Source organism: Lactuca sativa, chromosome 2 (genome assembly GCF_002870075.4).
Source record: "Lactuca sativa cultivar Salinas chromosome 2, Lsat_Salinas_v11, whole genome shotgun sequence".
Classification (NCBI taxonomy): Eukaryota; Viridiplantae; Streptophyta; class Magnoliopsida; order Asterales; family Asteraceae; genus Lactuca; species Lactuca sativa.
The window spans coordinates 39,409,819-39,481,907 of record NC_056624.2 but is presented as its reverse complement, the minus strand read 5'-3'; the positions used below and the strand labels follow the sequence as shown (position 1 = coordinate 39,481,907).

The 72,089-nt window shown below is 40.3% G+C and overlaps 3 protein-coding genes across 3 annotated transcripts; all 3 read right to left on the bottom strand.

Annotated features, from left to right (window-relative positions):
• Nucleotides 1-19,409: 19,409 nt before the first annotated feature.
• On the bottom strand, nucleotides 19,410-20,654 carry LOC111886359 (transcription factor DIVARICATA). Its single transcript, XM_023882592.3, has 2 exons — nucleotides 20,025-20,654; nucleotides 19,410-19,791 (listed from the first exon to the last, which is right to left on the bottom strand). The coding sequence occupies exons 1-2, from the start codon at nucleotides 20,384-20,386 to the stop codon at nucleotides 19,494-19,496; spliced, it is 660 nt and encodes a 219-aa protein (XP_023738360.3). The 5' UTR covers nucleotides 20,387-20,654; the 3' UTR covers nucleotides 19,410-19,493.
• A 28,896-nt stretch (nucleotides 20,655-49,550) lies between these two features.
• On the bottom strand, nucleotides 49,551-50,769 carry LOC111886556 (probable UDP-arabinopyranose mutase 5). Its single transcript, XM_023882814.3, has one exon. The coding sequence runs from the start codon at nucleotides 50,767-50,769 to the stop codon at nucleotides 49,717-49,719; it is 1,053 nt and encodes a 350-aa protein (XP_023738582.1). The 3' UTR covers nucleotides 49,551-49,716.
• Nucleotides 50,689-53,202, bottom strand: LOC111886567 (uncharacterized). Its single transcript, XM_023882819.3, has 3 exons — nucleotides 53,062-53,202; nucleotides 51,310-51,439; nucleotides 50,689-50,830 (listed from the first exon to the last, which is right to left on the bottom strand). Exons 1-3 carry the CDS (start codon nucleotides 53,179-53,181, stop codon nucleotides 50,811-50,813), a joined length of 270 nt encoding a protein of 89 aa, XP_023738587.1. The 5' UTR covers nucleotides 53,182-53,202; the 3' UTR covers nucleotides 50,689-50,810.
• Nucleotides 53,203-72,089: the final 18,887 nt, after the last annotated feature.

Here is a 72,089-nt window from a genome sequence, read left to right as displayed (position 1 = left end):
CACTATACGTTACCTAGAGTGGTATTATGTGTTGACCAGAGGGTCTTATGTGTTACGTATGAGATTATGTGCTATGTGATATATGTATTTTGTATGATGTTATATACCGGACCGGAGGGTTCAACGAACTATGACCGGACCAGAGGGTCCAACGAGCTATGGGACTGGAGGGTCCCGCTGAGACACATCGACCGGAGGGTCGTATTATAGCCTCGAGTGGCGTATGTGTTGTATGCGGTATTTTGGGGAACTCACTAAGCATTTATGCTTACAGTTGTTGTGTTATGTGTTTCAGGTACTAGCGAGGACCGTAGGAAGGCGCCGGCATGACTCGTACAGACTAGAGAGAGAGTTTAATTTTTATGATCTTGGGATATGTTATGTTTCAAAAACTACTGTTGGAAATATTTGAGAATGTTTTTATATGATCTGTGTTGATGAAAAATGAAAATTTTGTTTTGAAAATTACGTTGTTACAAGTTGGTATCAGAGCCTTGGTTTGAGGGATTCAGATGCATCTTCGGGTGTATCTGAACTCAAACTAAGGATTTGAGGAAAATTTTTGATAATGAAGTAAAATTTTTGAAAAGAGTAAAAAGAGTTTTGAGACAAACAGAACAGAGTCGTGTGTACGATCAGCCAGCGCCCGAACGGTGAATCCCCAAAAGTACCCTTACATTATGTGTTATGAGATATGCTATGTTACATTATGCATGCTCGAGTAGGCTAGGTATTCATATTAGGACTAGAGTGGCCTGATTTGTGATGCCTTAGCCTAGGAGATTTCTGCTGCTGAGTTGCTTTGAGAGCGAGTAGATAGCAGTTAGGAGCTCATGAGAGGTCTATCGGAGGGTAGCCAATGCATAATGAGAGTAGAGTACTTGTAATCCAGGATCCAAGGAGGAGGACTTGGAGTAAATGTTGATGCGGTGTGGTCAGTAGTATAGGGCCCGTACTACTGAAGACACCGGATCAGTGGGCATTCCAAGTAAGAATCTTTTGGACAACGGAGGACGAGTAAGGTTGCATCATCGAGTATGAGTATGCTCGATCGAGTCTCTGATATTTATTGTTGTATTTCAGAAGCATCATGGTTGGGACTCGACACACACCTGAGAGCAGTGGTGTCAGCGACGAGGAGATCCGTCGATTGATTCATGAGGAGGTGGCTGCTGTCATCCGGGCTGAGATTCCTGAGATGTTTGGGGACATCAAGACCACATTGATTGAGACCTTTGATGAGCAATATGCAACACTGACTGAGGCTGCGGCAGCTGCAGCTACTGCTGCCAGACCTCAGGGAGGTGACTCTTTGTTGTTTCGGGAGTTTAGCAACAAGAAGCCACCAGAGTTCGATGGGACACAGGACCCGATTGATGCGATGAGATGGATCTCTGACATTGAGGAATGTTTCTATACATGTTCTTGTCCATAACACTTGAGGGTACGGTTCTCTCTGAACCAGCTCCGCTTGGGAGCGAAGGATTGGTGGAAGTTCGAGATTGCGAACTTCACTTTGGCAGAAATTTCTGAGGTGACCTGGGAGAGGTTCACTGCTATGTTCAGAGACGAGTATGTTCCCCTGGTGGAGAGGGAACTGTTGATTCAGGAGTTCTTGACCCTCAAGCAGGGTACTGATTCTGTGGCAGTGATCACCAGGAAGTTTCATGAGAGGGCGATGTTTTGCCCTGAGCAGGTGTCTTCTGACCATACTCGTATGAGCCGTTATCTGCGTGTTCTGAGGAGAGATATTCAGGAGTTCGTGGCGAACTCGACTTACCGGACATTTGCTGAGCTCCAGGAAAATGCCCGAAAGAGGGAGATTGAGTTGGAGACTCAGGCCAGGGAGGAGGCCGAGTCACAGAGGGTGGATCGGCGACCGACTCAGTCTCAGCCGGCAGCCAAGCGGGCTAGACCCGCTGATTCGAGATCTGGAGGCGCGAAGGGTCGCACTTGTGGGAAGTGCGGCAAGAGTCACGAGGGGTCGTGCAGGGTTGGAGTATGCTACAAGTGCGAGAAGGAGGGGCATATCGCGAGGGATTGCCCCAAGGGATTTTCGGTTTGCTTTCATTGCAGCCAGACCGGCCATCGGAAGGCCAAGTGCCCTCAGCTACTTCAGGGATCTGCGCCTGCTGCTAGGGCTACCGATGTTCGGCCGGTGAAGGTTGAGGCACCGAAGGCTCGTGGGAGAGCATTCCAGTTGACTGCGGAGGAGGTCTGCGCGTCGCCCGATGTTGTGGCTGGTATGTATTCTATATTCATCTTTTTTTGAGTTGAGTTATTATGCTTATATAATGATGTGCGTAGGTACTTTTCTTGTGAATTATGTGCCTGCTTTGGTATTATTTGACTCGGGTGTGAGTCAGTCGTTTGTTTCCGTAGCATTTAGTCAGCACATTAGTATCCGTCGAGAGGCGTTGGATCGACCTCTGCGAGTTTCCATAGCTGATGAGCGAGCAGTGTATGCTTCAGATGTGATTCGAGGATGTGTCCTTGAGATCTTCGGTGTGGAGTTTCCGATAGATCTAGTTCCGATTGCGATGGGGGATGTGTTTGTTATAGTGGGTATGGATTGGTTGAGCCGATATGGATCTTTGATAGACTACGAGCGTCAATTGGTGACGATTCGAGACCCTAGTGGGGGAGTTCTTACGGTGTACGGCGGGGGTACACGTGTTGGGTCAGCATTTTGTTCGGCTGCCAGAGCGAGACAGAGTCTACAGCAGGGCTGTAGGGGATTTGTGGCATATGTGATGGATGTGAGGGTTGATTCAGAGAGACCGAGGTCAGTTGATGAGGTCCCGATAGTGCGTGAGTTTCCGGATGTGTTTCCAGAGGAGTTGCCAGGTGTGCCTCCAGAGAGGCAGGTAGAGTTCGGTATCGATTTGGTTCCGGGAGCTACACCTATCGCCAAGGAGCCTTATCGCCTTGCGCCTCCAGAGATGCAGGAGTTATCCTCGCAGCTCCAGGAGCTGCTGGGGAAGGGGTTTATTCGGCCGAGCAGTTCGCCATGGGGGGCGCCTATCCTTTTTGTCAAGAAGAAGGATGGTTCACACCGGATGTGCATTGATTACCGGGAGTTGAACAAGCTAACGGTCAAGAACTGTTACCTGTTGCCGAGGATCGACGATTTGTTCGATCAGTTGCAGGGAGCATCTTGGTTCTCCAAGATCGATTTGAGGTCTGGGTATCATCAGGTGAGAGTGCGAGATGAGGACGTCCAGAAGACAACATTCCAGAATCGTTATGGGCATTACGAGTTCGTGGTGATGCCTTTCGGACTCACCAACACACCGGCGGTGTTCATGGATCTCATGAACAGAGTGTGCAGACCGATGTTGGATCTCTCTGTGATCGTGTTCATCGATGACATATTGGTGTATTTGAGATCCAGAGAGCAGCATGAGGAGCATTTGAGGGAGATCCTCGGAGTCCTGAGATCGGAGAGGCTTTATGCCAAATTCTCCAAGTGTGATTTTTGGTTGCGAGAGGTCTAGTTCCTAGGGCACCTTGTAAACCAGGAAGGGATATTGGTCGACCCGGCCAAGATTGAGGCAGCGATGAGTTGGGAGGTGCCGAGGTCACCCACCGAGATCAGGAGCTTTCTGGGTTTGGCCGACTATTATCGGAGATTTATTAAGGATTTCTCCAAGATCGTCATGCCACTCACCAGGTTGACCCGGAAGGGTGCTACATTTTCTTGGGGTCCGGATCAGCAGACCTCGTTCGAGACACTTCGACGGAAATTATGCGAAGCCCCAGTGTTAGCCCTTCCGGAAGGGATGGGGGATTTTGTGGTATATTGTGATGCATCGATATTTGGATTGGGAGCGGTGCTTATGCAGAGGGGGCATGTGATAGCATATGCATCGAGGCAGCTTAAGCCTCATGAGTCGAGGTATCCCACTCATGATCTGGAAATGGGAGTGGTAGTGTTCTCCCTCAAGATCTGGCGACATTATATGTATGGGGTTCGGTGTACGATATACACGGACCACAAGAGTTTGAAGTATTTGATGGATTAGCCCAACCTGAATATGCGCCAGAGGAGGTGGTTGGATGTGGTCAAGGATTATGATTGTGAGATCCTGTACCACCCGGGCAAGGCTAATGTTGTAGCCGATGCACTGAGCCGTAGGGCGGAGGGCGCCCCGAGGCGAGATGTTTGTTTGAGATTGATAGTGATGACCCTGGTGTTGGACGCTATTCGCGGGGCCCAGGCTGAGGCCGCGAGGCCAGAAAGCCAGAAGAGAGAGCGAGTTGTCGGGCTGGTATCGGAATTTGTTACCGATAGTCGGGGGCTTATGACATTTCAGGGTCGGATATGGGTACCGTCGGTGGGCGGAACGCGTACCATTTTGATGGAAGAGGCTCATCGATCGAAGTTGTCGATCCATCCCGGGGCCACTAAGATGTATTTGAACCTGAAAAGGGAGTATTGGTGGCCCTACGTGAAGAGGGATGTCGCATGGTTTGTAGAGAGATGCTTGACCTGTCGCAGGGTTAAGGTCGAGCACCAGCGTTCACATGGTAAGTTGCAGCCGTTAGAGATTCCCGAGTGGAAATGAGAACAGATTACCATGGATTTCATCACCAAATTGCCAAGGACTCGAGAGGTGTTGATGCAATTTCGGTGATTGTGGACAGGTTGACGAAGAGCGCTCACTTCCTGGCTATCAGTGAGAGCTCTTCCGCGGAGAGGTTGGCAGAGATGTACGTGAGAGAGGTGGTATCGCGGCATGGAGTGCCGATCTCGATCAGATCGAGATGTACATTCACTTCCAGATTCTGGAAGAAGTTTCATGAGGAATTGGGTATGAAATTGTATTTTAGTACCGCATACCACCCACAGACTGACGGGCAGAGTGAACGGACGATTCAGACTCTTGAGGACATGCTCCGAGCATGTGTGTTGGATTTCGGCGGGAGTTGGGACACGTATTTGCCCTTGGCAGATTTTCCTACAACAACAGCCATCATTCGAGCATTGGTATGCCGCCCTTTGAGATGTTGTATGGGAGGAGGTGTCGGACCCCCATTTGCTGGGGAGAAGTAGGGCAGCGTGTGATGGGTAGTACCGAGATCATGCTTCAGATGACAGAGCAGATTCAGCAAGTCAGACAGAGGTTGTTGACCGCTCAGAGTCGTTAGAAGAGTTATGCAGACAGACGCTTGTCCGAGCTCGAGTTTCAGGTCGGCGACTTCGTGCTCCTAAAGGTCTCTCCTTGGAAAGGAGTGATTCGATTCAGGAAGCGGGGCAAGTTGGGGGCCCGATATATTGTTCCTTTTAGGGTGATCACGAGGGTAGGCAGAGTAGCCTACCGTTTGGAGTTACCAGCAGAGTTGGATCAGATTCATGACACTTTCCACGTGTCGCAGCTGCAAAAGTGTATAGCCGACGAGTTGGCAGTGGTTCCATTAGAAGATATTCAGGTGGATGTGAGCCTGAATTATGTTGAGAGACCGGTGGCGATTAGGGATCGGAAGATCAAGGTTTTGAGGAACAAGGAGGTGCCTCTGGTGCAGGTCCAGTGGCAGCATCGGAAAGGGTCAGAATTGACTTGGGAGCCGGAGCGTGAGATGCGAGAGCAGCATCCAGAATTGTTTGCAGAGTGAGACTTCGAGGGCGAAGTCTAATTCTAGTGGGGGAGAATTGTAACATCCGGATTCCCAGGTATAATATTTTATTCCTTTATTTTTGGAAGTTGTGAGGAGACTCGGCGAGTTGGTGTTTAAACTCGCCGAGTATGGTCGCGTATTCGTATCCGGGTTCACAACCGGACTCGGCGAGTCCATGCTGTTTAATGAAACCCTAATTTCTTGGGTTTGGGACCTATTTAAAGGCCCTTAGGGCCGTCATTTGCGGCTACCAAACCCCAGAGAGAAACCCTAAGAGATCTAGAGCGTTTGTGAGGAAGGATAGGCCATTCTTGATCCTTTTGTTGGTGTATTTGCAAGAAGGAGGTGACCAAGGCAAGAGGAGGCTGAAGGAGGTGCGATTTTGGTGACTTCAGAGTTCATAGAGTTCATATTGAGGTATTTATTCGGACCTTCTTCAGTTTTGGTGTTGATTCTTAGAGTTAGGGTTTTCTAACCCATTTAGAGGATGGATAAGTGGAGCAATTGGTCCCTTCTCGAGTCTATGCTTTGGATCTGGACCCAAAGAGGTCCAGAGACCTTAACCCTTGGAGCTTTATGAGTTATTTTGGGAGCCATGAGCTTAGGATGTCATTTTTAGGGCCAAATCACCAAGTTAGACCATTTAGATGTTATAGGAGTGTCAAGGTCTGAACTTTATGTGATTATTATGCTTGGGAAGGCCAGATCTATGAATTAAAGGAACAGATCTGACCTCAGGAGGTCTATGGAGTTTGTGCATGGCATGAACTCGCCGAGTCCGAAGATCAGACTCGGCGAGTAGGATGAGGGTTTCATGTAAATCACTCATTGAGTAGACTTGCCGAGTTGGGGAAATAACTCGGTGAGTCAGGGAGAGTTAGGGGACTAGAGTTCAAGGCGGAACTCGCCGAGTTGTTCTTAAGACTCGGCAAGTTGAGTCGGCATGGCCCCGCGATTCATGCCAGGTGTGACTCATCGAGTAAGGGGAAGGACTCGACGTGCCAAGAGGGACTAAGAGAGTCAGTAGACATGTGTAGACTCACCGAGTTGGGTCAAAGTTTGACCGTTGACTTTTGTTGACTTTTAGGGTTTGGTCAACAGTGAGGCCTTTAAGCCAAGAGAGGGGTAAAATGGTCTTTTACCCTTCTGAGGGTGCTAAGAAAGGTTTGAGTATAGTTATATTTATGAGAGTATTTACTTTATGTGATTAGGCGGAGGCTAGATCACATTTCTACTGAGTCAGAGACTTACCGAGACACCTGAGGTGAGTCTTCTCACTATACGTTACCTAGAGTGGTATTATGTGTTGACCAGAGGGTCTTATGTGTTACGTATGAGATTATGTGCTATGTGATATATGTATGTTTTATCATTTTATAGACCAGACCGGAGGGTTCAACGAGCTATGATCGGACCAGAGGGTCCAACGAGCTACGGGACTGGAGGGTCCCGCTGAGACACATCGATCGGAGGGTCGTATTATAGCATCGAGTGACGTATGTGTTGTATGTGGTATTTTGGGGAACTCACTAAGCATTTATTCTTACAGTTGTTGTGTTATGAGTTTCAGGTACTAGCGAGGACCATGGGAAGGCGCCGGCGTGACCTGTACACACTAGAGAGAGAGAGAGTTTGATTTTTATGATCTTGGGATATGTTATGTTTCAAAAACTACTGTTGGAAATATTTGAGAATGTTTTTATATGAACTTGGTTGATGAAAAATGAAAAATTTGTTTTGAAATTTACGTTGTTACATGTGATCACCCCGAGCTCTTCCCTCCGCTACCAGAAGTACCTGAAACCAAAACTGAAAACTGTAAGCACGGAGCTTAGTGAGTTCCCCCAACCTACTACATACCATGCATAAACACATATTGCACATACTAGGTCACGCCCGCTACTTCGGGCCTCGCCCGCTATAACGGCCCCGCCGCTCCAGGCCCCGCCTGGCTTCGAGCCCCACTCGAATACAGATCTGTTTCACTTAGGCCTCACCTGTCATTAGGCCTCGCCCGCAAATGTATACTAACACACAAGCATATCACAACACATAAGCTAACATATACTAATGAATCCTGTCCTGAGGCCTCGCCTATCTTGGGCCTCGCCCTTGTCCTGCTACTGATGAGTCATGGAACCCCGTCCACGCTCCTACTGATAGTGAGATACGGGCCCAACCCACACTCACTTTTTCCCTAACTTGGGCCTCGCCCCTGTTCTGCTGCTAATGAGATGTGGAACACCGTCCACACTTTGCTATTGGTGAGATACGAGACCTCGCCCACACTCACCTCCCTACTAGGCACATACATGTATCACACAGACAACAAGTATACTCTATCACGCAAACCCTTCCTGGGCACCCGCCCGCTATAAATGGACCTTAGTCCCAAGTATCATACTAGCATACAGTGCCTAGGGCTAACCCCCGGGTCTTCCTACTCATAACTACATGGGCCGACATTGTGGTCGTAGACCCATTCACACAAAGGGAAAACTCACCTGCACTACTGAACTTGCTGATAACCCCTATGGATGCTGACCGGCAATTTCCCTGAACCGCTGCTCCACTAGCTCCCCGAGCTACCAATATCAAAACATATATCACTTAGCTCAACTGTCCTCCCAGAAGTCAACTAAGTCAACTCTGGTCAAAGTCCATGTAACGTCCAAAAATTCAAGACTAAAAATTTCTTTTAAATAAGTATCACTTAAAGTAAAATAATCATTTCAAAACATAAACAGAGTATTAGTTTTCAAAACACATGTTCATTATCAGAGTAAAACATTCCCAGGCTGACTAATCTATGGTGTGTGCCATGCGATCATCCCGAGCTCCATCATCCGCTACCGGAAGTACCTGAAACCAAAACTGAAAGCCGTAAGCACGAAGCTTAGTGAGTTCCCCAGATACCACATACCATACAAACCATTCATAGCCAAGAATCATACATAACTGACTTATCCATAACCAAGTAAGGTGCTATGTGCCAAACATAGTCTTGCCATTATGCCACGGGCCGCACATGGTCTTCCTGGTCAAGCCTGGGCCGCTCCCTGGGTCTTACAGACAAGTGCCAGGGGCCACCCCCTGGTCTTACAGACGAATGCCAAGGGCCACCCCCCGGTCTTACAGACAAGTGCCAGGGGCCACCCCCCGGTCTTATAGACAAGTGCCAAGGGCCACCCCCTGGTCTTCTATGCAAGTATCACACAGACAACCATACATACTACTCTACTTAGCTAAACGGCATACAGTGTGCCAGAAGCCACCTCCTGGTCTTCCATGTCTATAGCATACAATGCGCCAGGAGCCACCTCCCGGTCTTTCATACATATTGCCTAGGGCTAACCCCCGGGTCTTACTATCATACATAATATCATACTGTGCGCCAGGAGCCGCCCCCTGGTCTTTCATGCATATTCTAAATGGGCCGGCATTGGTGCCCTAGACCCATACAAACAGTGAGGAGACTCACCTGATACTGCTGAGCTGCTGCTGCTAAACCCTTTGACCGCTACCCGTCCACTGACTGAACTCCTGCTCTACTTGCTTCCCGAGCTAACAATATCAAAGCAACACTGAGTCTAACTGACCCCCGAAAGACAACCAAGTCAACTCAGGTCAAAGTCAAAGTCCTGGTCAAAGTCAACCTTCCAGGTCAACCCTACTCGTCGAGTCACCCTACTGACTCGCCGAGTTCATAAGTCCAGAGTCCTTCCACTCGCGACTCTACTCGCCGAGTCAGCCCCTGACTCGCCGAGTCTACTGATTCCCGATTCCTGTCCTGTCCAACTCACTGAGTCCTTGCTCGACTCGCTGACTCGAGTCTTAACTTGAAGGGTTTGGGGACTCCGCGACCTGACTCGCCGAGTCTAAGAACAGACTCGCCGAGCACACGGAAATCTTCATACAACTCGCCGAGTTGTTCATCCAATTCGCCGAGTTCATGCCTAGCTTCATCCGACTCGACGAGCTGTTCATCCCACTCGTCGAGTTCCTCCTCATCTTCATGGTACTCGTCGAGTCCACTCAAAGGACTCGCCGAGTCTATTCAGATCTCCCAACATGCAGAGGGCTTTTGAGTCATGCAGGGACTCCAATCCATAGATCCATACTTCCAAAGCTCAATCCCTACGTAAAGTTGCAAACTTTACGTATAACTAAAGAGATCTAGGCTCAAAGCACATTAGGTTTTGGTTTAAGGACACAAGGCTTCACCAACTACTCATCTCCTGATGCTTTATGACCTAATGGACTAACCCAACCATAGATCTGAAGTGGCAACAACATATCTAAGCCCCTAACCCGATTTGGGTCTCAAACAACCATAAAAACCCCCAAATCTCATGGCAAAATAGATAAAGATGCAAAGAAGGGAAAAATGGCAGCTTAATACCTCCAAGATGAACACAACTGAAGTAGATCTCGAGCACACACCTCTCCCTTGAAGCAACCTTCTTGATCTTCAAGTTTCCTCTCCAAAGTATCCTTCCTCCAAAGCTATTTCTCTCAATAATGGAAGCTCACACGTATTATAGGGTTTACAGGTCCTCTGGAGTGATATGGGGGCTGAGGGAGGGACATAACACCCTTTAAATAGGATACAACTCCCGGAATTAGGGTTTTCCTCGCACAGACCAGACTCGCCGACTCGCCTTGGCCGACTTGCCGAGTCGGTCACTTACTCCTCGACCCGGATCCCGCTCCAACTCGCCGAGTCCCTCCTTGGACTCGCCGAGTTGACCCCTAAACTTAGGGTTTTCTTCCCTTTCTTGGTCTTCAAAACTTTGGGTGTTACAGTCCAAGTCCTGGTCAAGGTCAACCTTCCAGGTCAACCCTACTCGCCGAGTCTGCCTACTGCCTCGCCGAGTTCATGCGCTCAGAATCCTTCCATTCGCGACTCGACTCGCCGAGTCATCCCCTGACTCACCGAGTCCACCGATTTCCGAGTCTTGTCCTGTCCAACTCACTGAGTCTCCACTCGACTCACTGATTCGATTCTTAACTCGAAGGGTTTGAGGGTTTCGCGACTTGACTCGCCGAGTCCTAGAACAGACTCGCCGAGTTCATGACAATCTTCAACAAACTCGCCGAGTTGTTCATCTAACTCGTCGAGTTCCTTCTAATATTCATACTACTCGCCGAGTCCACTCGAAGGACTCTTTGATTCTAATCAGTCCTTCATACATTCAAAGGCTTTTAAGTCATGCAGCGACTCCAAACTGTAGATCCAACATCCCAAAGCCCATTCCCCATGTAAAGTTGCAACCTTTACGTGTAGCTAAGGAGATCTAGGCTAAACACACCACAAACTAGGGTTTAAGACAACCATGCATCATCTACACTCTCAAGGCTGATACTTTATGATTTTTATAGGCCAAGATACACTTAGATCTGAAGTAGCAACTTCAGATCTGAGCTTCTAACTCGAGATGGTTCATAAACATGGCATAAAAGCCCCCCAAAACTCTTAACCAAGGTAGATCTAGATGAAGAAGGGTGAAAATGACGACTTAATACCTTCAATAACTCTGAAAGGTGGCCCAAACTCTGGATCTAACTCCAAGCCTTGAAGCTCCAATGATTCCTTTCTTCAAATCACTCTAAAGATGGTAAGAGACTTGAATATGCGACAATAGAGGCTGAGGGTTTTAGTTTCTGGATGAGAGAGGCTCCAAGGAACCCTAATGGAGAGAATGAGACGCTTAAATAGTGCCTAAAGTCCCGGATTTGGGGTTTCTCCCTTCAGACCGGACTCGCCGAGTCCATTCTCCGACTCGCCGAGTCGGTCACCTTCTCTTCGACCCGGATCCCGCTCGGACTCGTCGAGGTCCTCCTTGGACTCGACGATTTGACCCTTTGACTTAGGGTTTTCTTTCCTTTCTTGGCCTTTCTGATTTTGGGTGTTACAGAGGGGCTTAAAGCTAAGCCTCAATTTCCTGTTAAGTTTAACAAGGCTGGGATTCCTCCAACCTGTGCAAGAGCTTATGGTGCTTATGTTGTTCCAACACCTTGAACATCTGGTAATTAAGAATCCACTTTCTTTCCTTTTCGACATGAGCGTTTGAAGGACTAAAAGCATTATGAGGGAAAAATGGTCATTTTATATGTATTTTAGGTCGTTCCAATAACCGTGTTTGATTCGATGACTAAAAGCATTATGAAACATGGATTAAAAAGGAAAAAAAATACTTTTTGGACCAAACCCTAAAAAGGACTAAAAGTGTTATGAGGGTAAATTGGTCATTTTATATGCTTTTTGGGTTCTTCCATTAACCATGTTTGACTTTGACTTGGGGGACTAAAAGCATTATGAAACAATGGTCATTTTATATGCTTTTTGGGTTCTTGCATCCTAACCTTTAACTTCTTATAATTGACTTGTAGGTTGGAGGAAGCAACCTCATAGAAAAAGCAGGTTGGAGGAGGCAACCTTATAGAAAAAGCAGCTGCCATAAACTATTTAGTTTCTTCATCTGATGGTTTAATATTTGTAGGAAATATTGCATTTCAAATAATGTATGCTCTTGGATTTTTGATACCTAATAAATATTTAGAGGTTGGAGCATTTAAAGAAGCTATTAAAATAATAAAATTTGCAAATTCTAGAAACATTCCCATTTTCTTTCCTAAAGATTTTTGGTGTATGAAAACTAAATTTTAAGAACCCAGAGCTTGTTTCTGCTCATTGCATTCCTGAAGGTAACATTTTGACTTTTTTGTGTAAGTTCATTCATGGTCAAGAAAAGTCAATGTTGACTATTTCAAGATTTTCTTAGGTTGGACACCTTTTGGTCTTGGCCCAAATTCATTGGAAGAAATAACAACACTGCTTTCAAAGTCAAAGGTGATGTATGAACGCTGCAATTTTGACTAATTTCAAGTCATGTGATTTGTTAATCTTTTTTCTAAATCTAGAAAATTGAAATATATTGTAGAAAATTTTGTGGATTGGTCTAGCTAAGTTTGGATTATCAAATCAAGATAGTTATGGGAGCTCAATACTGGCAAAAGTAATAGGAAAATTAAGTCAAGAAAAATGTGATGTTACAATAATTGGAAATATGGCATGTAAAGCTTTAATGGAGGAATCAATGGTTTCTTCAAATTTTAACATTATTGAAAATGCTTCGGTTGTATGGGAGTTTCTTAAAGGAAGAAAGTTTCCTGGACTTATGGCATTAGATAGAGTATGCTTTACTCCTTTTCTGATTGCTTTTTTCTTCCTTTTAAAAAAAAAATCAGTCAACTTTTTTAATTTGTTGATCACCTTTTATTGAGTGTAGGGATACCCTTATAGCATTGATTGGCACACAATTTATGCTGATCCAGATCGACCTTTGTTTGTTGATATTGGAATTGGTATTGACTTTTTCGTTGACTTTCTACAAATTTCTTTTTTACATTAATATTTAATTCAAAATTCCAAATTACAAGTAATGGAATGTTTCTCTTTGGAATGGCTAGAAAGAGGAATGATATGAATTTTATTGGATTAGAGATGAATGGGAAGGTTGTGTGTTCCCTTTTTTTGTTATTGTTATTATTTTTTTAATTTTTTTTTCTTCCTTTAAGTGCTGAATGTGATTTTTGTTTTTCTGAATTTTGAAACTTTGCAGCTTGTAAAGCGTTGCCTGGAAACTTGCCATCTGTCCGGTTTAAAAAACGGGTATAATTTCTTAATTTTAATCAGTTTTTAAATTGTCAAAAATGATTGTTTGATAGTTAAATTTAAGAAAAAAAATTGCAGATACTTCATTGGAACAACATATTGTTGGGTCTCTGTTGTTCACTTCACTTCTGCTTCTGCTACCAACTACTTCAACTTTTTATATGTCGTTTACACAGTAGAACAACTACTTCTACCAACTACTTCAGTTTTTTATCTGTTGTTCACTCCAACTACTAGGGTATGTTTGTTATTTTTTTCTGAGTGTTTATACTTTTTATATGATCCACAATCAACGTGTCTTATGGTGTTTCTTGACCTTTATGTTGCACGAATGACGGATTGTTGGCATTTGTTGAAAACTTTGTAAAAGATCACTTTTTTCCAACTATGTTTGTAGATTAACTGTTATATAAATTATTCACTTTATTATTAGTTTCCATCTGGAATCTTGTATGTAGGTCCCGCTGCATTTCGCCCACGAGCAAATCCTGGTACTGCTTACACCCCATCAGTTTCCAAGGGTCGACCTGTCTTACAAGGACTTTTGACCATTGATTTTCTTGCAAAAGAGGCATGTTTTTTAAAAAGTTATTTATTTCTCATTTGATTGTGTTTTAATTTGCACAATGTTACTATAGGTGCTTGGGTGGGCACAAGCAATGCCAAAATTTTCTGGTGACCTTGTGAAGTATGTGCAAACTTTACTTGAAAGAACATATGAAAGATGTCAGGCATCATACACTGAGGCATGCCTGTTTCTTTAATTTTTTTTGTTCTTTGTTTATGCTCTTTTTTTAAAAAAAAATTAATGTATGAGTTATGATATATCAAACAGTTCTTGAGTAGTATAGTTATATTGCTGATGCTGAATCTGATGGGGTTGAAACTGACAGCACTAAGGATGACCTCAAGCTTCCAACCGATGATAGTCCGCTTACACAGGTTAGTACTTAGTAATTAAACATGGAAAGTTCACCTGAGAAGGCTACCCAATTACAACATTTTACTTTCAAATTTTTTCTTATTAGTACATTCTATCATGAATAATCTACCCAATTATTCAAGCAACAATTACTTTGTATATATGCAAGTAACATTTTATGCGAAGAAAAATGGAAAATATGGATTTAATCATGATAATTTATTATATTGAAGCTAGGATTATTGCCCTCCAGTCTGTTAGTCAATAGACACAATGAGAAACATACTCTTCTCTTCAGGAACAAAGACATTATCTACAATCTCATAAGCCTCTAAAAGTATACTTTTTATTAATTAACTTATAAGTTTTCTTTTTTAGGAGATCCAAAAGTTATACCCATGACTCAAATTGCTCCCATTCGATGTGTTGGTGATTCGTGGGCACACATGAACATTCTGTTAGGAGATGTGTTTTGTTGGCGCACAAATCTGGGATGGGTGATGCGGCCTATTTTACTCGATTCATCTTTCCTATGTGGCGCTACACAAGATCTTTATCATGGCTCCCCACTTGGCTTTCAGTCTACAGAGTTTTCGGTGGAAGAATGTGAGTTTTTATAATCATCATTTTTTTTCCATTTCCGCTTAATCAGGTTTGGTTTTATATTTTTATTATTTTCTTACTAAGTAACTAAGTTATTAGAGATATATAAAGTAAAAATGAATATATTTTTAAATATACAAATGCAAACAAGAAAACCCAAATTCCAGGTTGTTATTGGAATGGATGTTGCTGCTTCTGAGTTCTATGAAGATAAGGGCAAAACCTATAATTTGAAATTTAAGGAAGAGGTAAGAGTTAATTATTGGATTAAGTGTTATTTTGAAATTAGATAAAAATAAAGGGGTTTGTAAGTTTGTATTGTTGTATTATTGTAGAACAACGATGTATCAAATAAGATATCAGGGGACAGTTTGAAGGACGTATACAAGTCATTTGTGGGAGACTGCCTGATTGTATCAATTGAGTATCCGTTTGACCAAGATGAGAGGTGCTATTCCTGCTACCTTGAAGATCCCAAAGTTGGAAAAGTTTGACTAATATGAAGCCAACAAGCAACATTTTACATTTCATCTTGAATATGTTTAGAGACATTTTCTTTTTAATCTTTTTTGTCGCACTTTTAATTGTCTATTTATGGATCTATTTGTTGTTTATAAAATTTTATTGGGTGGTTATTTGGTCTGAACACGATGATATTCGTGCTATTTATGACAATTTTAAGTTATTGAAATGTTTGATTTAATGAATAATTTGTTTCTTTTTCTTCCGTTCATCATTTGATTTTATAAATTTATTACATGTACATTATTATTCTAAATCAAGCATAGCATATAAAACTCAATCTAATCTAATTCTTATTCTCCACTCTCCGAACCTCCGTCGTCCATTGAATTGTCATCCAAATTACATGTTAATTCATTCAGAAGACTTCAAAATTGCAATATATTGATATAATGTGACTTTGACCCAATTTTGTTGTTATTTTCTACCTAAGTAGGGGTAGAATACTCATTTTTAAAAATTTGATCATGTAGCATACCAACATTATAAAATGACAAATTATTACCTAATAATCCATATGGTTTTTACTTGGACACATGAAAATATGAGACATGTTGGTTGGTACCAATGCTATTTTAAAAAGTTAAGTTTGACTCTATTTTTTTTTTTCAAATTTCAAATTTGCATTCATAAATCTGATAACCGTGATATCCCAAAAATTGCATATTTAGCTATGTTGTTATTAATGGTTTAAAGGTAAAAAGACATTGCTTATTTCATACCGGTATGCAATAATTCATAATATATATTTTTTCCTTTTTTTTTCATTTTTTATTATATAAATTCAATATAAAACATTCATAAATATTTTGTTCTTTTATAATAGTAAAAATACGACAAAATAAAAAGATATATACCAACATTCCCAAATTGCCCATGGATTGTACATTTATTTTTACTACACATTTTATAACAACAATTTTGCATTTTTTTTGCTTTGTACCTTAAATCATAAACCCACACTTGCATAAATTTGACACACAAATATATATATATATATATATATATATATATATATATATATATATATATATATATATATATATATATATATATATATATATATATATATATATATATAAAAGTATCGTTTAAGCATTATACTTAATAAACATTTAACTTCAAACAATCATTATTTTGTCCAGAAACAGATAAATGGCTCAAACCATAATTGCTAATTGTAGCAACCCTTCGTCATTTATCATCTACTCTGAAAATGAAGATTTCTTTCAGAATTTTGATTTCCATAGTATTACTGATCTCCAACAAGTACATCAGGTTTATATACATCACTTTCATTTACACTATATAAATTATGTGAAATTGGTTTTGTATTATTTATATCTTAATCCTTGATTATTATTATTTTATACTAAAATTTGAACTTCCATTAACATTTTTTAGGAAAAAACTTTAATTGTTGTATGTACGATTAAGCGAGTATGTGTTGAAGGGAAATGATATTGTTTTACTTGTACTAGATGTCAACAGAAAGTTGTAAAACAAATTTTAATCCATGATGATCTGTTTCAAGATAAAGAAGTTTTTTATTGTAACGCTTCAAGCTGCATGAACAAAGTCATTTCTGTTGTTCCCGGGTTTTGAAACTTATTTTATAAATATTATTATATTGTTATGTTAAATTATATAAATTTATATTACTAGTTATGTTTACATCAATGCTTTCAGTTTCAAAATCACCATTATAGTTGAAGATATTACCGGTTCGGTTTCACTTACTTTATATGATTCTAACGCAAAGAAGCTTATAAAAAACACACAAGAGTTGGTTCATCAGTTTTATGAGGTTATACATATTAACTTCATTTACATAAAACAAATTTATTATTTTGTATATCTATTTTTATAAACGTTCTTTTTTTTAAGATGATAATAACGAAATTTATCCATCTGCTTTGAATATACTATTGGAGAAAAAGACGACGTTCAAAATTCAAATTTCACATGACAATTTCAAGAACAAAACAGAAGGTTATGCTATCTCAAGGATCACGTCTAACAATACAATCATTGATGAATTGAAAAAAATATTTAAAACGGATAGGGTAAAATTCTTTACCGCCAATACTACAAACAGTATACTTATTATCATTTCAATTCGTATGTCATGAAAGATTAAATTTTAAGTTTTTCTAATATTATTATCTTATTATTTCTTTCTTTTGCAGTTATCGTTATTGACTTCTAAACTAATTGTTGAAATTCTTTCATGAACATCATTACAAACATTTGCTACTATACGTTGTATAAGTAAATATTATGGAAATCTAACATACAGCAACCATGTTCTTCATAACTACAACCGTAGAAATAATGTGGTTTGTGGAATTATAGTTCAACAAAAAAACCATGGAGAAATATAGAGTGTCAGTTTGTTCCGTCTTTGCTAGCAACAATCTTGACATTGATTGGCTACCACATACTTGTATTATTTTAGCATCATCATTGTGTGGACTCCTTGTTGCTGAATCTTTTGATCCAAATGAATACATTTCAAAGATTTTATTTGTTATCAAACCAACGAGTACAGATGCCAAATCGATACCTTTTCCGACCTCTGAATACACTGCGGCAAAGTTTGCTTTGGTAGTTATCAGTTCGAACCCGTTACATTTCAAGGTCATTCGATTGTCATACACAAAGCCATCGTAAGAGTTTATATGCAATATATTTTATGTTATTAATTTATTTATTATTTACTTATATGTTATTTTATTTGTAGTGATATGCCTAAGGAAAAAGTGGACTACGATTACTACAACATAGAATTGTTTTCATCTACTACATAGCAATGGAGGGAGTTTCAATATATCCAGTTACCATCATCTGTTTATCCTGTTTCTGATGAGGCAGTTACAAGTGGCGGTGTCGTATACTTCTTATTATCTAATGATACCATATTGCGATTTGATATTTATTCAAAAGAACATAAACTTATATTTGCACCTTCTATAATTAATGACTTCAAACCGTATGCATCGAGACTAATCAAGTTTCACGGAAAATTGCGATATTTCTTTGAAAGTGGATATCGTTTGTGGGCTATTTGGGTTTTCATTCACAGTTGGTGGGTTAAAGTAGATGTTAGTACTTACAATGAAGGTGCACATGAATGGTGAGATTATAGAAACAATACCCTATATTTCTTTAAAGGAAATACGATTGGGTATGTGGTTCCGACACATCCATCTCAACAAGTTTTTTCAATCCGTTTTGATTTTGATACAATGACTATGCCAAGTAGATATTAGTGATTATATATATTTTAATTTGCATTCAAACATACTTGTTTTTTGTAATGAACTATTTTAGTATTTTATATTACTCTATGATTTATTATTATTTTTATTTATTCTTTTAATTGTTATGAGGTTAAAATAACTATTGTAATATATGTTAATGAATTTAAAATAGCTATGGTAATGTACTTTTAATTGTCATGTTTCCTATGATGTTAATATATGTTTATAATTCTACCCTCCGCGTTTAACCCAGGTTATAATCTAGTTAATCATATAACCAAAATATAGATGTAGAACTTTAAAAAGGAAAACCCTAAAATACATAAAGCTTTAATCGTAAACCAAACCAAATAAATCGATCTAACAAATACTAAAGTTCAATTTGAAAAGTGACATTAACCCTATGATTAATCACGTAAGCAAAATATAGATGTAGAACTTTAAAAAAGAAAAATCTAAAATAAATAAAACTTTAATCGTAAACCAAACCAAATAAATCAAACTAATTAAACGGCGCCTTATTCGTTTTGCTTTTGGTTATATTTTGGAAGTTGGAAAACCGTTTAAACCGGATAGATTACAGAACAAACCGGTTACAAATTAACCCGATACAATAACAACCATTGATACATACAAATTTGACACCGATATTTTCATCACATAGTTATAATGCTTTGAGAAAAATAAATAGAAAACCAAACTAAATTCTATGGCACTATCCAAAACCTCCACGTCATGTACGAGAATAAAACTTTACAGTTGCAGCCTTGCAGGATACTAATCTGAGGGGAAATCTTTTTATTTATTTTTTTATTTTTTTAATTTTTCAATAAGGGAGGGGTATATTAATTTGTACTAAATTGGTCATCTAGATTTTGATCTTCAATTAATTAGGGAACCCAAAGTTATTTTGATATTCATACCCAATTTGGGGTGGTGCTCCACCTTGGCCACCATACATGTTAGTGGGCTGCGGTGGCTGCACCACCATTGTGGTGGTATCTGTGGTGGTTATGTCATGGATGCTTGCTCTCTTCCTCTCTTTTGTCTGCGAATTACTCTGTCGGAGGAAATACTTCTGTGCATGGCTTGCCACTTGCGTGGGCGTCCTTGTGATCACGCAGTTTCTTGATATACTTCGCCAATCACCTTTTCCATACTCTTTCAACCCCTCCAAGAATTTCCTGTTAAAGCCAAAACCCAACAAATTATTAAGTCAATTTGATAATCAAGAGTCAACCAGCAGTTTGCCTAGTAGGTCAAACTATGCAAATGGAATCAGGTGAGATGTAAATGTAATATTGATGCCATAATTATTTGATTAATCAAGATTTAACCCTAAACATGCATGCAGAATACAATTTCCTTGACGTATGGCATGCATGCATGCATGGAAGTTTATTAATTCTTTACGTACCTGTGTTCTTCTTCAGTCCAGGAAGTCCCTTTCTTCCTCTGTTCGACTTTTCTACTTCTAAATTCAGAATCCGAACTCACAAACGATTCCTTAATTACATCATAATCTTCTGGATACTTGGGCAACTCAAACCGACCTGATTCAATCTCATCTAAATCATGCAATAGCTCAGCATAGCGAACCTTCGCCTCTTCCACCGTCTTACCTGGAACGGCGTCAGCTATCTTTTGCCACCGCTCTTCGATATTCTCCGGAACATCCACCAAAGCCGTCTCAAAAAGTTTGTCTTCATATCTCGACCACGTTGTCTTCGCAAGAGATTCGCATTCATGGTACTTACCTGAATTGTTTTTGTTCTCCATGCCTTCTTTTAATCTCTCTCCAAATCTTTATCTACAAATAACTTCTAGGTTTTATGGATTTATATATATCTAGGCGTATCCGTTGAGGAATCTTAGGGATTCTAGAATCTCACAATCATTAAATGTATTTGCGGTTCAAAATAATAATAATAACAACAAAATGCGTAATTTTATTTTGGAGATTTTAGTTTTAATAAATTATGGCATCATCCATACAAAATACAAATTTACAATCATGATAATCTGGCATTTATTTGTGCTTTGGGGGGAATGGATTTTTTTTATTAACCACTATTACCATTAAAAAAAATAAAAAATAAAAGAAAAACTAATGTAATGTTTATTTTTATCGCAATTTATTTTTATAAAGAAATCTAATTTAGGATACATAAGTAACAGAAAATTGAAAAAGTTATATTGAAACATTTTTGTTTCAAAACTTTTTCAGATTAATTGTAGAATAGTCTTATTTTTAAAAGCATTAGATGTAGACAATTAGATGTAACATCATTTTGGTTCCACATCACATGCCACATCATCAATGGTGTTATAACACCAAGTGGGGAAATGGTCACCATTTTGTATCTTGTTATGATACCAACTCTTTTTTCCATTTTATAATTTATTTTTTATTTTTTCGATTTTTTTTAAATATAGACAAATATTTTTTTAAATATAACATAATAAAAAAAACATAATGTTTAAAAATTAGAAATAACATATAAAAATTTTTAAAGATTAAAATTAACATAGAGACTAAATTACACATAATATCTAAAAACAAAAAAAAGAAATAACATCCAAATTCAAAAAAAAATCCAACGTTATTCGTTATCGTTATTGTTACCATAGAATATATAATTCGCCAAGTCCTCTCGAAGTTGTCTGTGTTTATTTGCATCCTGAATGTCAACAACGCGATGCAAATAATCTGTTGTTCCTGGTTGAAACTGAACGTGTCTGGGCTCCGTTGGGATATAGTGTGCAATATTTCGCCCATTATCTTCTACTACCATGTTATGCATTATGATACATACATACATGATATATCGTAGAGTTTCTAAATCCAATGGTCGTGCTGCATGTTCGACTATATGCCACTTCGCCTTCAACACTCCAAAAGCACGTTCCACATCGTTACGTGCTCCTTCTTATCTTCTCTTAAAAAAATTGTCTCGTTCTTCAACCGGGTGGCGGAATGCCTTTACGAATATGGAATACTGAGGATATATTACATATGTAAGGTAATACCCATATTTGTATTCGTTTACATTCATCGTGAAAGGAGCATCCGAAGCTTTTTCATTCAAAAGATCGTCGAATATTGGCGACTAATCAAGAACGTTGACGTCGTTGTTGGAACCCGCAGCCCCAAAAAATGCATGCCAAATCCATAAATCTTGCGAAGTGACAGCCTCTAAAACCAACGAAGGTGATCCGTGATGACCACTTGCGTATTGCCCTTTCCATGCTACCGAACAATTTTTTCATTTCCAGTGTGTGCAATCAATGCTTCCGATCATTCCGTGAAACCCATGGCGTTCTTCATGCGCCGCATACAATTCTTGCAAATCATGCAACGAAGGTTTTCGAAAATACACGTCTCCAAAAGTTTCAACAACACCCCTTGACAATGTATACAAACTCTCTCTTGTGGTTCTTTCGGACATTCTCATATAGTCGTTTATGGTGTCGGGTGAGTCCCCCATAGCCATCAAACGAATGGCCGCAACACATTTCTACAACGTTGTAAACCCTCGTCTACTTCTAGCGTCGTATCTTATTGAAAAAATTCGTACCTAAACATAAATTAACTACAATTTAAAAATATATTGCATATGCTGTAAAATTAAAGAAACATGTAGTACATTTTTGTTTATTTTGTATAAAAGTATAGTAAAGAAGCGATACCGGTTTTCCAAGGCGTTGGCGATTCGTAAGAACACATCCTTACTCAAACGAAATCTTTTTTTGAAGTCTTTCGCCCCGTATACACAATTATCCACAAAGTAATTGCGATATAGATGTTTGTGTCCTTCCTCACGATTTATGTTTAACATCGCACGTATTGTTAGTAGCGGAGTTTGGTCTGGTTGTAGCAGGTCGGTAGTGTAATAATGATACATCATCCTAAAGAAAATATCGTCATCTGAATCATCGGACGAGTCGAAATGATCCATATTTTTTTGAAGAAAATTGAAAGTATGTAGAGAGGAGAAGAGAAAGTGTGTGAAATTTTTTATAAAATGGTAGGTATTTATAGGGTAAATGGTTTTTTTTAATAGTTAATTTTCTATAAACCGTTGCATTTAAACGTTTAAATTTTACTCGTCACATCCAGTCGCCTTGGCCACGTTCCCCTCGTCATGACGCCGTTGAGGGGTTCCACCTCACCCGCGTTTCTTCTCGTTTGGACCCGTACCGGATGCTCTAAGAGAAATTAAATATCCTTCTATTTTTTGTTGCTAAGAGTCTTCCTACAAAATTAAATGATGACATGTGTTACATTTAATGCTCATTTAATGATATTTAAGTATACTAAAATGACATATGTATCATTTAATTAGATAAAAGGATTTTTAGGAACAAAAGTAGGAGGACATTTAATTTCTCTATTTTTAATATTATTCTACTCATCGTCTCTAATAAATGAAGATTTTTTTTTGCCACTTGTTACACTCTCATTCAATTTGTCAAATGTCATTTTATGGTTATTTTGAGTTAAATTTTTTCCACATGTAAGTTTATAAGTTTTATATTTTATTAAATTTCACATAATATTTTAATGTAATAATTATAATAAATGTAACAATAAATAGATATTAATTTAATTAATAAACTTACATATGTATCACATAATATTTCCTAGGGTCCATTTTATACGTAAAGCTACAAACTTGATGTCCATGCATGGTGCCTTTGGCTCAAAAATCCATAAAAAAAGAGGTCTACAAGATGCATGGGGTGCTTATGGCGACAAAGTTGGCACCTTTATGCCATAAGGACCCCCAATAGTTCCAGATCCAAAGTGCAACTCCAAGCACACCAACATAATCCGATTTTAGCTTCTCTATACTCATAAAAAGGGTAGAAATAGCCCCAAATAAAAATCTAAGAGATAGATGGTCAAGGTTCCAACTTTTACCTTGAATGAGCTGAGAACGGAGTAAAACTTTTTGATCTTCTTGATTCTACTTGAACTTCCAAGCTTCCTTCTTCTTCTCCAACTTTAAACACACACAAAAGGCACCAAAAGGCTCAAGAACACTCAATAAGGGTTTAGGGTTTCAATTTAGGGCTTCTCTGAGTTGGGGTGATGGAGGCTGGTTTGGGACGAGATAAAGTGTTTAAATAGGGTGCAAACCCTAAACATTAGGGTTTTGTCCAAACAGCTCCTACTCGTCGAGTCAGTTTCCCGACTCGTCGAGTAGATCACTAAAACCCCTGCATAATGTCGAGTCTACTCGACGAGTTGGGCCTCCAACTCGTCGAGTCCCAGAGTAAATTACAAAATTACTTGAATTTAAATACGTACCAGGAACCGGGTGTTACAGATCATTAACACTAAGACTAACTCTACAATCCTATGAGATTGAACATAATATAGACCTATCAATCATTCCAGTGAATACCGATAGTTCTATCATATAAGTAACAACCAGGTAGCACAATTGGGAGGCAGAACCATTTCAGTATAATAGCTTTTATGAAATTCAACAACCAAGCCAACGTGACTACTCTAGACACCTCTCCCGTAAGTATATTAATTAGAATAATGACATGGAATTACTGATAAATCTTATTTATAGGTTCATAATAACGAATTATAACCATAAAGATAATTTACACTGAAAAGACTAGAGTGTAGCTTAACTTACAGAGGATTTAGCGAAAAGCTAGGAATTATGCAGGCAGAACTCTAATCCGGGAGCTTCTATTCGCCGACTATCTAACATTGCAGGGCTTTTACTTGATAGATACTACTACTAATTAAGGATCGCAAAGCTTCACGGAAGCCTAAAACTAACAGAGGCCAAAATTGAGAGAAATTCGAGAGAGATATGAGGATGGGGTGAGGAAACTAATGATCAGTCGAAGCCTATTTATAGCACAACTACGCGTCACGCTTGGTGTGCATGCCACGCACACCTAATATGTTGCTCATCCTGTTTTCTGCCATGTGTCGCAAATGTGGTGGTTCATACCCCACCTTTTAGAATGTACGTCGTGCAACTCACTTGTGCGTGACACTTCTCGGAAAATTTTATAAAATCATATTTTCTTCATATGAGCACTGTTTTCGATGTTCTTTATATCCTCAAAAATCTCTCGACGAGATCTACAACTTTCGTTTAGACTCTGTCGGCTAATTTTGACATTATTTTTAAAGTTATATTTTTAACAAGCTTAGACTGTTAAAGTCCACTAAAATTTCATAACTTCCTCATATGATATCCGTTCTCGACTGTCTTTATATCGACGGAACCATATGGACGAGATCTTCAACCCTCGTTTAGATTGTTTTTCCTAATAATCAAGCGATTTCTGGTTCGGTTTCTGAGATGTATACTGTTATGCTAAAACTTCTAAAAATCCTAACTTCCTCTTACAAATTCAGATCTAGACGGTACCTTTACGCACAAATTCGCTTTTACGATATCTACCAAAAATTTTAGATTACTAAGCCTAATAATTTTCCTAACTCCGATTTTCTATTTACGATATCGTTGACGTACCGGTTTGAACGTGAAATTTCAACTGGTCATAACTTATATGTTATAAGTCCATTTTGAGCTCTCCTTATACCTCCGGAATCATTGTCCCATATATTACGACTTGGTTAAGATTATATGTCCTAAATAACCTCCTATTTAAAAATCATTATTATGGCTTATAATAACTTCATTGCATAGCCTGAATTTTTAGGTGTTACACTAGAACCTATTTTTCCTAACTGTTGTATTTTCTTAAGGACACCATCATATTCATGTCCTAACCTTTTATGTTAAACTTCATGTGTATATTGCACTGTTATAACCACATCTTTATGTTGAAATGATTCCAAGTAGTATAGACCATTTTTTTTCCTTTACCTGTCCCAGTCAGGTCCCTCGAAGGTAAGTCCTAAACAAAGCATTTATCCAGGTAAAAAGTTAAAAAGTAATTCAAATCACGAACAATTTTGCTTATTGACAACAAATTGCACTTGAAATCTAGTACACCCAATGCATCTTTTAACTCAAATTTATCTGGCATGTAAATGTTTCCAACTTTCTTAACATCCAAGTTTTCACCATTTGGTATGGTGGCCGATGTACAATCAATTTTATTTTTCAAACTATCTAACCAATCCTCATGATATGATATGTGATCACTAGCTCCCGAATCTATAATCCAAGGACCATTAAAGTTAGAAATCTTACTTTTCATGTTTGTAGTGGAGATCCCTTTTTGATTGTTTTCGCTAACTTAGGTGATACACAAAAGACTGAGCAATTTGTTATAATCTTTTTTTTTTCAAATTCGGCATTTGTATGTCATCGGTAGTGGACATGGCTGAACGTGATGGCCTTTTGGCTTTGTTTTTGTGATTTTTGTTTCCTTTGGGTGTCCAAAATTCTAGATAACCCACAAGTTCAAAGCTACCCTCAATCGATGTCCAAATTTTTGATAGTGAGTGTACCATCGATCATCATTTTTTGTTGATTGATTAAAAATTCCCTTTTCATGTGGCTTTCGAATTGAATTTTCTAGAAACTTGGAAGGCTGTTGAATCATTGTTAGAAGCACGAAACTTACCAATTTGACTTTCATGTTTATCTAGGATAACCAAGTGATATGTGATTCCTAAGCTAGACAAGGGAGTAGTGCTATATATTTTTGTCCTGAATGCCCAATATTCATCATTAAAACCCATCAAGAAGTCATATAATATTTCTTTTTCCCTAATCATTGCAAACTATTTAGACACGTCACAGGAGCAACCACGACAAATGCAAGTAGGTGTGGGGCTTATGTGTAAGATCCAGTTTCAGAATGTTTCTAATCTCAGGATACCAGACCATAATTTGATCAAGTAAAGGTCTTGGGCCTCAATGGAATAAAGTTTAGACCCTATTGGATGTTGGTAATATTGGTTAAGTGACTTAAGCCCTTGATTTGCTTTGTAACATCCCAAATCCAACCTAAATTTTTCATTCTTTTTATTAAAATATATCAAAGTATGATTACATTGCGTGGAAACATGTTGTGAATGCACGTGTATAGTCGAACCTTGCCCTTCTCACAAATCACTGAAGTGCTTGAATAACATTTATAACCAACTGGGTAAGCACGAAGCTTAGTGAGTTTTATAAAATACCATATACCATAATGCTTATACATGTATACAAACAGACCACACTCAAACTATATAATGACCCCCACCCAAACTACTTAATGGCCCCCACCCAATATATGTAACAAGCCCCACCCAAAATATATGACATGCCCTCGCCTAACTTACATAACCAATTAACCATACATAGAGACTACACGTTAAGCTCTACTGATACAGACAAATAGAAGATTAACAACTATCTAGCGGTCCCGGTGGTGGGAACGTACCTAACGAGGATCAACCTATAATACTATAGTTCATTAGTTCCTATGTGAATCTAGTAATGAAGGCTAGATCCTTCACTAATCCCAATTAATTTTGATAGTTCTATCAAATAAGGATCAGCCAAGCATGACAGTGAGGAGGCAGGATCATTTCGACATATAGGTTTTCTGAAATCCAATAACCAAGCCAACGTGACCATTCTAGACACCTCTCCCATAAGTAGATCAATCAGCATTATGAATGGAATTACTAATAAATCTTATTTAATAATTCAATCAAAGACTATCAATATAAATATAAGCTACACTTAAAGTATAGTAACTATAGTCTAACTTACACAGAGTTTCTAGCGAAACAAGAATATTACACTGGCAGAACTTCGACTCTAAGGGCTTCTAATTCCCAAACCATATGATGCTCCAAGGTTTCACTAAGGTGAAATCTTCCTAAACTCCCAAAAACTTTGTAAATTGGTCCAGAGAAAGAATAGAGAGAAAGTTTTGGTGTGGAGAAAAGTGAGGAGGTTTGAAGCAATTTATAGGCGAAATTCCAGCATGCACGTCGTGCATATGGTCGAGGCGCATTGCAACGCCTGATTCGCTAGTACGCATTTAATTTAATTATTTATTTATTTTTGAAAGAAGAACTCGACGAGTTGGTGGCCCTAACTCGTCAATTAGAGGGCAGTCTATGCACGGGGTTTAAGTTATCAACTTGGCGAGTAGCCCGGCCAGGGTGAAACCCTAATTTCGGGCTTTTTCACCCTATTTAAGCATCCTAATCCCCACCCATTGGCATCATTTACAGCCTCCTTATCCCAAACCCTCATCCATGAAAACCTAGAGTGTTCTTTGAGTGTGAGAGCCATTTTGAGTGTTCTTTGTGCCTTTTGAAGATTGTGAAAGAAGAGGAAGGTAGAGGACTCAAGAGATAAGGAGTAGATCCAGAAGCTTCATCCTTTTAGCTGCAGTTTCTGGTAATAAAGCTTCAAACTTGATCATTCTTCTCGTAGATCTATTCATTTCCATTTTTATGTGGGTTTTAGTCCAAGATTGATAGTTTTTGGGAAAGGATCAACCCTGGTGGGTATTCTTCAAGATCTAGTGTCTAGAGGGGCTATGAGGACATAAAGGTGCAAACTTTATGCCCCGTAGAGTCCCCATGCAAGTTTTAACGATGTTATGAAGGCCTTTTGAGCTTAAAAGGCCATGCATGGATGCAAGCTTTAGAGTTTTCGTGGTTAATTGGTATCTAGGCCCTAGATCTAGGTTTGCATGCTTTGGTTTGAGATTCTAAGTCTGTTGGGACAAGATCTATGTCCTAAAGGAATTAGGGTTTTTTGCTAAACCTTCAAAAAGGTCTATAAACGGGTAAAGTTGGAAACTTTACCCTTAGAAATGTCATTTCCAGTGAGCAATGGAAGTATGGGCTTTAGATCTAGAAAATAAAGGCTTAGTTTGTTAACATGGCCAATTCAGACAGAAGGACTCGTTGAGTCCATGAGGGAACTCGACGAGTCGGGTCGTGTTGCCCCGTTCCAATCTATAGTATAACTCGACGAGTCTAGAGAGGGACTCAACGAGTTGAATCGCCAAGTCGTGACTATGAGTAGCTCGATAGGACTCAACGATTCGAAGGACGACTCGGTGAGTTGAATCACGATTCCAGGATTTCTAAGTTATAGAACTCAGCGAGTTGGTTAACCCAGAATGTTGACTTTGACCAAGGGTAAAATGGTCATGTAACCCTTAGATGGATTTTCAGCTTTCTGACAAAGTATTATTGTATAGAGTTAGCCAGGGAGTCGTGGCAGCAGACAACAGAGATTCCTCACGCACGAGATCAGCATCCAGTTTTAGAGGTGAGTTTTCCTCCAGTAGGAATGGGTTGAAGGCACCAATGTCGGCCCGTTTATATATGTTAGTGTATGCCGGACTTAGGTCTGATGTCAGGGATAGCCCGATGCGGCTTATATGTTCTGGACTTCGGTCTGATGTCGTGGCAAGCCCGAGGAATGTTGTATGCTGGATGTCTTATGCCTTTTTGGCTTTGTTTTTGTGATTTTTGTTTCCTGTGGGTGTCCAAAATTCTAGATAACCAACAAGTTCAAAGCAACCCTTTTAGCAATCGATGTCTAAATTTTTGATAGTAAATGTACCATCGATCATCATTTTTTTGTTGATTGATTGAAAATTCCCTTTTAGGAGTTCTAGTTGTCTTTTACTAACTAGTTGTCTTTTACTAACTAGTAAACAAATATGTTAAGTTACATATTGCAAGGACTAAATAATTTCATAAGGTTAGGTCTAACTCTATTTTGCAGCTCTTGTTTGAGTCTAACCGTTGTAGGGTAGGATCTCTCATTCAATGAACTATCTAGTATGAGTGAAGTGTAATAGTATTCACGATCTAGTTAGGGAAAGACAACAGGGATTTCTTATTGTAACACCTGTAGATCCGGGCTAGTCAATTTAGAGATAATAGGGGTCGAAAACGACTTTTCGACAAAAGATTATTTATAATAAATAATCTTAACCAAGTTGTATAATATGTATCAAAGGTTCTGTACATATAAAGAATGCCAAAATCCGAGTGATAACGAAGAAGTTATGGCCCATCGAAGTTTTTCGGCAAAACCGGCACGACACCGGGAGACGTAAATAGTGAATTTACGATAGAGGACTTTTTAGCCTTAGGGATCTAAATGAAAGTTGTAGAATACATCTCCACCTACGCGTGGATATAAAGAACGTCAAAAACGGAGTTCGTATGCAAAAGTTATGGCATTCCGAAGATTTAGCTTTTAAAAACCCTAAACTAGCTAATTCACGACGTGAGAATTATGACGCTGACAACATTCTGTCATAATTCGGAATCTAAAAGCTGCGAGAGGATAAGATCCAATTCACGACGTCAGCTTTATGACACGCATGACGTGAGGTGTCATGGCCACCATCCGAAGCTAGGGACGCAAATGGCAAGTCTACGGAGTGAATCATCAGATTCACGACGTGAGTGTCATAAAAACTTACTATAACTAGCATGCGAGCCATTCCGAAAATCTCACACCTTTCCTCAATTCTTCTCTCTAAACTTTCTCTCTCTAAGGGTTTTAACCCTCCCCTAAGCCTAGGTGATCCCCTAGCACCCTAAGGAAGCCCCGAGGCTCCCGGAGTCCCGAGAAAAAGAGTCTTTCGGTTTAGAAACGCTGCTCCAGCAAAACCCGGTTTTCTTTAAAATCATCTGTAAGAGAGCTACGCCTACGCTATTTTTAATATAGTTTCTAATTAATTATAGTAACATTATTAGGACCTTAAAATAATTATTTGGGCTATTATTATGAGTTATATAGTGTTGTTTAACGCTTATATAATAATAATAATAATAGCTAGACTATTAATTAGTCGCAGTTAACGTTAGACTAAACCCTAGTGGTATTGATACTAGGTTTTGTCGAGGAAAATTGTTTTAAGAGTTACGCAGTACTGTCCGAGATTCGAGTCACCACCTACTCAGGTGAGTGCATAGTTACTTTCATCTTACACATAGATATGAAGTATTTTACATAAATTACGTGCTATGTGTGCATATTATCTGAATACTTGTTGTCTATGCTGGATGAATGATTTTATACATGTTTTAAATGATTTAAACTGTATATTTATTTTATATCTACAAATATGTTATGATAAAACATGGGTAGATGAAATAGTTGGTGTGTGATGAAATAAAATAATGAGAGATAGGTGATGATAGGAAGGTGATGATAATTAGGTGAGGATAGATAGGTGATGATGAATCGGTGATGTAGGATACTACAACCTTGTCCGATAATTTGGAGATGTAGTCATCTACCAGAGTATAGATGGAGACCACAGACTATTCTAGACAACCCCGTGGAAACACTAGCAGGCTCATAACCTGTAGGTGATGAATTACGAGTTCAGGCGATGTTGTAACTACGTATTCATGCGATGATACTCTAACCCCTTACTATGAATTACGAGTTCAGGCGATGTTGTAACTACGTATTCATGCGATGATACTCTAACCCCTTACTATGAATTACGAGTTCAGGCGATGTTGTAACTACGTATTCATGTGATGATACCCTAACCCTTGTTGGGCACGTATTGAGGGAGTAATCCTTGAATCAATATTGTCTAGGTGATGTAGGTGATGATCCTTAGGGAGAGTCCTTAGGAACAAACATATAAGGAAATGTGATGTAAGGAGATGAGAGGAAAATATGATGTAGGAGACGACCCTTAGGATAAATCCTTAGGGAAGGTACTTAGGAATAAAGAAGATAATTGGGATGGGTAATTGGGTTAATTGTTTGTTGATTAAACATAATAATTATATTATTATGGGTTGAAAACCCTATGTACTCACCAGGTTTCCCAACCTGACCCACTCAGTCTACTTGTATCACAGGTGACGATGTGAAGTTACATTACACCGAGAGATTAAGGAGATATAGATCACTAGTGTAAATGAATGTAAGTTCTGTTTATGCTTATGTTTCTGTATTGACGATGACATCCCAAATGTTTTGAAATGAATAAAAATACATTTCTTCGAAAATGATTTGATAATGAAATTATCATGTTTTTCTGGGAACAAATTCCGCAACGTTTTTATTAAAAGTGATACTCTGATTTTTTTATAAAGCATAAACAATAATCGGTCTTTTCTGGCCGTGAAATTGGGGATGTCACACTTATGCAGCTGATAGCGGAGACTGGGATGGTGATTACCTTAGGGAAAATCTAGGATGAGAGTAGAGTGTGAAGCGGTAGTAGTAGAAGGGACTTGGTGGAATCAAGGCAGTTCTTGAGGAAAGTACGGATAGATATGGAAGGTAGTATGGTCCCGTACTACTGAAAGCAGAGGATCCGTACTCGAGTCAAGGAAGGTTGAGATGAATCCAAGGAACTTGTAGTGTATTTGATCCCTCGAGAATTGATTAGTATTCTAATGTTTGTTATGATGTGTTTTTCAGAATGGCGATTTTACGCAACAGACCAGTCGGCAGTTCAAGCGCCGATGAGGGATCATGCTCAGGCTCAGGAGTCGTGCAGCTAGACGACCAAAATAGGGAGTTTATTTCTTCTGAGATCACACATAGTATCCTGGATCAGACTAATGTGATCTTTGGAACAATCAAGGAGGGCATTCTTGAGCTTTTGGATGAGAGGTTGAGTGCTTTCCGCACTGAGGTGGCGGCTATGATGGGGTCGCGCACACTGACTTTCAGGGAGTTCAGAGCTTGTAGAGCTCCCGACTACCATAGGGATCAGGACCCCATTGCGAGCACCAGATGGTTGGCGGATGTTGTCAACACATTCAGCACTAGCAGATGTCCCGAGGGGGACAAGGTTCGACTTGCGTCCTGTCTTCTGAAGGACAGGGCACGTGACTGGTGAGAGGAGGTCGGACATGCCATTGGTGATGATGCGGCTCTTGATGCGATGACTTGGAATGACTTTACGACCAGGTTCAGGGCCGAGTTTGCACCCGTAATAGAGGTTCAACAGCTAGCCAGGGAGTTCCAAGATCTCCAACAGACGCCCGAGACGGAAACTGAGATCACCACGATCTTCAGGGAGAGGGCCCTTCTTGTTCCACAGTATGTGGCAGACAAGGAGATGAAAAATGCACGATACCATGAGATGTTGCAGAGTGATATCCGCCAGTTTGTGAGCTGCTCGGGCTGTAAGACGCTGGAGGACATGATTGTGAGGGCTCGAGAGTCGGAGTAGGATTTAGAGATGGAGAGGAGGAGGAAGCCTGAGGGGGTTCAGTCAAGGAGTTCGGGCAAGAAGCCTAAGGTATCAGACGACAAACCCAGGAGCTAGCAGAGTCGCAGCCATTGTGGCAAATGCAGTAAGTTGCATGAGGGGATGTGCAAGGCAGGGAGTTCAAGCTGCTTCAAGTGCAGCCAAACTAGGCATATGAGAAGCGATTGTACAGGTACTACCACCACCACGACAGCATCAGATCTGATTTGCTTTCAGTGCAATCAGAGGGGACAAAAGCGGTCCCAGTGTCCGAGTTTAGCAAGTGGCAACATCCGCCCCTGTTATATTGAGGATTACGGACGGCCGTTAGGGCCGGGGTAAGGCGCATGTGGCGAAGAGTAAGGCCTTTCAGTTGACAGCCGAGGAGGCACGAGCAGCTCCCGACGTGGTGACTGGTATGTATCTTTCTCTTATCTCTTTATTGATATTGTTTGTTACTTATTGTAACATCCCGGAAATTCAGAAGTAAAGTTGAAGGGCTAAAAGTGTAAATAAGAAGGTCGACTCGGCGAGTCTATGGATAGACTCGGCGAGTCGAGTCGCATTTCAGGTCGCGTGATAAGTGACCAACTCGGCGAGTCGCATGGGTGGACTCGGCGAGTTGGTGTTGTATGGAGAAAACGCTAATCCCAGGCATTGAGCCATATATAAAGAACATAATACCCACTCCCCAGCCTCTTTACCTTCCCTTTGAGTTCCAGAGGCCCTAGATTCATGTGAGCTTTTCCTTGTGAGTAATTAGAGCCTTGGAGGAGGAAATCTTTGAGGGGAATTGAAGAGCAAGAAGATTTGAAGCAAGGGGTTTTGCATAGATTTGGTTTATTATCCAGTAGGAGCTTGCATTGGAGGTAAGAGATCTGTTCTTGAGCTTTTGTGCATCTAGATTTATCAATTGTGGGGTTTTTGGAGCATAAATGAGGTCCATCTCGAGTTTGGTGTAAGATCTGAGGTTGCTACCTCAAATCTAGGATTGTAGTGGTCCAGGAAGCCGTAAAGTTCATGCCCAAGGGTTGTTAGAGAAGCCTTCTTGTCCCAAACCCTAGACCAAGAGTGTTTTATGCTTAGATCTCTTTGGATTCACGTAAAGTTTGCCACTTTACATGATGGATGGCTTGTAGAAGAGTAGATCTATGGATTTGAGACCCTACATGGCTTGGAAAGCCTCTGTATGGGTTAAGAGCTAGTGGTACTCGGCGAGTCACATGGGTGTAATCGGCGAGTTGCTTGAAGACAGGCAGCAACTCAACGAGTTGGAAGAACAACTCGTCGTGTTGGTTGAAGATAGCCTTGGACTCGGCGAGTCTGTTCTTGGACTCGGCGAGTCTAGTTGTGAGGTCCTAACATTTCCTGGTTAAGCTGCGAATCGGTGAGTCAAGGGACGACTCGGTGAGTTGAGCAGGAAGTGACTAAGAGTTCGTGGGACTCAGCGAGTCTTGGGGCGACTCGGCGAGTTGGGTCGCAATGTGGGAGTTTCCAGAGTTGAGGGACTCGACGAGTCAGCGGGCTGACTCGGCGAGTAGGGTCAGTCAGAAAGTTTGACGACTTTGACTTTGACCAAGAGTTGACCAGTTGACTTCCAGGGTTAATTTGGTAATTATTGGTATTTTATGAGTTCGGTCTTTTGGTATTGTCAGTGGTGGAGTTCGTGTCAGAGGTTGGAGCAGCGTGATCTTATCTTTTCAGTCAGCAGTTGCAAGGTGAGTTATCCTCACTATATCGACAGGGTCTAAGGCACCAAGGCCGACCCTTTATCGGATTGTAATCTGGGTATCGTTGTTATGTTGTTGCTTTGCTATGTTTGCATCCTGGCAGTTAGGATGGTATATGTTAGAGACCTGGTTAAGGTCGGTATCCTGGTATATAGGATGATGTTATGCTAGTGACCGGTTAGGTCGGTATCCTGTTTAGAGTATGTTATGTTATGTGATCTGCTAGATCGGTTTGATTGGATGTGAATTGTTATGTGATTGTATGTATATGTGCACATGGTTGTTGGACGGGGGTCGGGTTGAGGCGGGTCCTGCTTTGTGCTGTAGGCCAACATACCCAGGGCGGACCGGTTATCCCGAAGGCCCAGCGAGCGGTCCGGATAGGCTGTAGGCCCCACAGGGGTGGACCAGACGTGCCGAGGCTCGGAGAGTGGACCAGGCCGACTGAAGGCCCGGTGCGGGCGGACCAACCACACTGCAGACTCGATGGATATGGATAGACTCGGAGGGTGGACCAGGTGGACTGAAGGCCCAGTAGGGCGGACCAGTCACACAGTAGACCCGAAGTGCATGGTTGTTCTGTTCGGTTATGATATGTTATGCGTGGTATATGTGGTTGGTATTTTGGGGGTATCTCACTAAGCTTCCGGGCTTACAGTTGTGGTTTAATGTTTTTCAGGTACTTCAGGAGACCGTGGCAAGGCGAAGGCGTGATCGTACCGTTCCTCCTGTTATGTTTTATGATATGGTTCTGGGAAGACTCTGAAAATAATTGTATTGAAAACCTTTTTGTAATGACTTAATGAAACTAGGTTGTTTTAGAAAAGTTTAAATTGGCTTGAATTTTTAGAATGTTACACTTATGTTTATATGTTTTGTTATAGGATCGTTCTTAGTGAATGGTATATCAGCTTTGGTATTGTTTGATACGGGTGCCACCCGATCTTTTGTGTCACTTGCACTCAACAAGTGATTTGTAAGACCTCCAGGGGAGCTGGATTACCCACTGGATGTAGAAATAGCAGATAACAAGATCGTCATGGATGCTAGGGTTCACCGAGGATGTACTCTAGAGTTATTCGATGAGCAGTTTTCAGTGGATCTGGTTCCTATTCCCCTGCGAGGGAACAAGGTTATAGTGGGTATGGATTGGTTGAGCCCAACGGGGCAGTGATTGACTGCGAGTAGAAACTACTAAGGGTTTACACTCCTAGTGAGGAGGGTTAGTGATCCAAGGCGAGATACCAAGACACTAGATTGGTTCTCTGTTCAGCAGCGAGGTCAAGGCGCCACCTTCAGCAGGCTTGTAGTACCTGCCCAGGTATGTATTTTAATCTAAGTATTTTTGGCATTTTTAGCTGGAACTCGGCGAGTTGTGGGCCCGACTCGCCGGGTAGAGACGAGATATTGAGCACGTTTAAGTTGGCGACTCGGCGAGTCCATATCCTGGACTCGGCGAGTCCGCCTGTCTGGATGAAACCCTAATTTCAAAGGTTTGCACCCTATTTAAACATCTTTTTGTGCCCCATAACGGCCCCATTACGTCCAGAACACTCCCTCACGAAGCCCTAACCCTTCTTTTAGTAATTTGAGTGCTTTTGGTGCAATTCCTTGAAGTTTTGGAGAAAAGAAAAAGGTAGATCAAGAGGAGAGGAAGAAGATCCAGAATCTTGTGCCATTTCAGAGCTTCTAGAGGTATTAGACTCGAAACCCTCTCTGTTCCTTCATTATTATCTCCTTAAGAGCTGAAGATAGTCATTTTAAGGCCTCTTCTAGTCTTGATCTTTGAGTAATGAGCTTATAGTGTTAAGGGACTTCACATCTAGGCATGATTGAGCTCTAGGAGCTCGGATCTATTGCCTTTATGAGCCTAACTTGTGTATAACTCCTAGATCTACTCTTCTAGTCCTTATTAAGCCTCTTATTTCCCTTTTGATGGATGAATACACGTAAAGTTGGAAACTTTACGTGTAAAACCTACCCTAAGAACCCAGATCTATGAATGGAATGCATTGGATTCAAGAAGAATCGAGTATATAGTAATTCCATACATGCGACTCGACGAGTCATTCTTCGGACTTGACAAGTCGAGTCGCGAGTCCCTGATTTTCCCCTTTTGAGTTACGTTGTGTGGGATCAGCGAGCTATAAGTGGACTCAGTGAGTTGGAAGCCAAACTCAATAATGGAGGGACTCGGCGAGTCAACGCCCTGACTCGACGAGTTGTTCATACAACTTGGCGAGTCACGGACCAGAGTGTTCATCGGATGAAGATGAACTCGACGAGTTGTTCGTACAACTCGGCGAGTCGAATGAAGGACTTGGATATCTGTTTAGAAGGAGAACTCGTCGAGTCAATGCCTAACTCGACGAGTAGGGACAAGTGTGAGGACAATAGACTGGATAGGGACTCGACGAGTTAGCGAGCCAACTCGGCGAGTCGGGTCAATTGGAAGTTGACTTTGACTTTGACTTTTGATTTGGTCAGGGGTAAAATGGTCATTTTACCCTAAGGATAGTTAGCAGTGTTTGATTGAGTGTTTCGTGGGAATTACAACCGGAGGATTTCCGGAGCAGCAGCAGCAGACAGACAGTTCCTACGCAGATCAGCAGCTACTTCGAGGTGAGTTACCTTCCAGTAGCGGTGGGTCTACGACCACAATGCTGACCCACCAGTAGGAGTTGTGTGTTAGATGATTGTCTTTGTGATATCATCTAGTTTTGCTACTACCTGATATGTTATATGCTAGCTTGATATGTTATAGTAGTAGAGTTCGGTTGCTAGGACCGCAGGGTAGTCAGACACCCCATATATGTCTGACAGTATGTGATGTCATGATTATATGCTAGCATGATCTGAGATATGTGTTAGGGGTAGTAGGAGGGGAACAGTCCCCGATTTCGGTTGTTAGGACCGAAGGGTGGTCGGCACCCTAGAATGGCCGCATGGGTAGGTCGGCACCCCAGAATGGCCGTACCGGGTAGGTCGGGCACCCCAGATATGCCTGACAAGTATGGTATGTTATATGATTGTACTGTATGTTATATGTTTGTATGGTATGTGGTATGTTGAGGGAACTCACTAAGATTTCTGCTTATAGATTTCAGTTTGGTTTCAGGTACCTCTTCATCAAAGGGGAAGGAGTTGGCGGGTAGCGATACATCATACACATACACTATTTTCTGCCTTATGAGATTGTTCTGGGATTTGTACTCTGATATTCAGTTGATTTCGTATTTTGGTTTTCAAACACGATATATTATTGTGAAATGATTTGATCAGACAATGTTTTATTTACAAATGTTTTTCCCAAGTATTGATTTAAAAATGAAATTTTTGGACATGAAAATTGGGTTGTTACAAGGCTTGCGCAGCATACGTCGCCTACATCATGGATACATGGGATAAGGGTAAGGCGACAGTTGATGATGTACCGGTAGTGTGAGAGTACCCGGATGTATTCTCGAAATATTTACCTAGGATACCTCGAGAGAGACAGGTTGAGTTTAGGATTGACCTAGTCCCTGGTGCGGCTCTGATAGCCAAGGAAACATATCAGTTGGCTCCTCCCAAGATGCAGGAGTTGTCTATGTAGATGCAAGAGCTGCTAGACAAGGGTTTTATTAGGCCTAGCAGTTCACCATGGGGAGCCCGAATCCTGTTTGTGAAGAAGAATGAGGGGTCACATCGCATGTGTATAGACTACCGGGAGCTGAACAAGTTAACGGTGAAGAACCGTTACCCACTTCCGATGATAGATGATTTGTTTGACCAGCTTCAGGGAGCATCTTGGTTCTCCAAGATTGATCTATGGTAAGGTTATCACCAGATGTGAGTCAGGGACGATGATGTGCAGAAGACAACTTTTAGGACTCTCTATGGTCATTATGAGTTTGTGGTGATGCCATTTGGGCTCACCAATGCTCCAGCCACATTCATGGACCTCATGAATCTCATGTGCAGACCGATGTTGGATCCGTCTGTAATAGTCTTCATCGATGACATCTTGGTTTACTCCAAAACTCGGGAGCAGCATTAAGAGCACCTGAGGAGACACTGAGGAGGGAGAGACTTTTTGTGAAGTTGTCCACATGTGAGTTCTGGTTGTGCGAGGTGTAGTTCCTTGGGCATTTTGTCAACAATAAGGGTATTCTGGTCGATCCGACCAAGATAGAGGTCGTGATGCAGTGGTAGGTTCTGAGGTCTCCAACTGACATTCAGAGTTTTCTAGGTCTGGCAGGGTATTACAGGAGATTTATTCAGGACTTCTCCAAAATTGCAGTTCCTTTGACCCGACTAACCAATAAGTCGGTGGTTTTTCACTGGGGACCTGAGCAGCAGACAGCCTTCGAGACGCTCTGGCAGCGGTTGTGTGAGGCACCGATTCTCACTCTTCCAGAGGGTGTAGATGATTTTGTAGTTTACTGTGATGCTTCGATCATAGGCATGGGAGCAGTGTTGATGCAGTAGGGTCATGTGATAGCTTATGCTTCGCGGAAGCTGAAGCCTCACGAGGCTAACTATCTTACGCACGATTTAGAGTTGGGGGTTGTGGTGTTCACCCTCAAGATTTGATGGCATTACCTTTACGGGGTCCGTTGTACCATTTACACAGACCACAAGAGTTTGAGGTACCTCATCGATCAGTCGAACATGAACACGAGGCAACGTCGGTGGTTAGATGTGGTGAAGGACTACAATTGTGAGATCCTTTACCACCCGAGCAAGGCCAATGTGGTGGCCGATGCCCTGAGCTTCAAGGTGGTAGCGGCCCTGATTTGAGATATCTACCTGAGGATGATGGTGATCACCCCATTGCTAGAGCTGATCTGAGAGGCATGCCTTGAGGGCCTGAAGGAGAAGCACCGTAAGTGCGAGCGGATCATAGGCTAGGTGGCCTCCTTTGATTACGACAGTCGTGGATTGTTGACCCTACATGGGAGGGGATGGGTACCTTACTGGGGTGGAGTACGGCAGATATTGATGGATGAGGCCCACAAGTCATGGTTCTCCATCCATCCCGGGTGACGAAGATGTATAGAGATCTTCGACCCGATTACTGGAGGCCCTGCATGAAGCGGGATATAGCTTGGTACGTAGAGAGATGTCAGACCTGCAGAAACGTCAAGGCAGAGCACCAGAGGCCTCATGGAAAGATGCAGCCATTAGACATCCCCGTGTGGAAGTGGGAGGATATTACAATGAGTTTTATCACTAAGCTTCCCAGGACCGCACGTGGGATTGATTCGATATGGGTCATCGTGGATCGGTTAACCAAGAGCGATCACTTTATCCCAATCCATGTGAGCATATCGGCTGAGAAGTTACCCGAGATTTATGTACGAGAGGTAGTGGCACGACATTGATTGCGTGTCTCAGTGGTGTCATACTGAGATGTCCATTTTACTTCTAGATTTTGGAAGTGGTTTCACGACCAGATGGGTACTCGTCTCCACTTCAGCATCGCTTTCCACCCCCGGACAAACAGACAGAGTGAAAGGACGATTCAGACTCTCGAGGACATGCTTCGTGCATGTGTTTTGAATTTCGGTGGCAGTTGGGATACGTATCTTCCGTTAGTGGAATTTTCGTATAACAACAGTTACCACGCTGGTATAGACTGACATCCCTTTGAGATGCTCTACGAGAGGAAGTGTAGGACCTCAATCTATTAGGGTGAGGTTGGTCATAGGGTCATGGGGAGTACGGAGGTAGTACTCAAGACCACAGAGCGGATCCAGTAGGTCCGGAGCAGGCTCCAGACTGCTCAGAGTCGGCAGAAGAGTTACGCCGACAAGCGGCATTTAGACTTGGAGTTTCAGGTAGGTGACATGGTCCTCCTAAAGGTGTCACCCTGGAAGGGTATTATCAGGTTCCGGAAGCGGGGCAAGCTGGGCCCCAGGTATATTGGCCCCTTCAGAGTTATTTCCCGGGTGGGCAAGGTGGAACATCGATTGGATCTTCCCGCAGAGCTCAGCCAAATCCACAGCACTTTCCATGTTTCCCAACTACGGAAGTGCTTAGTGGATGACACAACAGTTGTTCCCTTATAGGATATTCAGGTTGATGACAGCCTAAATTACATTGAGAGACCAGTGGCGATTCTGGATCGCAAGATGAATAAGCTGAGGAAGAAGAGGGTTAAGCTAGTGAAGGTGCAGTGACAACACCGTAAGGGTTCGGAGTGAACATAGGACCCCAAGGAGGAGATGAGGGAGCACTAGTCGAAGTTGTTTCCAAATGCAACAGACTTCAAGGAAGAAGTCTAAGACGAGTAGGGGGGATTGTAATGCCCGGTTCCCTGGTACGCATTTAATTTAATTATTTATTTATTTTTGAAAGAAGAACTGGATGAGTTGGTGGCCCTAACTCGTCGAGTAGAGAGCAGTCTATGCGTGGGGTTTAAGTTATCGACTCAGCGAGTTGAGTCCCTGACTTGGCGAGTAGCCTGGCCAGGGTGAAACCCTAATTTCGGGGTTTTACACCTTATTTAAGCATCCTAATCCCCACCCATTGGCCTCATTTACAGCCTCCTTGTCCCAAACCCTCATCCACAAAACCCTAGAGTGTTCTTAGAGTGTGATAGCCATTTTGAGTGTTCTTTGTGCCTTTTGAAGCTTGTGAAAGAAGAGGAAGATAGAGGACTCAAGAGAGAAGGAGTAGATCCAGAAGCTTCATCCCTTTAGCTGCAGATTCTGGTAATAAAGCTTCAAACTTGATCATTCTTTTCTTGTATCTATTCATTTCCATTTTTATGTGGGTTTTAGTCCAATATTGATAGTTTTTGGGAAAGGATCGACCCTGGTGGGTATTCTTCTAGATCTAGTGTCTATAGGGGCTATGAGGACATAAAGGTGCAAATTTTATGCCCCTAGAGTCCCCATGCAAGTGTTAAGGATGTTATGATGGCCTTTTAAGCTTAAAAAGCCATGCAAGGATGCAAGCTTGAGACTTTTCGTGGTTAACTGGTATCTAGGCCCTATATCTTGGTTTGCATGCTTTGGTTTGAGATTCTAAGGCTGTTGGGACAAGATCTATGTCCTAAAAGAATTAGGGTTTTTAGATAAACCTTCAAAAAGGGCTATAAACGGGTAAAGTTGGAAACTTTACCCTTAGAAAGGTCATTTCCAGTGAGCAATGGAAGTATGGGCTTTAGATCTAGAAAATAAGGGCTTACTCTGTTAAGATGGCCAATTCAGATAGAAGGACTTGTCGAGTCCATGAGGGAACTCGACGAGTTGGGTCATGTTGTCCCATTCCAATTTATACTAGAACTCGACGAGTCTATAGAGGGACTCGACGAGTTTGAATCGCCAAGCCGCGACTATGAGTAGCTTGATAGGACTCGACGAGTCGGAGGATGACTCAGCGAGTTGAGTCGTGATTCCAGGATTTCTGAGTTATAGAACTCGACGAGTTGGTCAACCCATAATGTTGACTTTGACCAGAGCATTGACTTTGACCAAGGGTTAAATGGTCATTTTACCCATAGATGGATTTTCAGCTTTCTGACTAAGTATTATTGTATAGAGTTAGCCAGGGTGTCGTGAGAGGAGCCAGTAGAGATTCCTCACACACAAGATCAGCATCCAGTATGAGAGGTGAGTTTTCCTCTAGTAGGAACGGGTTGAAGGTGCCAATGTCGGCCCGCTTATGTATGTTAGTGTATGTCGGACTTAGGTCCGATGTCGGGGTAGCCCAATGCAACTTATATGTTCCAGACTGTGGTCCGATGTCAGTGCAAGCCTGAGGAATGTTGTATGTTGGATGTCTTCGTGATTCTTGCATGTGTTTGATTGTATGTTCCGGACCCCGGTCTGATGTCAGGGCAAGCCCGATGTAGTTTTAGCTTATATGTCATGTGTTATGTGTTCCGGACTTGAGTCCAATGTCAGGACAAGCCCGAGGAAGCTTTATATGTTTTATGTTATATGGTTATGTGCTTTGTGTATGTTTTTATGATATATATACTGGGCCTAGGGCGGCGGGGCCCGATGCCGAACTTCGGCCCGAAGCCGGGTGGGGACCGATGTCGGATTCGTCCGATCTCGGGCGGGGCCCGATGCAATGAGTAAGGCCCAGTATTTTCTATTATGTGTTTAATGTATGTTATGTGGTAGTCTAGGCGAGCTCACTAAGCTTCGTGCTTACATTTTTCAGTTTTGGTTTCAGGTACTTCTGCTAGCAAAGGGAATGGCTCGGGGTATTCGCATGGCACACACCACAGTTTTATAGCCTGGGATATTTTACTCTGATATTTGAGATGATACTTGATATTTTGACAGTTGATATCATGTTTTTGAGATACACGTTTTATGACGTTCACTTGATGATGTTATTTATGGTTTATTAACAAATTCAAAACGAAATTTTTGGACTGTTTTTTGGGATGTTTCACGCATCGTGCACGCGATTGGCTGGATGATGTGGCTCCTATGAAAACGTGACACATGGTGAGATTTGTTTGTCCTGTCAGAGCGATTCGTGCCTCTTATCGGGGCGCATCACGCACACGAGTATGCGTGTTGGATTTTGGAGGTAGTTGGGACACGTACCTCCCACTGGCAGAGTTTTTGTATAATAACAGTTACCATGCCAGTATTGACCGAGCTCCATTCAAGATGTTATATGGTCGGAGGTTCCGGACCTCGGTTTCTTGGTACGAGGTTGGGCACTGGGTCATGGGGAGCACTGAAGTAGTGCTCAAGACCACCAGGCTGATTCAGCAGGTGCGCAACCGGCTGCGGGTCGCACAAAGCCGTCAGAAAAGTTATGCTGACCAACAGCGATCGGATCTTGAATTTCAGGTGGTGGATTTTGTGTTGCTGAAGGTGTCGCCCTGGAAGGGAATTATCAGGTTTCGCAAGAAGGGAAAATTGGGGCCTCAGTTCATAGGCCCGTTCAGGATCACGATCCGGGTGGGCAAGGTGGCATATCTCTTGGATCTGCCAGAGGAGCTTAGCCAGATTCACAACACCTTCCACGTGTCTTAGATTCGGAAGTGTGTCACTGACGAGTCTGCAGTCATTTCATTAGATGATATTCAGGTGGATGAGGCCCTGAACTACATCGAGAGGCCGGTGGCCATCTTAGATAGGAAGACGAAGGGTCTTCGGAACAAGGAGGTAAAGTTGGTAAAGGTGCAATGGCGGCACCGAAGAGGCTCCAAATGGACTTGGGAGCTGGAGGAGGAGATGCGGGAGCATTATCCCGATCTATTCGTAACTACGGACTTCGAGGATGAAGTCTAGTTCAAGTAGGGGAGAGTTGTAACACTACAAATCAGGTACACCTTTGAAACCCTTGAAAATGAATTAATTGGCAAAAATAGTCCCTCTCGTACGCTGGGCGTACCTAAGGGTACGCTTAGCGTACTATGGGAGAAGGATCGCAAAGGAGCCTTGCGTATGTGGGGCGTACGTAAGGGTACATACGCAACAGAGGGCTAAAACCCCAATTTCCGGACTTAAGACATATATATATACATCCTTAACTCATTTGAGCCTCACTATAAACAGCCTCCTTCACCTTCAAACGTCTCTGGAAACCCTAATACCATTTTTGAGTGCATTTTGAGCTTTAAGAGTGCTTTGTGGTCCTTTTTAGTGTTCATTCAAAGAGGAGAAGTTGTCAACGAAGCTTGGAGTGTCATTTGGCTTCAAGAATCTGCATATAGTTGACCTTGAGAAACTTCTGGAGGTATAAAGCTTGGAGCATGCCATCTTATTCATTTGATTTAGCTAGGGTTTTCTAGTTTTGTCCCTTTGGTTGATTTTGGACCTCCTCTTATGAGTTAAGCAACTCCAGAGGATGGAAATGAAAGATATGAGGTCCCTTGGTCTTTTGTTAACATAAAAATAGAGTCTTGGTGAATGTTTTGGCCTCATGCATGGGATAAGAACCTTAGGAAGGTCTTAATGGGGGTGTTGGGAACATATGAAGCATGCAAAGGCATAAAGTTTCCAACTTTATGCCCCATGTCGTCTTAATAAGCTTAGATCTGACTTTTGGACGTAAAAGAATCAAGTATTAAGCACTTAATGGGAAAAGTGCTTAATCTTTTTGTACGCAGGGCGTAAGCCAGTGTACGTTGCACGTAAGTCCTCGAACCCCAGTACGTTACGTGTACCAGGGTGGTACGCTAAGCGTACGCATCACAGATGGGCTTGGATCTGTTTTGGGCCTTTGATCTGTTCGGCCTCATTTGGTTATTGGACTTGGTTGCATTCTGAGAATAGTAGGCTATTGTATCTGTATTGGGCCATTGGTGTTATGGTAGGGTCTTATTGAGCCAAGAGGCCCATTAATGATTTTGGACATGGAGTTTGGGCCCATTAACAAAGAAAGGATAATTGGGCCTTTTTGGAAGGACTTGGGGTTGGGTTCCCTTTGATTAAGTAAAGTCCTAACATTGATTAATATTATTATTCAGCACGAGAGGTTACAGACTGTTAGGAGAGCAACTTTCGCATTCAGCAGACAGAGGTGAGTCTTCTCACCATACCAATGGGTCTAAGGTACCAAGGTCGGCCCATTTATTGTTGTATGGATTGATAGTTGGTTATGTGATATGTTGTTAGGACATTTGTATGAAAGACCTCGGGGGTTTCTGAGGCAGCATAATTAAGACCATGTGGAGGTTCCCATGGTATCTAGTATAAGTCCTTGGAGGTTTTTCGGGGATTCTTAGAATGTTGATTTGTTAACCCGTATGATATTGCAAGACTTGTGTAGACCGTGTGGGGGTTCCCGCGATAATTAGCCAAGACCGCGTGGGGGTTCCAGTGGCGGCTAGTCAAGACCATGTGGGGGTTTCCCGTGGCGTTTGGAGTAAGACCTTGGAAGGTTTCCATGGCTTCCTTATATGTTGTATGCATGGTTTATGTATAACTATTTTAGCTGGTATGATATGTTGTATGTGGTTTGTGTGTGGGTATGCTATGGGGAACTCACTAAGCTTTCAGTTTACCATTTATGGATTTGTTTCAGGTACATCTGAGCCCAAGGGCAAGAGCAAGGCATGATGGCGTGACGTGCACACACACACACTCGCTCTCTCTCTCTCTCTCTCAATGATATGTTATGGGACACTCTGATTTTTTTAAATAAAGTTGTAATGAATGTGGATTTGAAACAATTATCTTGTGATTTCATGGTTTATGCAAATGTGTTTGATTAACTAAAAATGAAAATTTTCTTTTAAAATTTGGGTTGTTACATGAATTTTATAAATGACGGTTTATATTGAATCCTACTGAAAGCAGAAAAAGGGTGTTATATGTGCTTTGGAAACAAAGGGTAAAATGAGAAAAATGATATTTTGGGCTTCTTGCATGGATCAATGGTTTTAGTTCGATATGTATTAAGTGTAAAGTAATTAGATAGGGCTATAAGTCTTTTTAATACCTCCGTGTGCATATAAAGATCATTGAAAACGGTCTTAGAATGAAGAATTATGATTGTTTTAATTTGGAATGAAATGGGTGAAAAACCACACCACAAAGTGATGAGCAGGTCACCACGACGTGGTGGTCACCACGTAGTGGTCGTTGTGCAGCCCAAGCCCATAAATTGTAGGATTTTCAACATATTTAAAGGGAAGGTTTCATGTTTTAGATCATTTTCTCGGCCTCCATCATATCTAGAGTTCCTTGGGAGCAACCCTAGCCTCCCTCTTCATGATTTGAGCTCCTCATCACTCCTTGAACCTCTTTTGAGTGCTTTTGGTGGTGATTTGATCTAGCTTGAAGATCAATAAAGTTCTTTTGGTTGCAAGGAATGTTGTTTCCAGTTTGGATCCATCAAAGTCACTTCATTTTTGGATTATTGTGAGTATAAAATTTATATATGAGTCTTTAGTTGTTTAGATCTTGTCATCTATAGCTTTTGGACCTTTTAGTCCATTTTATAGGTGATCTTGGAGTTAAGTGGACTCCAACATCTTTTGATAAGTTTAAAATAATTAAGGGATCTCATGGGCTAGGTAAGTTATGATCTTTTCCCTTCCTTTTAAGTCATGCAAGTTATCTTGGTCCTTTAGGTCATTTGGTGTATTATAGTTTAGATCTTAAAAATTTGTGACATTATTATGGATAAAGTTGGAAATTTATTCATCTAAACATCATGTTAATTCAGATATGAAGGTTGGAGACTTGGAGTTAATGGACTAAGTTGAGAAAGATACATTCTTGGTCCACTTGAGACTTTAAGTCTAGATCTTGATTGTTTGGACAATCCTAATAGATAAAGTACAAAACTTTATCCATTAAGAAGTTATTAGGTACCAGATCTGATGTTATGAGTCTTGGTCTTTATGGATTAAGCTTTTAATGAAGAAAAAGGCTTTCAATCTATCACCATAACATGGCCAAGGAAGACCCACGACATGGTGGCAGGACTCATCGTGACTCTTTTATCGTTTGGTAACCACAACATCCAACAGTTGGCCACTACGTGGTGACCTGTTAAGTTGACTTTGACTGTTGACATTGACCATTGACTTTTGACCGGTTTGGCTTTTGGTCAAACTTGGGTAGAACTGAGTGTTTGACATAGAAATAGCTCCGGTTTGCTTTAGGTAGCTTAAGTGGTTGGTTCTGTTGTTGAGATTGTTGTGGAGCTTCTGATGTTTAGCTCAAGTGAGTCTTCTCAGCATACTTTATAATGCAGTATGTATCCTTTGTGTTGTTAGGATGTTGATATGTTGTAATGATTTGTTAGGAAGGAAGATTTTGTTATGATTAATTGTGTTTACTTGTTATTGTTATGTGCATATGCCAACATGTTGTAGTTGGGTTAAGGCGGTCCAACTGTGTGCTGAATGCCAAGAGGCGAGATCGATCCAGTGTATGACTGTAGGCCCAATGAGAGCAGTCTAGATCATTATAGTAGGCTTTAGAGGGCAGTCCAACTTTGTGCTAAAGGCCCAGAGGGCGGTCCAGCTTTATGGTGTAGACCCAAGGAAAGTGGTCCAACTTGATGTTGATGGCGGTCCAGCTTTGTGATGTAGGCCTGATGTGCATGCGTTATATGTTTATTGTTGTGTGGAGTGTTTTGGAGAATACACTAAGTTTTATGCTTATAGTTGTGAATTAAATGTTTTTTGGGTACTTTAACAGTTCTTGAGAAAACAAATACATGACTGTACACACTCCATCAACAGTTTAATAATTTGAGATTTCACGACACTTTTTTTGCAACTCTGATTTTAAACTATGGTTTACAAATAAAGGGTTTTGCCCTGAATATATCTTACAAAAATGTGTTTAAAAACGAAAATTATATTCTAAAAATTGATACATTACATTATGGATTGTACTTTAATAATATTTTCTTGAGTTTTGCATTAAAATGGTGTTTTATTTATAAAAAGATATTTATTAATTTGATATAATTTTAAAAATATTTATCAAATAAGTATACTTTGAAACTTTTAACATATTTCTAAAAATTTTAATTTTTTAATATACTTCTTCTAATATTTTTTTATTTTTTTAACTTTTTGTAATATTTTTTTGATGATATATGGCTTTTTTAAGAGTATTTTTTATGTACACAAACAATTTTATAATATAATTATTGAAATCTAAATTCCAAATCCTATCGTGACTTAAAATGAAATCAAATAAGATGATTGAAAAAATTCATAAACCAATCTTAAAACAAATAAAAGTCAAGAGGTAAAAACGATGATATAATTATACGCAATGAAATGTAGACAAAGAAAAGGTATTTCTTTAAAAAGATGAACCAACTGAATTAAATAGTAAAACCGAACCATAATAATCGATATATTTCTTAGGAACTGATTTTTCCACTGTAAATTTTAATCCATCCATTGAGATTTATTTGAATTGCCCATTATACCCTTCTATTAAAGTTTTTAGATACTGCTGGGAAAAAGATTCTAAGGCTAATGACGCTCCTTCCTTATTCGATCTTGCTTTCTCATCCACACAGATTCTTCATCTCACTCTCAAAAGGTAAGTGATCCTCATTATCTAATTCTCTTTAAACCATGTCTATGTGTATGAATTTTCAATCTCTGATTCTCAAGCACCGTCATTGCTATGCAAATGAATTGTCAAAGTTTAAAGTTTTGATGGATTGAACATATTGATTCTCTGTGTGTGCGTATGACTCTATGATTCTCTGTACATGAGTATGAATTGTAAGTTTTTTTTTTTGTATGGATTGTCAATGCTCTAATTCTTTAATTTGTCTGTAGCAAGAGCTTGTTAGTCATAAACATAGTCTTGAAAAAAAAATGGTGCAAGTCACCTTACATTGTAATATTGAAGACCGGAAACTCCAATAACAATCGACATCACAGTTTGGGTGAAACTGTTTCAGTTGCTTACTCTTAGCCGATAGATATAAAAGGCAAAAATCGACTTAATTCTTAACAGGAAAAGATCTTCACTTGTGCATTTATATTTGATAATGTTGTATCTTTGGTGCTCGCATGGCTTAAGCATAGGGTAGGGGTGGGGGGAAGGAGAGATGGAATAGTCGGTGTATCTCTCATTTCCATTAATCGTAAAGACTTGATGCTTTTTTTTTGTCTTCTTAGTGTCTTTCTACTTTGCAAAGTTTATAAAATTCTTGCTGGTTCAAAAAAAAACTATTAGGCACAAGGATGATTTTACCAAAGTCACTGTGCAGAATTTGTTGGATATAGGTCTACACATGATAAAAAAGCATATGAACTATACATGAAAAAATAAAGAAAGAGAGGCTCAAAATATGGGACAATTATGTGAGTTTTTAGTTATCTATTTGAATCTCAAACTAGTCCTACTATGCTGAAAATAAAATGCAACAAATAAAGAAAGAGAGGCTCAATACCCATATTTCTTGGGTATAGTTATACATAATGAAATATCGACTCATATTTTCTTTGTTTCATGTTTCTCTTTTAAATATTTTGATCAAAACAGATCACATACCATTTCAGACCAACCCAATTTTTTTTTTTTTTTACTTAATTGCTTAAGAAATACTTAATTTAAACAACTAAATAGCTTTTTTTAACTTAATTAAAAAAAAACAAAACAAACATGCCTTTACATTTGAATAACCAACAAATATACTAATTCAAATATCAAATACACATCATAACAATAACAAAATAAATTAAGGACATTATTTATTTTCAAATCATCCTCTATCCATTTCACTTTCATTAATACTATTACCAAAACAAAATACCTCTCAACCCAAAACCCCCGATTCCACCTCCTTCCACAACTTCACCCACTCCACCATCTTCTCCGCCGCATTCGCCACCTCCGGATGCTTCCCACCCAACTCTTTCTCAATCGCCGCCGCCATCTCCATCACACACCCTTCCGCCGTCACACACCCCTCCGAGAACTCCACCGTCTGAAAAAACGGCACCAACTCCTCCATCAACTTAACCCCTTCCCACTCCTTCTTCAAACTATCAATCGCACTTCCTCTCTCATTCCGCCACACATACGGCACACCACTCTTCACCCCCAACCGGAGATGATCACACACCGCCTTCACCACCAACCCACACCACACATCCTCCATCGTCTCCCACCGGAACTTCCCTTCCTTCGCAAGCTTCAACCCCGGCAACAACGCCGGCCCGAGAATCTCCCGATCAAACGCAATGTTAATCCCGCTCATCGGCATCATCGCCTTCCTCGGCACCGTCATAACCGCATCCACATACCGGAGATTTCTCGACTCCGGCTTTAAGGCTTGCGTCGGCGCGTCGTAATCGGCGAGGTTAAGCCAGAGACCACACGACAGTACGCAAGGGACGCCGCTCCGTAAGCTAAACGGATACCCTCGGACGAAATCCGACCCGTTTCTGTACGGATCGTAAAGCGTGTTGAAGAAGAAAGGAGTCGCAGGGGTTTTGAGATTCACGATGTGTTGCGTCACGATGTCGACTAACTCGTCGTTGTTGTCTTTGGCGGGAACGCAGTCGTCGTCGATTGAGACGATGTATTTGCGTTTTGAGATTAGGTAGCCGAAGTAGCGGGAGGAGTAGCCGGAGAAAATGGCGGAATTGGAAGGGGTGATTAGTTTGTCGATGTCGGATTTGGTGTAGATGTTGATGTCGAATCCTTTTGGGATTTTTAGGTCTTGTTTGAGGTCGGGATCTTGGATGATGATCAAATGGAATCGGGAAAAGATTGGACGCCATGATTCGAGGAAGGAGGTGAGGTCGGAATGGAAAGCGGCGATTACGATGTCGATTTCGTTGGTGTCTATGGTTACTTGAGACATGTTTTTGATAAATTTAATTAAAAATTAATTAATTGTTTTAATTAGAACTTGTCCGAACATCCTGTCAAAACAAAATTACAAAAGGTTAAAAGCACATAATATTATAAACAATAAATAGATACAAATAATTAAAAATTAATTTATTGTTGTTTTTTTTATTGTGTAGGTTGTTTTGCGCTCCCACTACCCTATATGTCAAACACAGTATATAAAGTTATTGTGTAGGTTGGGTTGTGATCCCAATATAGTATATGTCAAACACAGTATTCAGTGTTATGTAGGTTGTGTTGTGATTTCAATATAGTATATGTCAAACACAGTATATAATGTTGTAATACTGTTGTGTAGGTTGTGTTTGATCCGCGTACAACATATGTCAAACAAAGTATAAAATGTTGTGTAGATTGTGTTGTGATCCCAATATAGTGTATAATGTTTGTTGTGTTGTGATCCCAATAAAGTATACATTGTTTTATTGTATAGGTTGTGTTGTGATTCCAATGCAGTATATGTCAAACACAGTATACAGATATAACTTACTAGTAGGGAGGATAGGGGTGAGAACAAGTTGTATATTAAGTGCTCGAATCATTGAAAGGATTTCTTCGTTTCCAGTTGCAACAAAAACCTTCAAAATCCTAGGGTTTAGTTTCCCGGCCTTTAGGGTTCTCTGAAAAATATCAAATTTTAATAGCAACAAAATAATCCAAAATTACCAAGAGAGAAAGAGTGATCTTTATTTTAAAAAAAATGCAATATTTGCGATGTTGCTTATGGTCTATACTCCATAAGAGTCTTGTATTTTGTCTTTATTGAAGGGTGTTTTAGGTAGTTTACAATTGGTTCAACAATGTTACTTAAATTGTGTTAAATAAAAAACAAAAACAATGTGATATTCATATGTATCTTACCATATTAAGTCATTTGACTCATTTTCCAATTAATTCATCAAGTGAAAGAAAAAGATCTCAAAATATTCAGTCAATAATCTACCAATCAATCTTGAGGATTACATGAAGTTTGAGCACAAGACACTATTAAAAGGCAAAATAACAGCTTATAAACCTCATTAATGAATAGATAGCTCACAAAACCAATTCTAAACTAGCTAAACCCCTAATTATTATAAACAAAAACTCTGCTTATTTTAAAGTGAATAACCTGTATGATTTGTCTGAATGAGACTAAATGACCAATTAACCCTTACATTCTTACAAATGATTTTCACAACTTAATATTCATCAATTTTAACATGAGAGAAAATGGGAGAAAAAAGAAGGGAAAATAGGTAGAAAGTTGGTGTCTTAATACATTAAGCCAGGTTTTTTGGCTTATTCCATTAAGTCATTTTCTACTGCAGAAAAGACAACTTAACACTTAACAGATAAGGAAATTAAGGCTTTCCCCATTAAGCCACATATTTGCTTCCTTCAATTTCCAAATATGTAACCTTTATTTTTCTCAAATGCTTTTTTAAGCACCATGCATCCAACACTAAAAAAGGGCCTTCCTATATACCCTCTGGATAAAAGAACCTCAAGGAGTAGTTTTCATACAATTAGTTCAAGGATCAGTTCATCTTAAATCTTGATTCATACAACAAGAAAAATCAATTTTACCCTAAAACTACCATTTTGATATGAAGAGAGTAACAAGAAAAATCAAATTTTAATAAAAGAAAGATCGGAAGCAATCAATCAACTTGGTCATATATTAGGCTATGATTCAAAAAGAGATAAATCTACAGCCAGATTGTAGAGAATAATGGGGGAAAACAAGAATTATCTATAAAAGAGAGTGAAGTGTAGAGAGAATTGAGATCAGATCATCATTTTGAAATCAATTTCTCTATTTACTAACCCTTTTCAAGTTCCAATTATAATTAGAAGTGTAGTGAAGTTCTTATTTGTAATTCTCACCATGTCTATCAGTTTGACCCCCCTAGAATTGATATGTATAAACACAATTAACAAAATAACAAACATGTAAACCGACGCTATTACACAATCTGAGTTTTCACATATTAGGTCAATGATAAATTCATCTGAATTCTCGATTCGTACACCACCGTTTTTTCTAATTAATTGTGGCTTAAAACTAATGCTTTGATCATAAAAAAGAACACAAACTAATACAAATAGAATGACAACAGGAATCAAACTAAGAAAAAAAAATCGAAAGCGATCAATAAAATCAAGGCGATGATTAGGAAAACTATAAATCAATAAACAGATTGTACAAAATAACGAAAACTATAATTGCGGAGAGAATTTGGGTGAAAATGATTTGTACCAGGAAGAGGTCGATGAGAATGTGTTCAGGAAGGAAAGAGAGATCGGAGATGTTGTGGAGATTGAAAAGAGCAGCATCAATGGCGAGAGAAAGGAGGGAAGGTGGGCAGCGATGGCTCATTCATTCATTCGTTAAGATTTCTCTTCTCGATGCTATAATTTCTCTCGATTTTCCGTTTTCGTATTTCCCACTCTTCAATTTTCTTTTATTTCCAAATTTCCCCAATTCTATATACGTCGCCGCCTATTCGATAACCGGCTTACTATATATTATCCCTCCTTGAGGTCTTGGCATTTAACAAATAATGAAATAAATCAATTATCTTGTGATTATGTGAAGAAAAGTCGCAAAAAGTCAAAAATGATAAAAACGGGAAAGTTAGAATTTTTTAAAAAAAAAAAAAATTGTTATAAATAATTATGTATTTGGTTAATGATACTCTTATCTGACTCTGACTCAAGGGGATTCATCCCTAAAATTAAATTATGTGGAACGGATAGTTAATTATTGACCGTATAAAATAATAAAAAAAAAATTAAGTAATAACATGTAGAATAACAATAAAAACCTCAATTACATGTCATTATATGATTAAAATCTACAATGCCACATAACTCGGAAATGAATGATAATATTTTTATCTATAACCTTGAAAAAATTTCTCTTTCAATCGTGCAAATTCCAAAATCATTTAACAAATTCATCCGAAATTCGATTCTACAAATCTGACTTTAAAAACTTCATCGCAGAAAAACATATCTTCATGGTTACGGCTACAATCGGCAAAAGCAATAACAATGATCACTTCACTAACCGATAAATCAACGAAAATAAATTATGCATCTTGGTTTCCACCAACAATATAGCAATGTCCGATGTACTATTCAAAGTAACAAATCTTATGTCTTGTTGCATAGTGGAGTAAACCAAAAGTTCATGTAGATTATTTTATCTTATCTTTATAACTAAAATTGTGTGGTTAGAAATCAATGAAATTTCATAACTTTGATGGGTTAAAGTCGTAAAATGAATCATGTGGATTCAAATCTGTCATACAAATAAGCAATCAAGAACTTACCTTACAAAACCGAACTTTTAAATTTGCATATCCAAAACTTTATTTAAAAAAAGTCAAAATGATGTTGATTGGATATATTGTTATGTTGCATTTGATTTCTTGGATTAACATAAACTTTCTCCATGTTTAACATTTGAATGTAATTATTCTCACAAAAAAGGTGATACCCAACATAAGTGCATCAAACCATCATTTCTCATATTTTTTAATCGTTGTTATAATTGATTTCATCAAACTTATAACACTCAATGATATCTTGATCATTGTTTTGTAGAGCTTATGACAATATGTTTGTGATCCCTCAAATTATCAGCATCAACTACAATGGAACACGAAATGAAAGGATCGAAAATATATTGCATATCACTTGCTTGACGTTGACTGACTATAAAGTCATCGTTAACTTATTAAGCACAACAATCCTCTCTAATAAATAAAGGTTTTTTTGCCACTTGTCAATTTCTCAAGAGTTTTGCCACATGTAATTTTGTGAGAGTTTTAGAATTATTATTTTCCACTTGTCATTTTTTGAGAATTTCCATTTTTTAAAATAAAATTTCAAATAAGGAAAGAGAATCATTCTATTAATTTGATAATAAATTCTCATAAATGCTCTAAAGAAGATTTGATTTTTTTATAAATGTTTGAAAAGATTACATTATGATATGTAAAAATATTATTTTATAAAATATTTAATGTTTAAATATTGATATTAAATTTTTATTTTTATTAAACCCGTGTAATACACGGATCTCACAACTAGTAACAGAAGAAAGCATACCAACCAAATGCGATAATGTTTTGCAATAAGAAATATAACGTGTATATCCCGATCTAGTAAGAGAATGTTCTTGTTTTAATTCACTTTCGTCATTAGAGGCATTTTTGGATGAAGATGCACCATCTATTGATATCACTTTTTTAAAAATATTTTCATTTATTTGTTAATAGAAATTAACGTTATTCGTTGATATAATAAAACCCTATAATGGACAGCCGATAAGTACATCCCAGCATGGAATATATCATGTTTAAAGGATTTTATATATATATATATATATATATATATATATATATATATATATATATATATATATATATATATATATATATATATATATATATATATATATATATATATATCATGAAGGGAGTGGAGACTTCTATGAAAAATTGATATTTAATATTGACACTTAAATATCTCATAACGTAGCAATACATTAAACTAACAATAACAATTCAACATGAAACCATACTAAACAATTAAGCTAAAATAAGAATATAACCAGCACATGTCACATTTCCAGTCGTTGGTCGCAATGTCGAGGTGCGCGAATAAATCAGTGATCACGATTATTGATTATTGAATATACATCGAACAGTACAAATATAATCTTCTATTATTACCGAAATAGAAATTACATTGACAATAACTATTGGTAAATCGTGACACATGCCTAACAATCTGGTGTTTACAAATGTATAATAAAAATATCGGAGAGTCTTCTGTGCGAAAACTTTCGACATGCTAAATAATCTGAGAATACATGTAGTTTTGAAGGTCAACACAAGGTTTGTGAAAGTTACAAGTTTTCTGATAATGTAATAATGATACTTTTAAAATGACCAAAAGTATTGTCTTTGTAAGTAAAACCTTATTTATCAAATGTTTTGTAGAGAGCCTTTTAGAGATACTTTTAAAGCCAAAAAGTATATTATTTGTAATTTATTTCATACTTAAAAGGTTTTGTAGAGAGAGAGCGAGAGAGAGCGAGGGAGAGAGAGAGAGAGAGAGAGAGAGAGAGAGAGAGAGAGAGAGAACCATATGTAACACCGTGAATTTCAAAATAATTTTTCACAAAATATAAAAACATTTTTCATTTAATTATCATAAAACATCAAGTTTAAATCTCCAATTCACATCATACAAAATCCCAAGATCACATATCATAAAATCCCAAGCGTGTGTACATATCAAGCCGGCGCCTTCCCACGGTCATCACTAGTACCTGAAACAAACAACACAAACACTGTAAGCACAAAGCTTAGTGAGTTCTCCAAAATACCACATAAAACACATATTAGCCACTCGAGGCTATAACTTTGTGGGTCCGTGCACCCAAACTCTGTGAACCCTCAGGTTCTAACTCTGTAAACATGCACAGCATAAATCACATAGAAATAATGCAGTACAACACATAACATACATAGCATACAAATACTCTATCACATAACTCTGGTTACCTACTCAAGGTAAAGTATAGTGAGAAGACTCACCTCGCGTATCTCGATAACTAGCAAAATCCCGGAAATCACTCGTGCTCGATCCTCTGAGATATAATCCTCCTATAACACAATATACATCTAATTAACACTTTCTCAACTAGGGTTGACTACCCCTATCAAGTCAACACTGGTCAACGGTCAACGGTCAACTTTGACCGGACTCGGCGAGTGCACTAGGGCGACTCGGCGAGTCTGAACTGTCACACCCCCAAACCTGAACGGCGAAAACGTTCGGGGGGATGACTTCATGTGGTAACGTAACAAATGAATACATAGTAAAGAAAGTAATGCAACCATCATATATATAATTGAAAGTTTACATTTGTCAAAAGTTACATGTTCAAAACCAATTACAATATGATGTCAAAATATGAGATTAAACTGGCGCCGCAGCATCCCTTCTTCAAAAGCATATTAGTACCTGAAATTACTGAATCCCTGGGACATACAAGTAATTTTGAAAGAGTAGATCAACATTTAAGCTGGTGAGTTTCATAAGTATTAAATGACAATGTTTGTATGAAATGAAATGTTTTGTTCTTGTTTGTTTGCTTCTAGAAAATCCTATATTTTCTACTAGTATAAATGTAGCCTTCTCTCAAGACCAATGTTTGTTTCTAGAAAATGTATGTAAGTATAAAATTTCCAATACATCTGAAAAACCCCGTAAATCAATGTGTTTTCGATACTTCATGAGAGTTTTATAACCATGTTATTGACTAGAAATGCCTATATACAACGTTCTTCAGGCGTTGGAATGTTCTGACGTTTGTCAGTGGACTGTAGCTAACAGTCAGGGCGCGGGTTGTCAAGCCCGTATAGATCTATACACAAACACCATGCTCCCCCTCCAAGGGATTCTGGTATATAATATAGGACTTGAAATGCGTACTCGAACGTACGTGAAGTTGATGTCTCACAAAACTTAATATAAAACAAACAGATTTACGTGTGAAAATGTTTGTATAAATGATCATCCCCTAAGACTGGGATAGCTATGAAAAACGACGTGAAATCTTTAGATATGCATTTGACAATATTTTACCCTTTGCTCAACAGGATACAAATGGAGTAGAGTTTCGTAAACTATATATGTATATTTTTGATGTAGAAGACAAGTTTGTAAACAAAACATATATATGTATATGGTTATATATATGTATCAATTTTAAAAGATGATTTGGTATGTTTCGTAATTGTTGTTCATATTCTTACGTTTTTATTAGAAACTTTGCATGAAATAATCCTTAAGTTTGATACTAAAGACCTTTTTGTACTTATCACTTTTGTAAAAATGGTAATTAAACATATTTAAATGATTGTGTTTTAACTTCCTTAATGTATAAACATTGCTCAAAAATGTTAGAAGGTGTTAATAAATCTATAAACCACTTTTGACAGTTTTACCCTTTACTGTCTCTGTTTTTAGAAAACTCATAGAAAAATCCTCGTAAGTCAAAAACTGAATCCGTCACATCTGAGAGTTTATAAAATGAGTCTACTTTGTTCCTAATTTTTATTATGATTTTTAGTGGTCTCAAACTAGTGTGAAAATGAACATCTTCACAGACTGGTCCGAAATCACTTCTGAAATGACAGGCAGTTTTATAAAAATCGTCATAAATTGTAGAAAAATCGTATGAACGCGTGCGAGTAGTCATTAGAAAGGTATAAACTTAAAATATTTGCATATTGTACAGTTTTGAAAGATATTAAGTTTAAGATGGTCAAAACAGTCCGTGAACAGGACTCAACTTTTCTGTAGATAGCTGTCATTTAAATTTAAGTTATGTTTAGTGTTCTAACTTGTATTCCCCCCCCCCCCTTAAAACTTGAAGAAAACATGAAAATGTAGGGGTATGAACTCACCTTATGTGAATACTTGAAGAATGGAAGGTTGAAGATGAACTTTTGGTTGTTGGTTTGATGCTCCAAAACAGCCACTCTTTTGGCTATGTTGCTGTCACGAAATTTCACAGCAAAAGAGCAAGAAAAATGGTAGTTTACTCACTGTTTTGAATCAATAATTTTGAGTATCATAACAAGTAACTTCCAGGGGTATTTGGTGGTAAAAATATCAAGCAAAAGGAAGGTGTAGATGGGTGAAATGGTGGCTGAAACACAAAAGGGACAGCAGCCCTTTAGTTCATGGTTTTGATGGCTTTGGAAGGAAGTTCTTGTGCTTGAAAATGAGATGAAGGTTGAGAGTAATTCCCTGGAGTATTGGCTGGTCAAATGAAGGTAAAATGAAGAGGAAATTTCGTGGATATGAAGGAGAAAAGAGTGGAAGAGGATAAGGGGACAAAACCTAGACTAGCTTGTGATGGGATGTGAGTTTAAGTGATGTGATCTTGTCTAGCCACTTGCTTGGGTGGTTGCTTAGAGATAGAGTTAGTTAACTAACTAACTACTAGTTATTTAGTTAGTTAGGAGTTTTAGTTAAGGAGAGGGAAGGTCTTGGTGGTTGCTTAGTAAAATGTCTTAAGTGATTAAGCACTTATTAGTTAAGTTGGCACTTATCTCCACCAATTCTCTTATCTTAATTGATTTAGACATCATAAAACTTACATGAAATCACTTTAATTCATGACTCATAACTAGTCATTCACTAGATAATAATACATATATACAAATACAAACATGTATACTTAGTATAAAATAACAATGTAGTTTTTGTGTATTTGAACTTTAATGTTTATGTTTTATTCTTTTTATTCAAAAACACTTAAATACATTTTAATTATAACTTATAATAATTCATTTTATATTTTAATTTATTTAAATATAAAATTTATTGAGCAATGTATAATTTCATGACATTTAACCGGTTAACCATATCGTTAAACATGTTTTGTCACTTTGGTTCGTATATTTGTCAAATTTAGATCCTTCACATCTATTAAGCAAACGTTTTACATAGAACCTAACTTACTTATCAACTAGAGACATGTTGATACAAAAATTTGTTGCGTTTAAATGATGTTATATGCTAATTTCACAAACCGGTGATGGTTCGTAGTCATACATCATAACGAAATTATCATTAGTTACTTGTTTTATATTTCATAAGAACTTATTTAAATAAAATAGGTTAAATTCTTTCAACCATTCTTGATAAAATACTCATATTGTTTAATAATCAAAACATAGCATCGTACGATCGTTCCTATTTTTACCAATTGTTACATGAACGTTTTCACCAACTCTCTAGGATTCTCCTTTGACACGTCGAGTACTCCCCTGAATCGACGAGTTCCACCTGGCATGAATCGCAGGGCCACCACGACTCAACTCGCCGAGTCTCAAGAACAACTCGGCGAGTCCCAGCTTGACTAAGTCCACCTGTCAACCCTCTCCAACTCTCCCTGACTCACTGAGTTAACCCATAACTCGGCAAGACCACTCGCTGAGTGGTTAAGGGCAATCTTCATGCTACTCGCCGAGTCTGTTCTTCAGACTCGGCGAGTCCATGCCATGCATCAACTCATACTTGCTTCTGAGGTCAGATCTGCTTCAACAACTCATAGATCTGGACCTCCTAAGCTCATACACCACGTAAAGTTCATATCTTGGTTACCATACAACACTTACAAGGTTCTTTTAGGAGAAATGACCTCTAGGATGGCAACCCTAGTCTCCAACCCAAATGGAAGGACATAAAGCATGACATTAGGGACTCTCTGGACCTACTAAGGTCCAGATCTAAGCACCATATCCCCATGGGACCTCTCACACTTCAATTACAAAGCAAATAAGGCATGAAGAAACCCTAGATTTGACCATATCAACAATAACACAAGAATAAGCTCTGAATGATACCTCAAGAAGCCTCCTCTGATGAAATGAAAGTAGATCCAAGCTCTCCAACTCTTCTAGCTTGACTTTCCTCTTCCTTTCTTGCAAAAACACAAATTTGGTGAACAAAGGCCTCTTATCTCACTCACAAAAACCCTCAGTCGCTTTCGTGCTCTCAAGATCCAGGTAGCCGCAATGAAGGGCCATAAGGTCCTTTAAATAGGGCTTAGGACCGGGAAATTAGGGTTTCATTAAACAGCGCAGACTCGCCGAGTCCAGGCGCGAACCCGCGTCCAAATCCGCGATCCTACTCGGCGAGTTTAAGCTCCAACTCGCCGAGTCCCCTCACAAAACACCAAAAAAATTACATGATTAGAAGATACCTAGAAATCCGGGCTGTTACAATTCTCCCCCACTAGAACTAGACTTCGCCCTCGAAGTCTCGCTCTGCAAATAGCTCCGGATGCTGCTCACGCATCTCACGCTCCGGCTCCCAGGTCATCTCTGATCCCTTCCGATGCTGCCACTGAACTAACACCAGAGGTACCTCCTTGTTCCTCAAAACCCTGATCTTCCGATCTCTGATGGCCACTGGTCTCTCGGCATAATTCAGACTCGCATTCACCTGAATATCCTCTAATGGAACTACTGCCGACTCGTCGGCTATACACTTCCTCAGCTGTGACACATGAAAAGTGTCGTGAATCTGCCCCAACTCTGCTGGCAAATCCAAACGATAGGCTACCCGGCCTACCCTCGCGATCACACGAAAAGGTCCGATATATCGGGGCCCCAACTTGCCCCTCTTCCTGAATCGAATCACTCCTTTCCAAGGAGAGACCTTCAGGAGAACAAGGTCGCCAACCTGAAACTCAAGCTCGGACCGGCGTCTATCTGCATAACTCTTCTGTCGGCTCTGAGCGGTCAACAACCTCTGTCTGACCTGCTGGATCTGCTCTGTCGTCTGAAGTACGATCTCTGTACTGCCCATCACCCTCTGCCCAACCTCTCCCCAACAAATGGGGGTCCGACACCTCCTCCCATACAATAGCTCAAAGGGTGGCATACCAATGCTCGAATGATGGCTGTTGTTGTAGGAAAACTCTGCCAAGGGTAGATATGCATCCCATCTACCCCCAAAATCCAACACACATGCCTGGAGCATGTCCTCGAGCGTCTGAATCGTCCGCTCACTCTGACCGTCTGTCTGGGGATGATATGCGGTACTAAAATGCAGTCTAGTACCCAATTCCTCATGAAACTTCTTCCAGAATCTGGAAGTGAAACGCACATCACGGTCTGAAACAATCGAGATCGGCACCCCATGCCGAGATATCACTTCCCTCACATACACCTCCGCCAATTTCTCTACTGAAGAACTCTCGCTGATAGCAAGGAAATGAGCGCTCTTCGTCAACCTATCCACAATCACCCAAATTGCATCAACTCCTCTGGTAGTCCTCGGCAATTTGGTGATGAAATCCATAGTGATCTGTTCCCACTTCCATTCGGGAACCTCCAATGGCTGCAACTTACCATGCGGCCTCTGGTGCTCGGCCTTAACCCTACGGCAGGTCAAGCACCTCTCAACAAACCACGCGACATCCCTCTTCATACAGGGCCACCAATACTCTTTCCTCAAATCCAAATACATCTTAGTGGCTCCCGGATGGATCGAAAATTTCGACCGATGAGCCTCCTCCATCAAAATGGTACGCGTTCCTCCCACGAACGGCACCCAGATACGCCCCTGAAATGTCATACGCCCCCGACCATCGGTAATGAACTCTGAAACCAAACCAACAACCCGCTTCTTCTTCTGCATCTCAAGTTGCACAGCCTCGGCCTGTGCCCCACGAATGGCATCCAATACCGGAGCTATCACGGTCAATCTCAAACATATATCCCGCAGCGGAGTGCTCTCCGCCCTGAGGCTCAATGCATCGGCTACCACATTAGCCTTTCCTGGGTGGTACAGGATCTCACAATCATAATCCTTGACCACATCCAACCACCTTCTCTGTCGCATATTTAGGTTGGGCTGATCCATCAAATACTTCAAACTCTTATGGTCCGTGTATATCGTACACCGAACCCCATACAAGTAGTGACACCAAATCTTGAGGGCGAACACCACTGCCCCCAACTCTAGGTCATGGGTGGGATATCTCGTCTCATGAGGCTTTAGTTGCCCCGATGCATATGCTATCACATGCCCTTTCTGCATCAGCACCACTCCCAACCCCATAAGCGATGCATCACAGTATACCACAAAGTCCTCCATCCCATCCGGGAGGGCTAACACCGGGGCTTCGCACAACCTTTGGCGAAGTGTCTCAAAGGAGGCCTGCTGCTCGGGGCCCCATGAAAAAGCAACACCCTTCCGGGTCAATTTGGTGAGTGGCACTGCGATCTTGGAGAAATCCCTGATAAACCTCCGATAATATCCTGCCAATCCTAGGAAACTCCTGATCACGGAGGGTGACTTCGGCACCTCCCAACTCATCACCGCCTCAACCTTGGCCGGATCGACCAATATCCCTTCCTGGTTAACAAGATGTCCTAAGAACTGGACCTCTCGCAACCAGAAATCACACTTGGAGAATTTGGCATAAAGTTTCTCGGATCTCAGAACTCCGAGAACTTCTCTCAAATGCTCCTCATGCTGCTCTCTAGATCTCGAATATACCAGAATGTCGTCGATGAACACAATCACTGACCGATCCAACATCGGCCTACACACTTGGTTCATGAGATCCATGAACACTGCCGGGGCATTGGTGAACCCAAAAGGCATCACCACAAACTCATAATGCCCATAACGCGTCCTGAACGCTGTTTTCTAGACGTCCTCATCCCGCACTCTCACCTGATGATATCCAGACCTCAAATCGATCTTGGAGAACCAAGATGCTCCCTGCAACTGGTCGAACAAATCATCGATCCTCGGTAACTGTCACACCCCCAAACCAAGGATGGCGGAAACGTTCGAGGGTGGAGGACTTCATGTAGAGTATCACAACAATGAGTATAATAGTGCTCAAAGTAAATACAACCATCATAAATATAACTGAAAAAGTTACACCAAAGTATATGTTTACATGATTCGAATCAATTACATTATGAAACAAAATGAACTGTTTGACGATTTATCGTCCCATCCTCAAAACGTTGTTGATTTCCTGTTTTCACTGAATTCCTGAGAATACAAGTAGTTTTGAAAAGTGTCAACACAAAGGTTGGTGAGTTCATAAGTTTTTGTGTATAATTATGAAAAAGCTCGTCATGTAATTATATAGTCGTTCCAGAAAAATCCGATATTTTCCTTAAAATGAATAATGTAGTCTTGTATCCAGAGACTGAAATATATAAGTAATCTTTCTTATTTACAGAAAATAATGTGTGTTTATTTCAACACAAACGCGTATGATATCAATGAAACTCTCGTATATTCTTAAGTTTGTTAATACTTTCTGTGAGCTATTATAACCATACTATGACCTAGATGGCCTGAATACGACGTTCTTCGGGCGTCGTAGAACTGAAATGACACTTGTCACCCGTAGACCTGCAGGTCCAACTGTAGCTAGCAGCAAGGTGTGGGGTGTCAAACCCAATATAGATCTATATACAACTATCACGCTCTCCTTCCAGGAGACTCTGGTTACAATACAGGACTTATGATTTACGTGAAGAGGATATCTCACAAAGTTATTAACGAATTTACACTTAATCATAATGAAAGTTTCCTTTTTGTAATGTATGCATTTTGAAATCCATCGTAAACTATACCTATTATAGTTTGGCAAAACGAAGGTAGTAACAGTAAAGTACGTAATTTTTACTTAACATAGTTTATTTAACGTTCGTGTGTAATGGGTATACTTCAATAATAACGCTTTGTGTAATCTATGCTTTGTCTAGTAAAAATCCATTTGTTAACAGGTTTATGTCTAGACACTAACACAAGAATGTCGTATATTGCAAATATACATGAACACATAATAATATGCACCCTGCTCAACATGTTACAAGGTGTTATGAAAATTATATGATGTTAACTAAATTAGACCTTCCTGCACTGTTTTAGAAAGGCCATAGAAAAATCATACGAAGTCGAAAACTAAATCCGTAAATTCTGGGAGTTCCCAAAATGTGTCTAGTTTACTCATAATTTTTATCATGATTTTTAATGACCTCCAACTTGGGTGAAAAAGTCCATAATCACAGACTGGTCCGGATTGGTGCTTGGAATGATAGGCAGTTTTGTAAAAATCACCATAAATTGTAGAAAAATCGTATGGGGATGTGCAAGTAGTCATTTTAAAGCTAAGAAGTGGAAATACATGCACCTAAAACAGTTTTGAAAACTAAAATGTTTAAGGTGTCCAAAACAGTCCGTGAATGGAGTCTAACTTTTCTGATGAAAGCTGTTAGAAGAATTTAAATATGTTCTTGATGTTTTGACTTGTATTCCCCCCCCCCCCCCCCCCTAAAAACTTGAGAAAACATGAAAATGTAGGGGGTATGAACTCACCTTGTGTGATTTCAGTAGATAAGTGTTGAAGAATAGAAGTGTTCAACCCAAGAACACTTGAAGAATCGCTTGAAGATTCGAAGCTCTAACACAAATTTAATGGAGTTTGTGTAAGATACTCATGATTTGAGTGGAAATAATCGAGATAATCTTAAAGGAAATGGATTATGCTTACCAAAGGTGGAGGAAACTCTCAAGATCAGCCCTTGAATCTCGGATTTCTAGACAGAGAAAGTGAGAGAGAAAGGAGTTTGATCTTCTTGTGAAATGAGAACAAATGAGAGAAAATGAGGAGAAAGGATGAATATCCAGCTCTCAAAGCATGGAGATGGCTTGTGAGGGAGGTAAAAAGTACAAGGTATGGTGGAGAGGAGTGTGGGTTGTCATGGAGTGGGGGTGGGGGTTGCTTGCGTCATAACTAAGGTAAGGTCAACACTCTTCTTTTTGTACTTTACCAAACCTTATTTGGATAAGATTTTACCCTTAAAATGTGATTAAATCATTAATTTAGGGGTCTTATATTTTAAAATAAAGTTTTGGGTGAAAATCCTATGTTAAAATAATTAGAAATGGGTTTAAAACGCAAAAATATGCAAAAACGGGGTGAAAATGCATTTTCTAGCGAAGTTCTTCGGATCTCGGCCGAGGCTCGGTCAGCTGGAGCTCGGTTCGGACGCGGGAGGCTGAATCCGGAGGCGGGACACGAAGTGGGTGGTTCGGTCCGAAGGGAAGCAGTCCGACGCGAAGGCAGGGTTCGGTCCGAGGTCAGGCTAGAACCGAAGGCACTGTTATGAACAGTAATGAACAGTACTTTCGGTTCGGATTTTTCCTTCTATGCTGGTTCGGTTCGGACCTTCCTTCAGTGCTGGGTTCGGTTCGGATGAACAGTAACTTCGGTTCAGCTCATGAACAGTACTTTCGGTTTGGACCCTCATGAATAGTGCTTTCGGTTCGGTTCATGAATAGTACTTTCGGTTCGGAGGGTTCGTTTCCTTAAGTCCGTTTTTCGCGTAGACTTCCGTTCTTGGGCTATTTTTCGCCAAATTCGAGGGTCGGGATGCCCCGAGTGATTATAGAAAGTTGGGAGAGATTTCGAGAGAGATTTGAGAGAGATTCCTCGTTCTCAGAGAGATTTGGGAGAGATTTGACGTACTTGGAGAGATTTCACATACAAAGAGATACGTGAGAGAGATTTCACATACTGGGAGAGATTTGACATACTTAGAGAGATTTGGGAGAGATTTGACATTCTTAGAGAGATTTGGGAGAGATTTGACATACTTGGAGAGATTTCACATACAAAGAGATATGTGAGAGAGATTTCACATACTTAGAGAGATTTGGGAGAGATTTGACATACTTGGAGAGATTTCACATACAAAGGGATATGTGAGAGAGATTTCACATACTTAGAGAGATTTGGGAGAGATTTGACATACTTGGAGAGATTTCACATACAAAGAGATATGTGAGAGAGATTTCACATACTTAGAGAGATTTGGGAGAGATTTGACATACTTAGAGAGATTTGGGAGAGATTTGACATACTTGGAGAGATTTCACATACAAAGGGATATGTGAGAGAGATTTCACATACTTAGAGAGATTTGGGAGAGATTTCACTGGTGACCTTTTTGAGTGTCTGGCTACGCACTGCAAGGTCCTTAAACCCCGTTAAGCCTTGATTTGGGATCTTGCATACTCCCGATGAGTATGTAACATTGTTTTATCGGTTTGGCTCTCCACGTACCACCGTTTAAGGTTAACGAGATCTAGGTGAACGCACTTTTCGATTTATGATCTCTCATTAGAATAGAGAGTTGTTTAGAAGTTACGTAACGTAAACTCTAGTACTCACGGCAAATTGAGTTGACCGGTTTGACTTGTTGACTTTAGTTGACTTTGACTTGACCGAAAATTGACGGTTGTCACAGTAACGGGTAACGGTTCTTGACCGTCAGCTTGTTCAACTCCCGGTAATCAATGCACATCCGGTGTGAACCATCCTTCTTCTTGACGAACAGGATAGGCGCTCCCCACGGCGAGTTGCTCGGCCGAATAAACCCCTTCCCCAGCAGGTCCTGAAGCTACGAGGATAACTCTTGCATCTCTGGAGGTGCAAGACGATAAGGCACCTTGGCGATAGGCGCGGCCCCCGGAACCAAATCGATACTGAACTCCACTTGCATCACAAGAGGCACACCCGACAATTCCTCGGGAAACACATCCGGGAACTCACACACCACCGGAACCTCCTCAACTGAACTCGGTCTCTCGGTACCCACCCGCGTATCCATCACATACGCCACAAAACCCTTACAGCCCTGTTGTAGACACTGCCTCACTCTAGCGGCCGAACAAAACGCTGATCCTGAACGCGTACCCTCGCCATATACCGAAAGAACTCCCTCACTAGGGTCTCGTATGGTCACCAGCTGACGCTCGCAGTCGATAACCGCACCAAATCTGCTCAACCAATCCATGCCCACAATGACACAGACATCTCCCATCGCGATAGGGACCAAATCAATCGGGAACTCAACCCCCAAAATCTCGACTACGCAACGTCGGAGAACCTCCGTGGCATATATCACCCTCTCATCAGCTATGGAAACTCTCAGAGGCTGACTCAGCGCCTCACGACTAACACTGATATGCTGGCTAAAAGCCAAAGATACAAAAGACCGACTCGCACCCGAGTCAAATAACACCAAGGCAGGTACAGAATTCACAAGAAAAGTACCTACGCACAACATAACATAAGCATAATATCTCAACATCAAAATAAATACATGAAAGAATACATACTAGCCACGACATCGGGCGCTGCGCGGACCTCCTCCGCGGTCAGCTGAAAGGCTCTCCCTCGTGCCCTCGGCGCCTCGGCCTTCACTGGCCGACTCTCTGTAGCTCTGATGGCGGAAGGGGCAGATCCCTGAGGTGCTCCCTGAGATGATCCTCACAACTGCGGACACTCTGCCTTCCGGTGTCCGGTCTGGTTGCAGTGAAAACACACCGCAAACCCCTTGGGCCAGTCCTTGGCCATATGCCCCTCCTTGCCACACTTGTAGCAAGATCCCGCTCTGCAGACTCCTTCATGACCCTTGCCACACTTCCCACAAGTGTGGACCTTCTAGCTCCCTGGTTTGGGATCAGCGGCTTGGCCCGCTTGGCTGCCGGCTGAGACTGTGCCGGTCGTCGATCCCTCCCCTGAGACTTCGCCTCCTCCCTGGCCTGAGTCTCTAGCTCAATCTCCCTCTTCCGGGCATTTGCCTGAAGCTCGGCAAATGTCCGGTACGAGGAGTTCGCCACGAACTCCCGAATGTCCCGCCTCAAGATACTCAGATAGCGGCTCATACGTGCGTGCTCCGTAGACACGTGCTCAGGGCAGAACATCGCCCTCTCGTGGAACATCCTGGTAATCACCGTAACTGTCTCAGTACCCTGCTTGAGGGTCAGAAACTCCTGGGCCAAACGCTCCCTCTCCACCTGGGGAACGTACTCATCTCAGAACATGGTAGTGAACCTCTCCCAGGTCACTGCCGCAATCTCAGTAGGCGTGAAATGCGCCGTCACAAACTTCCACCAGTCCTTCGCTCCCAAGCGAAGCTGGTTCAGCGCGAACCGAACCTTCAAATGCTCAGGAGATGAGCAAGTGAAGAAACACCCCTCTATATCAGAAATCCACCTCATAGCTGCCACCGGATCCTGGGTCCCATCAAACTCTGGTGGTTTTATGTTGCTGAACTCACGGAACAGCAACGCATCACCACCTTGCGGCCTCGCGGCAGCAATAGCTGCGGTGGCCGCTGCAACAGCAGCCTCAGAAAGAGCGGCATAACGCTCGTCAAAGGTCTCAATCAGCATGGTCTTAATAGACCCGAACATCTCTGGTATCTCTGCCCTGATGACCGCAGCCACCTCCTCGTGGATGATCCGGTGGATCTCCTCATCACTGGTACCACTGCTCTCAGGCATCAAACGTGTCCTCACCATGATCTACCTCTGAAATACAACATACGATAAATTAGAACCCATCCGAGCATACTCACACTCGACAAATCATTCCTCCTTGATCCTTGGTATTCCAAAGATTCTTACTTGGGCTGTACACCGCTCCGGTGCTTTCAGTAGTACGGGCCCAATACTACTGTCCGCACCGTATCAGAATACACCCCAAGTCCTCCTCTTCGGATCCCAAATTCCAAGTACTCTATCATGCATAGACCACTCTCTAATAGATCTCTCATAAGCCCCTCGCTGCTACCTACTCACTCTCGGCATCTCATAGCAGCTCACCTCTTCCTAGGCTAAGGCATCACAAATCAGGCCACTCTAGTCCTAATAGGAATACCTAGCCTACTCTAGCATGCAAATACATCATATCAATATCAATATCACATAACATGAGGGTATTCTGGGAAGTCACCGTTCGGGTGCGGACTGATCATACACACACCTCTGCTCTGCGTTTTTAAAAAATCTTTTTCTCTTTTCGAAAATACTTCTCAAATCCTCAGTTTGAGTTCAAATACGCCCGAAGGTGTACTCGAATCCCTCAAACCAAGGCTCTGATACCAACTTGTAACACCGTGAATTTCAAAATAATTTTTCGCAAAATATAAAAATATTTTTCATTTAATTATCATAAAACATCAAGTTTAAATCTCCAATTCACATCATACAAAATCCCAAGATCACATATCATAAAATCCCAAGCGTGTGTACAGATCAAGTCGGCGCCTTCCCACGGTCATCACTAGTACCTGAAACAAACAACACAAACATTGTAAGCACAAAGCTTAGTGAGTTCCCCAAAATACCACATAAAACACATATTAGCCACTCGAGGCTATAACTCTGTGGGTCCGTGCACCCAAACTCTGTGAACCCTCAGGTTCTAACTCTGTAAACATGCACAGCATAAATCACATAGAAATAATGCAGTACAACACATAACATACATAGCATACAAATACTTTATCACATAACTCTGGTTACCTACTCAAGGTAAAGTATAGTGAGAAGACTCACCTCGCGTATCTCGATAACTAGCAAAATCCCGGAAATCACTCGTGCTCGATCCTCCGAGCTATAATCCTCCTATAACACAATATACATCTAATTAACACTTTCTCAACTAGGGTTGACTACCCCTATCAAGTCAACACTGGTCAACTCTAGTCAACGGTCAATGGTCAACTTTGACCGGACTCGGCGAGTGCACTAGGGCGACTCGGCGAGTCTGAACGTTTTCACCAACTCTCTAGGATTCTTCTTTGACACGTCGAGTACTCCCCTGAATCGACGAGTTCCACCTAGCATGAATCGCGGCGCCATCACGACTCAACTCGCCGAGTCTCAAGAACAACTCGGCGAGTCCCAGCTCGACTCAGTCCACCTGTCAACCCTCTCCAACTCTCCCTGACTCACTGAGTTAACCCATAACTCGGCAAGACCACTCGCTGAGTGGTTAAGGGCAATCTTCATGTTACTCGCCGATTCTGTTCTTCAGACTCGGCGAGTCCATGCCATGCATCAACTCATACTTTCTTCTGAGGTCAGATCTGCTTCAACAACTCGTAGATCTGGCCCTCCTAAGCTCATACACCACGTAAAGTTCATATCTTGGTTACCATGCAACACTTACAAGGTTCTTTTAGGAGAAATGATCTCTAGGATGGCAACCCTAGTCTCAACCCAAATGGAAGGACATAAAGCATGACATTAGGGACTCTCTGGACCTACTAAGGTCCAGATCTAAGCACCATATCCCCATGGGACCTCTCACACTTCAATTACAAAGCAAATAAGGCATGAAGAAACCCTAGATTTGACCATATCAACAATAACACGAGAATAAGCTCTGAATGATACCTCAAGAAGCCTCCTCTGATGAAATGAAAGTAGATCCAAGCTCTCCAACTCTTCTAGCTTGACTTTCCTCTTCCTTTCTTGCAAAAACACACAAATTTGGTGAACAAAGGCCTCTTATCTCACTCACAAAAACCCTCAGTCGCTTTGGTGCTCTCAAGATCCAGGTAGTCGCAATGAAGGGCCATAAGGTCCTTTAAATAGGGCTTAGGACCGGGAAATTAAGGTTTCATTAAACAGCGCAGACTCGCCGAGTCCAGGCGCGAACCCACGTCCAAATCCGCGATCCTACTCGGCGAGTTTGAGCTCCAACTCACCGAGTCCCCTCACAAAACACCAAAGAAATTACATGATTAGAAGATACCTGGAAATCCGGGCTGTTACACCATAAGTAAATCCATACTTAAAACATTTTGTAAAGAGAGAAACCAAACTCATGGTTTGTAGAGAGAGAAACTCAATCCATGGTTTGTAAAGAGAGAAACCAAATACATGGTTGTAGAGAGAGAAACCAAGTTCATGGTTTGTATAGAGAGAGAAACCAAATCCATGGTTTGTAGAGAGAGAAACCAAATTCATGGTTTGTAGAGAGTGAGAGATTCAATTAATGTTTATAGTGAGTCCTATAACCGAGCTATGTGACTGAAGTACCCCCTACAATGCTTCATTAGACGTCGTAGAAATAATTGTCGATAGTAATCACCCGCTTTAACTTGACCGTCGTGGTTGTAGCTAGCAACGTAGGCGAGGATGTCAACCCTGTATAGATCTATACATATGTATCTCACTCCGAGGATTAATGGTTATAGTAGTGTGGGTATGCTAAGCGTTTATACTTAGGTAATGAATAGTGTCTCACTATAAAAGTCATTAATGTACATGAATAACCTGTCCTATCTTCTACGTGGATAAGCATCCGGGGCGTAATGTTCGAGAGTGGATAGCCCTAACTTATACATGGATAAATCACTAGGAAAAATGATTCACATTGAATAAAGATTTACTATAAAAGAAAAGTATGTTTGATAAGTATATACGTGAAAGTGTACGATACTCGCATAAAATAAATGGTAAATCTCATAGTATTGTACACATGTACAAGTATAATTTCTAGGTTATAATGTTTATAACTTATATATATAAGTTATAATCTTTGAAATACTATAAAGGTGGTAATGTTTTTTGACATGTTATTTAAGACATGCATAGTCACATAAAATCATAACTTGTGGTAGTGAAATTATATGTTGTTTTCACTAGTTGAAACATGTTAAAACAACTATAACATTTGTGTATCAAGTTTGTAACTAGTTTATTTGTAAATAATATGTTACTTGACAAAATAACATTTGTAAACTAGATTTGATTCATTTTCACATGAAATGATAACTTGTTGTAGTACGTTTTGCATAAACAAAATATGTAAGCACATGTGCATCATTCCTCAGAGGATTAAAG

What these genes read in the sequence shown, in the direction of transcription:
- LOC111886359 (XM_023882592.3), bottom strand. Translation starts at nt 20,386, where the DNA reads ATGGAGAACAAAAACAATTCAGGTAAGTACCATGAATGCGAATCTCTT. An exon ending in TGGACTGAAGAAGAACACAG is followed by an intron (nt 19,792 to 20,024) that starts GTACGTAAAGAA and finishes TGGCTTTAACAG; the next exon opens with GAAATTCTTGGAGGGGTTGA.
- LOC111886556 (XM_023882814.3), bottom strand. Translation starts at nt 50,769, where the DNA reads ATGTCTCAAGTAACCATAGACACCAACGAAATCGACATCGTAATCGCC.
- LOC111886567 (XM_023882819.3), bottom strand. Translation starts at nt 53,181, where the DNA reads ATGAGCCATCGCTGCCCACCTTCCCTCCTTTCTCTCGCCATTGATGCT. An exon ending in TTCTCATCGACCTCTTCCTG is followed by an intron (nt 51,440 to 53,061) that starts GTACAAATCATT and finishes GATATTTTTCAG; the next exon opens with AGAACCCTAAAGGCCGGGAA. An exon ending in CACCCCTATCCTCCCTACTA is followed by an intron (nt 50,831 to 51,309) that starts GTAAGTTATATC and finishes TTGTTTTGACAG; the next exon opens with GATGTTCGGACAAGTTCTAA.